The sequence below is a fragment of the Lolium rigidum genome, chromosome 2, assembly GCF_022539505.1.
Source record: "Lolium rigidum isolate FL_2022 chromosome 2, APGP_CSIRO_Lrig_0.1, whole genome shotgun sequence".
Classification (NCBI taxonomy): domain Eukaryota; kingdom Viridiplantae; phylum Streptophyta; class Magnoliopsida; order Poales; family Poaceae; genus Lolium; species Lolium rigidum.
This window is the reverse complement of record NC_061509.1, coordinates 30,662,506-30,734,014: the sequence shown is the minus strand read 5'-3', so window position 1 is coordinate 30,734,014 and position 71,509 is coordinate 30,662,506. Positions and strand designations below refer to the sequence as shown.

Genomic DNA, 71,509 nt, shown 5'->3' with positions numbered 1-71,509 from the left:
GTAACGAAATATTCTCGGAATTGGACGAAATCAACGCCCAGTGTTCCTATTTTGCCCGGAAGCATCCGGAACACCCGAGAGCCGCGAGGGGGCCCTGTGGGCCCCAGATGATAGGGTGGCGCGGCCGTGGCCTCGGGCCGCGCCCCCTATGGTGTCGGCGCCCCTTCGACCCTCCGAGGCTGCCCTTCCGCCTATATAAAGCCCCTGCATCGAAAACCCTTACGGAGGAAGCCACGGTACGCGAAACCTTCCGCAGCCGCCGCCATCGCGAAGCCAAGATCTAGGGGACAGGAGTCTCGTTCCGGCACCCCGCCGGAGCGGGGAAGTGCCCCGGAAGGCTTCTCCATCGACACCGCTGCCATCTCCACCGCCATCTTCATCACCGCCGCTGCTCCCATGAGGAGGGAGTAGTTCTCCATCGAGGCTCGGGGCTGTACCGGTAGCTATGTGGTTAATCTCTCTCCTATGTACTTCAATACAATGATCTCATGAGCTGCCTTACATGATTGAGATTCATATGAGTTTTGTATCACTATTCATCTATGTGCTACTCTAGCAATGTTATTAAAGTAGTTTTATTCCTCCTGCACGTGTGTAAAGGTGACAGGTGTGTGCACCGTGTTAGTACTTGGTTTATGCTATGATCATGATCTCTTGTAGATTGCGAAGTTAACTATTGCTATGATAATATTGATGTGATCTATTCCTCCTACATATGCATGAAGGTGACAAGTGTGCATGCTATGTTAGTACTTGGTTTAGTCTTTTGATCTATCTTACACTATAAGGTTACTAAAATATGAACATTAATTGTGGAGCTTGTTAACTCCGGCATTGAGGGTTCGTGTAATCCTACGCAATGTGTTCATCATCCAACAAGAGTGTAGAGTATGCATTTATCTATTCTCGTTATGTGATCAATGTTGAGAGTGTCCACTAGTGAAAGTGTAATCCCTAGGCCTTGTTCCTAAATATCGCTATCGCTGTTTGTTACTTGTTTTACTCGCGTTACTACTCGCTGAGTTACTACCGCTTGTTTACTTCCCGCAATATTACTACCATCAATCGCACGCCAACAAGCACTTTTCTCGGCGCCGTACTACTCGCTCATACTTATTCATACCACCTGTATTTCACTATCTCTTCGCCGAACTAGTGCACCTATTAGGTGTGTTGGGGACACAAGAGACTTCTTGCTTTGTGGTTGCGGGGTTGCATGAGAGGGATATCTTTGACCTCTTCCTCCCTGAGTTCGATAAACCTTGGGTAATCCACTTAAGGGAAACTTGCTGCTGTTCTACAAACCTCTGCTCTTGGAGGCCCAACACTGTCTACAAGAATAGAAGCACCCGTAGACATCAGAGTACCACTTTGCCAAATGATTGATGTTGAGACTTTTCTTTTCCAGTTGGTTTTTGATAACTATACCGCGGCAGCTGGTCCCTCTGATGCCTCGCCTGCTACATCTCATTCAAGGAGAACTTCTGTCGATGATTTTGTTGATAATTCTTCATATGCCGACCCTTTGCAAGAGTTAAATGAACTTCGACATCAGCTTCAGTCAATGAAGAGGCAAGCTGTTGTCGTTATGGACCAATCCCGAAAATCCTCGGATCGCGAGCGAGCTGCACTTCAGCAGGCACAGGAAGCTCTCAAATTGAAAGAAGATGCTGCTGCCGAGGCTTCACGTGCTTCCCAACGCGAAGATTACATGCTTGACCTTATGACTGGCGCTGGTCAAGATATGTCGGGTGTGTGACGCTAGTTTTGTCCTCTCTTTAATTCCTCGCATTCCTTCTTACTCCTTTTCGCTTTTCTTGTTGCGCTTCAGGCTCATTTGTAGACACCGCGGCTGAAGATCAACGCGTGAATGCTCAAGTCGAAATTCTTCTTCAACTCGCCCGACAAAGCGGCAGCGACTTCTAGGCGGACGTAACCCGTACTCACCGGATTGTGCAATTCCAAGACCGCACGTCCCTGATAACCCACAAGTATAGGGGATTGCAACAGTCTTCGAGGGAAGTAAAACCCAAATTTATTGATTCGACACAAGGGGAGACAAAGAATACTTATAAGCCTTAATAACTGAGTTGTCAATTCAGCTGCACCTGGAAAAGCACTAGTAACAGGGGTGATGTGAAAGCAGCAGTAAAATGAGAGCAATAGTAACAAGAATACGACAGCAGTAGAGCGAGTAACACGTAGGCAATGGCACCAGAAAATAGTTGATACTACTTCTAATGGAATATAGGACCGAGTGAGTATTTGATGATGAAAGATGGACCGGGGTTCCCAGCTATCTACACTAGTGGTAACTCTCCAATAAAAATTGTTGGGTGAACAAATTATAGTTGGGCAATTAACATAATTATTATAGCATTAAGACAGAACATCCATTTTATTAATCATGTAGGCATGTTTTCCATATATAGTCATACGTGCTCGCAATAAGAAACTTGCATAACATCTTTTGTCCTACCAGCCGGTGGCAGCCGGGCCTCAAGGGAATCTATCGGTAATTAAGGTACTCCTTTTAATAGAGCACCGGAGCAAAGCATTAACACTTGGTGAAAACATGTGATCCTCATATCTAAGCCATCCCCTCCAGTTATCCCAGTTGCTATCACTCTGGGGCCTCGGGTTCCGGACATAGACATGTGCAAACAACTTGTAGATACAATCTAAGCAATAATTATAGAGCTTAAATCTAATATCATGCCACTCGTGCACTAGTGACAAGCATTAAACACAACAAGATTGCAGCAACAATAACTTCACAAACTTATATACATATACTGATCATAATGTAACAATTCATCGGATCCCAACAAACACAACACCGGTTACATCAGATGGATCTCAATCATGTAAGGCAGCTCATGAGATCATTGTATTGAAGTACATGGGAGAGAGAGTACCAACTAGCTACTGCTAGAACCCGTAGTCCATGGGGGAACTACTCACGGAGCATGATGGAGGCGGTGGCGTCGATGGAGAAGGCTCCGGGGGTCGATCCCGGTCCCGGCAGGGTGCCGAAACAGGAACTTCTGACCCCCGAAACTAGGTTTCGCGATGGCGGCGGCGCTCCGGGCGTCTTTTTGGAGTATGATTGATCTCCTTAGGGTTTTCGCGACGGAAGGAATATATAGGCGAAAGGGCGGCGCGAGGGGGTGCTCGAGGGGCCCACCCCATATGGCGGCGCACCCCCCTCTTGGCCGCGCCGGCCTATGTTCTGGAGGTCGTGGGCCTCCCCCTGGCTTGCCCTTCTGGCTCTGTGTGTCCCTCGGAAAAATAGGAGGTTTGGCTTTTGTTTCGTCGAATTCCAAGAATATTGCCCGAACAGCTTTTCTGGAACCAAAAACAGCAGAAAACAGGAACTGGCACTTCGGCATCTTGTTAATAGGTTAGTCCAAGAAAATGCGTAAAAACATTATAAAGTGTGAACAAAACATGTAGGTATTGTCATAAAACTAGTGAAAGATCGAGATGTCGCCTAGAGGGGGTGAATAGGCAATTAAAAACTCTTACGGATTTGTCTTGTAAGAATGCGGAATTAAACTAACGTTTAGTTTACAAGCACAAACCCTAAATATGCTAAGCTCAACTAAGTGTAACAATAGCAACTAGATCTAAGCAAGATAGGCACAAGATATATGTAGCACAAGTGATAGCAAGATATATGTACTTCAAGCACGATGGCTATCACAAGGAAAGAGAGCTCGGGTATAGAAATAACCGAGGCACGCGGAGACGAGGATGTATTCCCGTGTTCCCTTCCTTTGCAAGAAGGTATGTCACGTTTGGAGGAGTGGAGGTCCACGAAGGATTCCCCGCGCCACGAAGGCTCACCCTATTCTCCGAACCACACCCACGAAGGATAATGGCCCTTTCCTTATGGTTAGCTTTTCCTCCGCTCCGGAGATGGCAAGCTCCACAACCACTTCACAAGCTCCACGAAGGAGAAGCCCGGGCCTCTTCACAATCTTCTTGAAGAGATCACCGGAGCACCAACCGCCAAGCCAACTAGGAGGTCTCCCTCCAAGAGTAACAAGCTCACGGTCTCTCACTCGAACTAATCGTGGTGGAGAGCTCAACACTATGCAATGATGCAAAGCAAGAACACTAGAGGTGTTCAAATCCTTCACTCTCAAATCCCACCCAAACAACAAATGCTAGGATGAGATTGGAGAGGAAGAACAATGGGGAAAGTCAACAAAAGACTCCAAGATCTAGATCCCAAGAGTTCCCCTCACTTAGAGAAGAAATGGTTTGGTGGAAGTGTAGATCTAGATCTCCTCTCTTAGATCCCTCAAGAATGAGCAAGAATCATAGGGAGGGACAAGAGAGAGAGCAAGTTCTTCAAATGCAACAATGGAGGAGAGAGAATGGGAAGAACTAACTTGCTCAAGGTGGAAGAAGAGCTATTTATAGCTAGGGAGCAAATAAAACCTTTGGGGGAAAAGTTAAGTGAAAGTGGGCAGAAAAACGGGCCAGAATAGTGCCCAGCCGGCGGCCCAGCCGGCCGACCGGGGCTGGAGCCGGACAGGCCGGTCAACAGCCCGGCCGGACCGGACCGCAGGCCGGAAGCAGCGGGTGGGCCGCGCGGTGGGAGGAAAGGCCCAGCGAGGCGGCAGATAGCGCGGGGGCGCTCAGTGTGCGCGGGCCGGCGGGGTGCCCGGCTGGGCCGGGGGAGGCGCCGGGTGGGCCGGTCGGCGACCGGGCTCTGGGCCGGACCAGGCCGGGGGCGCCTCAGTATGCTGCCCGGTCGGCGTCAGCGCTTGGGCCGGTTTTGGCCGGGTGGGCCGACGTGGTGGCCGGTCAGGCCGGTCGGCCGGCCGCCCCCCCCCCCTCCTTTCTTTTCTTTTCTTTTTATTCTTTTCTCCAATTTCCCTTTTTCTTTAATAGCGGATGCTCCCGAACTCTGATTCGAATGAAACCAATTTTGTTGGAAAGATAACGACGAATAGAACCCCAACAAAAACGGTGAAGAAACGGTGAAGACGTCCAAACGGTGAAGAGACTCCTCACAGGATATTTTTAGATGTTTTTAGAGAGGGAGTCTCCCACTGTCAAGAAACGGTGAAGACGTCCAAACTCGAAAACGCAATAGAAGATGCATGCGGATTCCGTTTTCGATGAACTTGGGCTTGTTGTAAAGCTAGCAACAAGATCAAGAACCTCACACAGAGAAACACCAAGAAGCAATAGAGATATGCAAAGTATGCAAAGGATTGAGCTCCCTAAGACGATGTGATCAAGTTACCCAACCGAAAGCCCCTCTTAATAGTGCGGCTATCTATCCTATAATCCGGTCTCCCAACAACCACCTTGAGACCGGTAAAAGGAAAACCTATCAAGGTCATACCTTTGCCTTGCGCATCCCGCTTGATCTTGATGATAACACTTCAAGCTCTACATATGCCGGAATGCCTCACTTGATCAATGTTGCTTCGTGAAGACTCACAAATGCTCCCCCATACACTATGATGGGAAAGCTCCATTGATGCACATCTTCACATGTCCATTATCACCAAATGGATGACAAGCTTCAAGCATGTGATCCACTCAAGATGCTCATCTTGAACTTGCCCAACTCAACCTTGTATCTTCTCATACTCACTTAAGATAGAGCATGGCCAATATTGAGTTCCACATAAGAACTCCATCTTCATTTCTTCTTCTTGATCATATCACATATATATCTTCAAACCGATGATCTTGATGCCAATACACAAGGTGTATCTTTATCTTCATGGCATCCATACTTGAATCCAACACATGGAATACAAGTAGTACCTATGGAATATTCCTTCATATAAACTCAATGAAAACATTAGTCCATAGGGGTTGTCATTAATTACCAAAACCACACATAGGGGCAATATACCCTTACAACTAGCATGGAACATAAGAAATTATAGATACGTTGGAGACGTATCAGTCCCAAGTTCGAGACTTTTTGGATTCTTGCACCAATATTTTGGCCATGGTATACAAGGCGATGTTTCCTCTAAATCCTCAGCCTGCGGGTCTTCCTCAATTGATGAACAAGTTCAAGAACGTGGAACAGATTCATTTCTTTGTAAAGGCTCAGCTGATAGCTGGTGCTAAGTTTGCTTTGATCGTGTTGCAAATCTGCTACCCGAAGTTGAATATGGACAACATTGTTGATATCTGCCACGCCAAAGTGAGGAAAAGAAGAAGGAACGTTGACAAGATCAATGACGCGGTGACACCCACAGCTAAGAAAATGATCGAGGATCTTTTGCGGATGGATGTTGCTTTGTTCCGAGAGCACCACTACGCTGACGCCTTGGATGTTCCTGATAGAGGCGAAAAAATGAGCATTGATGACTTGATATAGATTTACCTCTTCTCTTTCTGTTGTCGCGTTATAGCTGCAAAAGGTTTTTATGTTGCAAGAGTTGTATATATATTGTATATAAGGAAAAACTTATGTAAAGTTAAGACGATATATGTTTTTCCTCGGGTTTTTGAATGACCCTCCTTGTTGTGATTGTATTTTTCGTGAGGTTTATGATAGAACCAAGGCTTTGTATTTTGCGGGTGTCGAATATATTGATAATTTTGTCGGGTGCAATCCCCCGAGCCTTTTTTGCGAGAGAATCATATGCAATCAATATTTTTATTTCAATCATACTATATTGCAGCTTCGCAAGCCCGCCTCATTAAAAACCTTTCAGCCCCACTCGGTGTCCTAAAAGGAAAAGAGTGCGTCCGAAAAGTTGCGAGCTATTCACGTACAATGTGTGTTTACAGAGACATTGTTCTTTGGTCTTCTAGGCGTAGAACCGTCGTAGCTGTGCCACGTTCCACGGGTTCCCTTCTTCCTTGCCCGATTTTTTGTCCTTCATCCTGTAGGCTCCTCCTGGGATAACTTCTGTAAAAATGTATGGGCCTATCCATGGAGACTCGAACTTTTCATGGCTGTCCTGGGTGAGCCGAAGAACCAGGTCGCCAACTTGAAAAGACCTTGGTCGCAAACGTCGACTGTGGTAATTCTTCAGGTTTTGTTGATACGTGGTGACCCTCAACAGCACCTCGTCCCTGGCTTCATCGAGTGCATCCACATCATCTTCCATTGCCTTCCTTGAAGTCTCTACGTCATATTCCGCAACTCTCGGTGAATTATGCTCTATTTCTATCAGAAGCACCGCCTCGGCTCCATGGAACAGAAAGAACGGAGTTTATTGCGTTGTTGTATTGGGTGTTGTTCGTATGCTCCAAAGCACATTTGGCAACTCATCGACCCAGGTATGTCGAGCTTTTTCCAACGGTGTTAACAGGCGCTTATTGATGCCGTTGCAGATGATACCGTTTGCTTTTTCGACTTGGCCATTGGTTTGCGGGTGCGCCACTGACGCAAAGTGTAGTTTGATGCCTACCTCTTCACAGTACGCCTTGAATTCTTTGGAGGTGAAGTTGCAGTCATTATCTGTGACGATGCTGTGTGGGACCCCAAATCGAAAGATTGTGCCTTTGATAAAGCTCACCACTGATGCTGCATCTGCCAAAGTTACTGGTACTACTTCATCCACTTGGTGAACTTGTCGACAGCTACCAGTAAATATACGTATCCTCCTGACCAGGCCTTGTGTAACTTTCCTACCATGTCGAGCCCCCATTGTGCAAAGGGTCAAGATAGTGGAATTGGCATCAACTCTACTGCCGGAGAATGAGTTTTGGCCGCAAATCTCTTGCACGCATTGCACATGCGGACTATGTCTTTCGCGTCCTCTATTTCCGTTAGCCAATAAAATCCTGCCCTGAAAACTTTGGCTGCTATTGCTCGGCTTCTTGCGTGGTGGCCGCATACTCCTTCGTGCACATCCTTCAATATGACCCATCCTTCCTCAGGTGTGACACATCTTTGCAATACTCCTGAAATACTTTGTTTGTATAATTCCGCTTTAACCACGGTGAAGGCTTTGGATCGTCGGATGACTCGCCTTGCTTTGACCGGATCTTCGGGTATCTCCTTTCTTGTGATGTATGCTACATAGACCTGCATCCAAGGGATTTGTATCATCATAACTTCATGTGGATCTTCTTCATCCTCTGACATATTTGCCTCTGATCCTGCTGCAGCCCCCGAGTCTTACTTCGGTTTCTCCTTCTTCTTCGGCCGCTTCGGTGTTTTCTTCGGCTTGGTGGATCTTTCACTTATCTCTTCCCAAAACACGCCAGGTGGTATTGGCAGGCACTGCGACCCGATATTTGCCAAAACACCGGCTTCATCATTGTTGAGTCTGCTGATATGGTTAACTTCATAGCCGTCGAAGAGTTTTTCGAGTTCATTGTATAATTCCTTGTATGCTATCATGCTGTCGTTGACTGCGTCGCACTTGTTCATCACCTGTTGGGCCACCAACTGGGAGTCTCCAAAGATATTTAGGCGAGTGGCACCGCACGCCTTTGCCATCTTCATCCCATGTATAAGTGCTTCATATTCTGCTTCGTTATTGGACGCGTTAGAGACGTCATCCGCAGTATGTACTTCATTTTGTCGCCCTGGGGTGACACAAGTATCACGCCTGCTCCAGCTCCCTCCAATCTCTTGGACCCGTCAAAATTCATAGTCCAGGTACTCGATAAATCCGAAGGTCCCGTATTTTGCAGCTCCATCCACTCTGCGATGAAGTCTGGCAGAATCTGCGACTTTATTGCTTTTCTTTTTTCATAGGTGATGTCCCAAGGGGAGAGCTCTATTCCCCAAAGGGAGACACGTCACGTGGCTTCTGGATTGTTCAGGATGTTGGAGAGAGGTGCTTCGTTGACGACTACTATCGGATGTGCCGAAAAATAGTGTCGAAGTTTTCTTGCTGTTGTAAACACGCCATATGCTAACTTCTAATACTGCGGGTAACGTTGCTTTGATGGCGACAAAACTTCGCTGATGAAGTATACCGGCCGCTGAACTCCATGGATTTTTCCTTCTTCTTCCCTTTCCACCACAAGAACCGTGCTGACCACCTGAGGTGTGGCTGCGATATATAATAGGAGAGGTTCTTTTTTCCTTTGGAGCCACCAGTATTGGGGGTGTCGAGATTGTGCGCTTTAGGTCCTCAAAACCTCTCTCTGCTTCTTCGTTCCACTCGAACTTTTCCCCTTGCTTGATCAGCGCGTAAAATGGCAACGCTTTTTCTCCTAGCCTAGCGACGAATCTGCTTAAAGCTGCGACTCGCCCAGTTAGCTGTTGTATTTCCTTAAGCTTGGTTGGCTTCCTCATCGTTACGATGGCTTAAATTTTCTCCGGGTTGGCCTCGATCCCTCTTGCTGGCACCAACTGTCCGAGGAGTTCTCCCGCAGGAACACCAAAGGAACATTTTGTCGGCTCTCGCTTGAGGCGGAATTTGTCGAGGTTGTCAAAGGTCTCCTTGAGATCATCGATCAGAGACGAACTTTGCTTTGTTGTTATGATGACATCGTCGATATATACTTGGACGTTCTTGCCGATCTGTGTGGCGAGACACTTCAGCATCATCCGCTGGTACGTGGCCCCGCGTTTTTCAACCCGAAGGGAATTGTTCTGAAACAAAACACGTCATAAGGGGTTATGAAAGCTGTTTTGACTTCATATTCTTCTTTTAAGCGGATCTGGTTATAACCAGAATACGCATCTAGGAAGGAAAGACGTTCGCAGCCTGCCGTGGAGTCGATAATTTGATCGATCCTCGGGAGGGGAAAGTGATCCTTTGGACAATGTTTATTGAGACACGTGAAGTCGACACACATGCGAAGGACATCAGTGTTTTTCTTCGGGACTAGAACTGGGTTGGCGACCCATGTAGCCTCGGTGTGTAGCTCTTTGATGAAGTTTGCCTCTCTGACTCGATTAATCTCAGATAGCATTGCTTTGCGGTTTGGCTCAGAAAAATGCCGCAAAGGTTGCCGAATCGGTCTGGCTCATGGATCCAGATTAAGGGGGTGCTCGGCAAGTTCCCTGGGTACTCCTGGCATGTCATAGGTTGTACCCCTGCCATCGATACGCAATGGAAAGGCGTCCTCGGTTCATCGGGGAGGCCACGGTCGATAGGTGTCCATGATCGGACTACCCCTTACACTTGCAGGACCCAAACTAAGGCGAGACAAACTACTACGCTACGCCCCGTCCCACTAAAGGGTAATGTGGTTGTACTGGCTAGGTCCGGTTCAGGTACTCAGTCACCAAAGGTTTTCGAAAACATTTTTATCTCCACTTGCCTCCAGCAATTTTTCTTCCCAAAACCTTTTCCTTTTCATAAAGTCACACTTGGGCAGGGCTACCCCGTTCCAAGGTTTTCAAAACACTTCTTTCTTGAAAACATTTTCACAAACCTTTTTTAAGAGGGCTCCCAACCTATAGTCCGACTTTTCTTTGAAAAGTGGCGACAAGGATGATAAGGTGTTAAGCACCATATCACTAACAGGTATTTGTTTATTGGGTATCAACGAGGGCTGCACCCGTAAGGGTGGAATAATAAAACACCGAGTGGCAGGACCACTCACATAAATAAATAAACCATGCAATTTATAAAACTGGTAATAATGCAAGAGTAAGATAATTAGGTCAAGATATGCAGCAAGAGGTGGCTTGCCTTGGTTGGCTATTTGTCCCTGGACTTCATCTTCATGAATCACCTGCGCTTCCTTCCTCTCAAAAATCCTCACCGAGATCCTCTCCTTCTCCGGTAGCGTTCACATTCTAACGTCGCAAAATAAAAGGCGAACAATCAATACATAGCTATAGCAGCAACCACACACTCAATCTAGTAGCAAACCATTCAATCAGAGGCACTAAAAAAAATCAATCAAATAGCACCTATGGCAAGATTTTATTTATAAAAGGAAAAAATTTATCGTCACTAGAAAAGACCTTAACAAAACAACTATTAGCATAAAAAGGCTCTACCTCACACCAAGATATAATCCTCACGAGTGCTGGCAGATAATGAATCTTGGAAACCACCAAAAAGGGTTTGGTGCCAAAGTTCATTACAAAACTTTCTAAACGAAAACAACACAATTTCCCTATGGGTAAAATAAGCAATAGCACCACATTAACAAACCACTCTATAAAAATGCACATAAAAATTTGGTAAAATTACAGAGAGTAAAGCTTGACTTTATAAAGCTACAGAAATTGGATTCACTAAATTTGGGTTTTTAAAACAATAGATATGATTTTTATAAAACCAAAAATGGCTTAGGAACTAAATAAATGACCTAAATCTTTCTGTTTCTCACAAAAATACATGCAACATATCTACTGGAAGCTATTAACATGTGAAACTCACATGCACTGGAAGTTTTAAAAAAATAAGCTTTTAAATATTTTTACAATGCAGAAACTAGAGCCAACGATTTTCAAGGCACACAGTCATCAGAGCATGTACAACCAGTAACAAACATATCACTGGATAGGTACTGAAAAATATGATCTACCAAAATTGGTTTGGTATTTTTCTGAACTATAAAATAATTTACACAATTTTTATACTACAAAGGTACCCAGTTTTGGTTATAAAATCCCCAGAAATAAAATATAGATCAAAAAATAATTCCTTTGGCACCCTAGTAGAATAGGGTCATACCTATCACTGGACAGATCTAACTTTCTAATAAACACAAAATCTAGGAAGCTCTTGCATGTGTTACCTAGGCCAAAAGAAAGCTACTGAGTTGTATTTTACAAAAAAAAAAAAACTGGTTTCATTCTAAAAAGAGTTTCACAGCTACCACACTAAATTAAATACTGAAAATGCATCATTTCAGGAAAACAATTATCAGTACAAATTCATAAAATAAAAACACATGCATGCAGATGGAGGTGGTCAGGAATTTGTACAGGAACATGTAGAATTTTGAATCGGGCTATATGGATGTCTGAGGATTTTTCTGTGAATTAAAAGCTACACATACCAACAGACATGGATTTTTCAGATTTAATAGAAAAAAAGGAATCGGGCCGGAACCCTAACGAGCGCAGGATTTTAACACGGGCCGGCGCAGTATCGCCCGCGGACACGCGGGAAGCCAGGGATTTCAACGGCCCAGAGCGGGGCCCGGCGGTTGCTGGCCATGCATGCAAGCGAGCATGCATGCGAGCGGCGACGGTGCCCGACGCGCTCGCCCGCGTCCACCAGAAACTGGAGGCGCCGCGTGAGCGACGACGGAGCGGAGGAAGGGGAGGGCTCACCGAGGGTCAGGACGGGGACGGCGGTGGGCGAGGAAGATGCATGGCTCGGAGACCTTGACGAGATGGCGGAGCCCCCAGGTGACCGCGCGGACGGCGACGAGGTTGATGGTGCTGCGGGCTAATGCAACGACGGCGTCCTCCTTGCGATTCACCGGACGAGGCAGAGGGCGGTGCAGAGGCATGTGATGGTTCTCCTCGGTCGTCAAGGACTCGCAGCGGAGCTTGAAGACGACGGCACGAACAGCGCGTTGCCGGCAGTGACGAAGACGCCGGACTCGACGGCATCGTGACCAAGAAGGGCGCGGGGCTTAGGGACGTCGGATGACGGCCTGGTGATGGCGTGGAGGCGTGGATCGGTGCAGGAGAAACTCCAGAGGTGACATGCAACGATGCAGACGACGGCGGGGTCGATGACGTCCGTGACGGAGACGAGAAACTCACATCGTCTTCACTCCGACCTGGGAAGCGAAAGAGGGCGCGTTAGAGAGAGGGCGACGAGGCGAGTTCAACGAGTCATAGAGGGAAGAAAATGGGGGTCGCAGGTCGACGGCAAGTATAGGGCAAGTAGATCTCGAAGATTTCAGCCGAAAAGGTGCTCGACTGCTAAAAGCTAGGGTTGTATTGACAATGAGATTGATCCATTCTTTGTCCCTCGACTCCCCCTTATATAGGAAGCGGAGCCGAGGGTTTCATATTACACAAGTTACAAAACGCCCGGAGACTCTTTGAGTCCGTCCTGTAAAGTTACAAGTCTCTGTATTCCTAATCTATCTCTATTTACCATAGTCGATGCTTTAATGGGCTTCCGGGCTTCACAAACTTCGGATCGTGGGCCTTCAGTAAACTCCGGGTACCTTCTTCGGCAGGCCCATCCGAGATGCCTATGTCACAAACAGTACAACATCCATCGCTAAACAGATCGAGATATGTCGCACGTAACGATCTGGTGGAGGTGGCGGTGGAGGTTTAGCAGATGATGTCGCAGCAGTAACGTTATTGATGACAACGTTGTTGACGACAGGAACGACGTGTCGACGTAGACGGCGTTGAGGACGACGGTAGGCAGCACCGCCCGACTTGAACGGAAAGCGACCCGTGATGAAGAATTTGAGCAGTCGCGTAGAGCGCTTCCCAAAAACCTAATTTGCCCTCTCACGTACAAGATCGCAAAGGCGAGCGGTTCCGGAGACCTGCTGTCCCGTTCGCCGGTGCACGCCGGCGGGCGGGATGGAGTAGGGTACGATGGCGGCGCAAGCAGAGAGAGGTGGAAACCCTAACTCGTGTATATGGTGTGTTTCTGCGGTAGCCGGACAAGAGATTATATAGGCTCGGGAAACCCTAGGCAGCGTGGGCCACGCCCACGTCGCACGAACTTTTCGAGTCGGTTACAGATAGCCCACGATCCGGCTAACTGCGATGTATCCGTCTAGGACTCTGTTCGTTTTCCTGAACTGCAAAAAAAAGAAAATTCTCGGCTCAATCCACTCACCACGATCGCGACGCGTGGCGTGTCGAGACGAGCGAGCGAGGGGGAGGAGCGCGCGTGTACCACTCCTATTCTCACTCACTTACTAGTGGTGGAACAACCTTATAAAGTGGTCTAACTTCTTCCCAACTTTCAATGTGGAACTAAACTTCTTGTCACTCCCTAGTGAGCTGCCACTAACTTAGGTTCGAACTCACATGGACTACCACAATGTGGACTTTGAGATTTATAGGAAAATCTGAAATCTAATATGGAGCACTAAAAATGGACCCAATATTTCAACAGAATTAGCATCAGGTTGCATCGTGCTCCTCCCATGATGCTCGTCGCCTCCGGTCTCCCTACCGCGCCGCCACTCCTCTCCCCGTGGCGCCTCCACCTCCCCTGGCCAAGACTAGCGTCTCCAGCTAGATCGAGTCCTGCACCGGAACGCATGCTGTTGCGCTGCGGTGAATCTTCGTTATCCTTTTTGAGCAGTTGCGAAAAAATATGAAAAAGTATAACACATGCATACTCACCATTTCTCTACCATGTTACATGTTTATTGTTTAAATTAAAATTCAAAATGATACTTGAGAAATGGAAAATAGAAAACTATCTCTACAAGTAGCCGCTAATTTAAACTGGGGTCACGGTTCTGTCCATTATCACCAACGATACTGAAATCACTTTTTTTTTGTTTTTTTTTCTCAAGTTATGTATTGAACTTCAAAGTTATGTTTTGGGAGTGGTGTTTTGGCTCCTGGATGCATATGCTCCCTTTGGTTTGAACTGTAACTTTGATTCATTTTGAAATGTCAAAAAATTCTAGACGAAAAATTCACGTGTACATCTTGATATGCTAAATACGCACAAAGTCTTTCCACGAAAAATCGACTTGTAGTTTGAGCTGTGTAGAAAAGACAAAATTTAGTGCTAAAATAAGTCATTTTGTGAGAATTATTTTGTCTTTTTTACATCGACCATAAAAAATATCGTTTTTTCGCGAAATTGCACGAACGCACATAGATTGTCGAGATGTACATGCGAATTTTTTTGTTAATTTTTTTTGACAATTAGAAATATGTTTTTTGGTGGAGGAAGCATATGCACCCAAGAGCCGAATTGAATTTCTGGTTTTGTATTTCAGAAGAAAATATGTATCAAAATACGTCACCGAATGATCCCTGGTTACAACTCGAATATTTCATCCTTCTGGATTTCCTCTTTATCGAAAAAAAGGGGATCGATCATGCCTACTGTTGCTACCAATTTGTAGCAGATAAATACAAAAAAGATATTCCCACAAAACTAACACTGCCACATTAGTTCTGTGATAGAACAGCTTGCAGTTAAATCTCGCCCACAAGCCTAAACAATTAGTACAGAGAAGCAGTCCATCAGTCCAACAGCATAACCTTGCTTCGAAGTTCGAACTGACCCAGTTTAAGTTGAAAGATTCAGAGTTCCTTCACTTGTGTGAGCAAAGAAGTGGCACCATATGATCATTTCTATACATACATAGATACAAAGAAACTTCAGGCCAGGATACCAATCTGTTGCAGCAGGCCAGCAGCATAGCAGTCCAAGAGATGTACTGGAAGAAACTATATCTCGTCAGTCCAACGCCAGAGAAGTGCAACCTTCCTTCCAACTGCTTCTACCCAGCTGCAAGTACCTGGCTATTTTTCAAATACGCAGATCATGGCTGATTAGTTATATCCCGCAACCGGCGCAATTTATCGGGTGCTTCAGCTCCTGATCGTCAAGCACCTCTCTGATGTAAAGTACTACTGTACTATATCTTATTTCATGTTGACAACTCGATGAAAATCATATGCATGGATCAAGAGTCACAGTAGAATATGTTTAGCAGACTATGGGAAATAACAATGGAAAGCACAAACTATCATAGGATTTTAACAGCCATTTCTTCCAGAAGAAGGGTCGTAACAGGCAGCCACACTCTTCGTCAAAATAGTGACAATCAAGAGCGGCAGACGAACACTCCAGTCTGTATATGAATCACATATAGATGAGAGGAAATACTCAGACACATGGAGAAAACAGGGCACATCAATGCCTCACACATGGTAATGGTTAGGCCCAAGTCTGGAAAAGGTTAAACTGATCCATTGGTTCTAGTGTTCAAATTTGGTAATCTTTCAGAAATTTATTTAGTATAATTCTATACAATAACAGCTTATTTTAGCTATCATTTGGTACGACCAATGCCAAATGATTTATTTAGTCCCTGCTCAAGTTCATGTGCCTTTCTGTGATCATAACTCATAAGTCAAAACAAACTGTATATTCAAAATACAGTGTCAAAGTAGGACGATCCTTTGGTTCCTAAATATATGAATGAACAGACAGGTTCAGCCAAATATTCTCACAGTATGTCACCATGTCAAGAAATCAAACTTTCAGCCAGGGGAAAAGGAGCTCACCAAATACTTACTGCAGAAAATTCACATAGATTTTTCTTAGGAACAAGTTAAAGTTTTGAATTTTCATTGTTTGAAGAAAGATTCAACATATAGGAAAGAGAAATATGAGAAATAACATCATCAATAAGAACAGCAGATGCAATCAGGAGAATGTCAAGACAAAATAATTTACAGGATCTACTATCAACTAATTCAATTAGATGGACTGCATGTGTTTATCTTGGTGCACGTTTAAAGTATACTCTCTGCTTATAAACTGAGCAACTGTAATAAAGTGTAGAGATTACCTGCTAAATATTTCCATTTGTACGATCAATTTCTTCATGAACTTTGCAATATCAGGGATCTATACGTTCGTGGACAGCCTATTGTTTATAATGCTCAGCCTGGATCTTTTCTCCAGGATAACATGTATCTTCCTGGGCCACATGTGAGACAGCTCACCATGGTTTTACACATTCTGTGATATTATTAGTTTTTTCCTTTTCCACTTGAGTCGAATTGCCTGGGAGCTGACATGCCTGATACTATATCGCCTATCATCAACTGCTGCTTCAAAATCAGGTAGTTATTGCTAATATATATCCTTCTACTTTTGAAGAAGTAAATAAGTACAACACATGAGATGAGAAAAGGCAACTTTGTATTAGTAGAAACACCATGAATTTTTTGCAGTTAGATGTTTCCAGGCTTGGGTTGCAGTTTCAACTTAACATATTTATCCATGTATAATAACTTAAAAGGAGAAGAAGAAAAATCCATGTCGACTCAAGAAATTTAACTATGTGTTGAATTGCCCTCTACTTTTGAGCACCATAGTCTGTCTCTCCCAGTACAGATATGAACAGCCAGATGTTTACCCACGTTACTGAACCTGCACCAATGTTGCTCAGCAAAAAAAAACAATACTACAATGAGGCAAATGGAGAGTTGCAGATGCATAGAGCTCTCCAAGGTTTATCTTAGTGATCAAATAAAAAACATGAGCCAGAAATGGATATGATAAAGAACCTAGTGTGCAATAATTAAAAATATATAGCTTAGAAGACCCGCTGTTAAAAAATCTAGTTAACACAGAAATTCAGAAGTTCATACAGACAAATATTGATGGATATCCAAGAATGTAGATGTTCACATGCCCATTGAGCCGCAGAATTTACACTAGAAGATTTTCCACATAACATAATTGTGTAATAGTTATTGGACACTTTAATTGGTGAATTGCACACTGCAAATTTGGGTAACTAGTAGAATATTAAAATAACATCTCATGAAAAACACTCAAGGTGCCATTCACAGGATGTGCTTCCCGGATGGTCAATAGGAAGCTATGCCAAAAAAAGGCAAATACAACACAAAATGGGTGCTACTTGGCAACTTGTGAAATAGAATTATGAAACTTTTTGTATATGATGAGTATATCTCTAGGTTCTAGGCCATGTTTCTCAAATGATTTCTTAATAATGACGGGGAAAGCTATGCCACTTTTATCAATTGCATGGACAGATGAGAACTAATAATTTTTATGATGCACTAGCAAAAAACACAAAATTCTTGCAACAAACCACCATCAAAACTGAAAAAAAAAAAGCAACTTCAATGCAGCGAAGAATTTCCTAATTTCACACTTTCTTCCTTCCAACATGTATGTCAACATGACACAAGGATAAACAAGCACATGGCTGTGCCATGCTTTCTTCTGGTGCCAAAAGATGGCATGGACATACCAGGATCAAGGAATGAAACTATGACTTTCATCGTTCATCAGCAGTTAGCAATGACTGAAGACTGAAGAGTAAGAGACATACAATAGAGGACAGCCAACACATTGCCAGGCGAAGAACAATGAAACATGAATTGCCAGCTTACAGCACAGATCTAAATCTTGTTGCGCCATTCCCCGTTACCAACTTTCATAGTCCGTTCTTGGTTCATGAAGATCTGTATCTAGTCGGTATTTCCCCTCTGCATGCTGCTGCATAGTCTCCAGAGAGGTATGGCGCAGCTTCCTTGTGAGGGCATATGAACTTGTCCACAAATGCCTTCTCGCTGAATATTAATGTACTATAGTAGTCTCGGTTGCACTTGACCAATCCATTTTCCTTAAGATACTTGACAATGTAGTACCGCGGCCTGAGCCGGCCCTCCAGGCTAAGACCAAGCATTGACGGCCGATGAGCAATGTACGCCGGTTCCAACTCCACCTCAGAGAGAAGAAACTCTGATTTGCTCTGCAGGTTGTCCTTGGACATTTTCAGCAACATTGGAAACTTACAAACAGCAATGCCCACCTCAGCATCTGACCACCCGAATGTGTTCTTCAAGCACTCCACGCGGACCGCAATCTTCTCCTGGCTGGAGAATGCTACAGCCTGCAGCGCTAGCCTGAACATCCCGGAGCCACAGGGCACACCTATAGCTTCGGCAAGCGCCGCCATCGCCCGGATGTGTTCCGGTTTGGTGCCAAGTATCCGTGGCGCAGTGAGGCATAGCTTGGAAATACCAACAGCATCTATCCCGCACTCTCGCAGGAACGCGACGTTAGGCTTGACCATCCTATCGAGGTCGCCGTCAAGGAGGTAGTCGGAGTACTTGAGCACCCGGAGGAGATTCTCCGCGGACCCGAACAGAGGCAGGTAGTAATGCAGCTTTGAGACGATGGATCTACAGCGGAACTTGGGGGTGGCGAGCGGGACGAGGCGGGCGACCTCGGAACGCGATAGGCCCAGAGCCATGAGCCCCGCGACGTTGGGGGCCAGGATCTTGTCCACGCCAGTGCAGAGGAACCTGGGGTCCCTGGCGACGAGGGCGGCGACGTCGGCGCTGGAGAGGCCGAGGCCGGCGAGGAAAGCGAGGACGGCGTCGGGCTTGGCGGGGGACTTGAGGTGGGAGAGCTTGGTGGAGGCCTTGAGGGCTTGCGCTTGGGTGAGGCCGCACCTGTCGACGAGGTACTCCTGGAAAGCGAAGCTAGGGTGTCGGGGGTGTTTCTCGACAATGTCCTCCGATAGGGACTTAGGGTTGATGGAATCCTGCAAGCTGATACGAGACATCGGTTTACAGACGAGCGGGGAAAGCAATTTACCCAGGTTCGGGGCCCTCGATGAGGTAAAACCCTTACGTCCTGCCTGTCTGTTCTTGATTATGATGAAAACAGGTTACAATGGGGTGCCGAATAGTTCAGCTATGATCTCGTCGAGATAGCTAATCGCTAGGGTAACCTAGTTCTGAGCTTCTGTTGGCTAAGATCGCTAAGATTGATTTTATCCCTCGATAGCCCCTCTCCTGGCCTTTTTATAGGTGCCAGGTCCCGAGAGATCTAATCGAGTACGAGTAGGTTTACAGTAGATCTATCTCTAATCTTTCCTTCTTCGACTTCTTCCGTGTCTTGTACTTCAAGTAATCTTTCGCCGCACCGTCCTAGTGGCCCATCTTGCCTTCGAGTACCTTCATGGGCCTCCATCTGGACCGTATAGGGTAGAGCAATACTGGTTACCCGAAGGGTAATGCCCACGTCAGTAGCCCCCGAGTGTCTAGCCGAACATAGTTCGGGTAGAGACTGAAGCATATCTTCTTCCGAAGTCCTTCTCCTTGATCATTCTTGCTTTCCTTCTGTTTTCTATCGGGTGCGCGTCAGCGCTCCCGATGGGAGTAGCCCCCGAGTCTAGGTACGGATGCTGGCAATCCGTGCGTAGACTCAAGTTGTCCACTCGAACATCTTCTTCTGCCGAAGTTTTTCCTGCAAGTCTTTGTAGACCATCCGATATATTTTCTTTACGCAAGGGATAACGAATAACGTGCCCAACTTTTGTTGGTTAACTGCCGATGGCAAAACAACGTTACCCTACACAGAATCAAGTCCCCGGGCATGATCCTGGAGTGCGAAAAAAGTTTTGTCGGGTGCGCGTCCAGCGCTCCCGATGGGAGTAGCCCCCGAGTCTGGGCACGGGCGCTTACGTCCGGGTGCAGACTTGAGTCAAATTTTTCCTTCGAGTCTTTTTTCTATCGGGTGCGCGCCAGCGCTCCCTATGGGAGTAGCCCCCGAGCCTAGGTGCGGATGCTCGCAATCCGTGCATAGGCTCAAGTTGATCACCCGATACTTTCTTATCTCTTCGTATGCAATCATTCCTCATGACGTCATTGATTACGTTTTCTGTCCCTTGATTTTGACTGATAAGACGCAACCTACCAGCCCTGTTTTCGAGCAATCCCTGCTTCTCTCTACACGGTTAGCGAGGCACCTCCTCGATTTCCGCAACCATTAACTGGAGAAAAAGGCCCATTTACAATACAAGGCCTTCCTTAAGTTTCCCAAGAGATAGAAATCCCTAATCTTCTCCTTCATTCATCCCTTCGCTGTTCTTCCTCTTCTCCCATTCACAACTGCTCGCGCCGCCACCACTGCCTTCCGGTTTCTCCCAAATCTCGCAATGGTGAAGAAGAAGAACCCTAGCGCCGCCGCCAGCTCCACGAGTGGTGGTGCTGCCGCCAAATCTTTCTCGATTCTTTCGAAGGAGGGCGCCCCAGGCGCTCCTCCCCCAGCTCCGGCTCCGCCGGCGCCACCGAGCTCAGCAGCCAGGCCCGGAGACTGGACAGCTTCAACCGTCACCAAGCGTGACGAGAAGAGATCCCGAAGCCTGGGATTGATCTCCTCCGATGAAGGGAATGTGATCTTTCCAGGTGCGATTTCTCGACCTAATCCCCCTGCCGGTTTTACTGTGATGTTCCTGTCGTTCTTATACCGAGGCCTTTCGCTCCCCGTCCACGAATTCCTCCTCCATCTCTTGCGAACTTACGAAATCCAACTATGGCAACTCACTCCCAACTCAATCCTCCACGTTGCTGTGTTTATCACCCTCTGCGAAGCATATCTGGGCGTTGAGCCTCATTTTGGGTTGTGGAAAAAGATCTTCTATGTGAAGAGATACAGCAGTAGCAACAGATCTTTTGTCACCGGAGGAGTGGGATTTGTAGCTCGTTCGGATGTAAACTACTTTAATTTTCCAATGAGGGAGTCCGTGCAAGGGTGGAGATTGAAGTGGTTTTACCTCAAGGACACCTCGTCACTCGAATCTCAGCTTCCTTGCTTTGTCGATGTCCTCGAAGCCAAGCCTAAGAATTCCTGGAAGAATATTCTATCTCCCGATGAAAAAGTTGCAGCCGATGAATTATTTGACAGATTTCTTCGGATCAAGGAAGCCGATGGCCAAACCATGGTCGGCACAGAGATAGCAGCGGTGTTCCTGAAACGTCGAGTCCAACCAGTCATGGCCAGAGTTAGCCCAATGTGGTTGTACTCAGGCCCGAAAGATGAGACCAGAATTAATGCTGCCGAATTGTCGGAAAAGGAACTGCTCGATGAAGTCCGTCGCCTCACTTCCTTTAGCCAAGAAGATTTGATCCCATTGGTGTCTTCGTATACTCCTCTTGATGCCGAACATCCACCGCCAGACGTAACTTCCCTTCTCAAATTCTTATCATGCTACTATTTACTTAGTCGTCATAATTACTGCTATTCTCATCTGCCTTTCCTTCGACAGACTCTTGTAGCTTCCGGGGACTTGCACAACTCGCCAGCCAATGTTTCCGAAGGAAGAGGCTCTTCAGACCCTGTTGATTTCCATACTATCGAACATACAAGCCCGAAAAGTGGTCACGATGATCCTATAGACTCAGAAACTGTTCATACCAGTCTCCCTTCATCAGCCGATGACACTTACAACACAGAGGGATCAGTGCGTGATGATGACGCTGATCATGATGCCTTTGTTAATGCAGCCGCGGAGGAAATCAGGGCTCCGCTCAAGAAGAGATCAATCGGCGGCTTTGCCGATGAAGATGATCTTCTTGACATGTAAGTGTTTTACTATACTCTGCTCCTTTGTTTTCCCGCATTTTCTTTATAACTTTGGTTGATCAAAATCCTTCTTGTAGTGACGAAGCCTTCGTTGAACCTCCGCCTAAGAGGGTCAGATCCGATGCTGCTTCTCCGGCTGCCGTGGCTTCCGAAGCGTCGGTTCCTAAAGCAGCTCCCGCAGTTCAAGCATCGACTGCTTCCTCCCTTTCCAAAGGGAAAGATGCTCTTGCTGCTGCCACAGCTCCCCTTTCTGTAAGTTCTTGTCGAATGTAGCATGAATCTTCTGGGGCGTGTTTTGCCTAATGATTGTTGTAAAACATTTCTCTTTTTTAAGGATCTGAGAGGTGTATATCCTCTCTAGAAGCCTTCGCCTCTCAATTTACTTCTCTGGAGGCAGACAAAGTTCGGTTGCAGGAGGAGGCTAAATCTACTTCTTCAAAGTTAGACGGCGCCATCAAAAAGGCTGCCATAGCTCGCCAGGAGGTCGACTCCCTGAAAGAGGAGCTGAACAAGCTGAAAGAGAAGCTGAAGGAGGAGGAAGCTCAGTCGGCAGAAAAGGATGATCTCCTTCGTCAGTCTGCTTTGGCTTTGCTTGGTAAGCTTCTTCCATACATCTCTTGTCGATTATTATTCTTATGGATCTATCAATGATTTTCTCCAATTCGCTTTCTTGCAGAGGCCGCCAGTATCCCTGCCACTGCCTTGGACAGCGTTCCAAATAACTCCCCGGCAAACGGTGTGTCGATGGCTGTCGCCTCCCACCAGCTTACCCGGGAGCTTCTTAACAAGGGAAAGGGTGCCTTGGCGCGGATGCACTCGATGATTTTCCCCAAGGTTAAGCAGGAGAAGACTCTGGGGCAACTGATTGATGCCTTCGCGGTTGACACCAAGGAAACTATTGAGGTATTCAAACGTACCTCGCGTACCTATGGTGCCCTCCTTGCCTTCCAACTTATGATGGGTTACGGCTTTAAGGCTGACATTGAAGAAATGACTAAGGAGCTGCCGAAAGAAAAAGATGGGCGATCTGTTGACTTGAGTGCTTTTACAGCGTCTGCCCGTACTTGTGCTCGCCAGCTCCTCGCACTAGTTTTGTCAGAAAAGACATCGGCTGGCCCCAGCCTATCTGCTCAGACCCAAGCTCCTTGATTGTTGTAATTTTAACCTCAGGCTGATGTGAAACATTATTCTGTTGCGAAACCGTATGTTTGTAATGAACTTTGTGCTGGCAATGTTGCTGGCACACTTTTATCATAACTTCTTTTTCTTGCACTTCTCCTGATGGGGATTACTTGTACTTCTCCCGATGGGAGTTGCGTTGGATGCTCAATTTGACTATATCCGTCACCCTTTTTAACGTTGTTTCCTGCAGGTTTTCCCGGTGCCTTCGTTTGTCGACGATTCCTCGGGGGTCCTTCCCGAAAGTGATCGGATCCAGTGGATGAAGGATCGGATCGCCCAGATGGAAAAGGATCTGCGCGACACTTACGCCTTAGCTGCTATTGTCAACAAGAAGAGTGAAATTGCAGCCAACGTGGAGCGATACGCTCTTACTGAGCTGCATAAAGCTACCGACAGTTTGAACTGTAAGTTCCTTGATCCCTGCGCCATTTTGATGACAACGCCTTATCTGATCCTTTGCTTATTCCTTTGCCAGTCATAGCTCTAAACCGTGCGGAAGAAAACAAACGGATTTACGAGCGTGTGCATGCGTTAACCCAGCTGTCCTCAGCCGAAGAGATTTTCTGGCGGGAGCACTCGAAGGCTTCGACTGTCGCACAATTTCAGGATCGAGTTCAGCAGGTCCACCACTTCTTTGAAAAGTGCTACAAGGCCATGAGGGTGGTTTGGAAAACGATGTTTCCTCTGAACGCAGTTCCCCCCACGCTCCTTGCATTGATGTCCGAGTTCGGTAACGCCAAGAAGATCCGAGACTTGGTGCGCACGCAAGTTTTTGCAAGAGCCAGGTTTACACTTGCCCTTGTACTTGCCCGTTATCCTTCGGCAGGTTTGCTGTCGATTGCCAACGTTACTGGAGACTTGGAGGCACTGTATCGAAGGTATTGTTGTCCGCCAGCATAATTGTCGACAGACTCGAGAAGGACTCAAGGGTACCTGAGTGTAATGTCCCAGGTTTAGAGACAATCGAGGGGTAGATTTTAGAAAGGGATGTGCATTGCATTGTAAATTCTGGGGAAATTTCGCGCTTTTAAACAAAAACTGCATCGAAGGGGGACAAGTTTCTCTCTCGTCACCTTACAGGGTTAGGGTTTCGAGAGTGCGACAAACTTGTTTTCCATTCAACTAAATTAGGGTTTTGAGAAGAGATGGGAGAGGTTGCATCACAACTTAAGTTGCATGATTGTATTCAAACCTAAGTTGAATTTGAATTTCAAATTCAAACATTAAATAATTATCTCATAATTCAATTGTGAGGAAATTCATTAAATAAATAATAAATAATAAACAATATTGAACAAGACAATTAATAAATAAAGCTCATTAGAGAAAACCTTGAGCTTTATTGATCATCACATAAATTACATTGTCTTTACAATATCCATAAGAAAATAAATGAATATTACAACTCATTACATAAATTACTTAAATAATAAAAGAAAAAGGAAATTACAAGTAAATAAACTACATCCTAATCTACTAGATCATCTTCATCTTGATCATCAACTTGTTCCTGCACACAATCACAACAAAGAAGATGTTATGCCAAGTGGCTATGCCACTTGGCAGTTCAGCAAATAAATGAGATGAAGTGGATATGCTCAAGTTTCTGCCGAGCAGATCCATGCCACAGCCAAGGACCAAGCCAGATACCAAGTATCTGCACACACACACACAGCCAGAGTGCTCACAAGGCTGTGTGCATGCAGCACACACACAGAGTGAGTCACCAAGAAAGGAGTAGGAGCTGTCAACCAGAGATGCAAAGGTTAACCATATAAAAGCCTCTCCAACAGTGAACCCTAACCATTGCATCGACAGCAGCCTCACAGGGTAAGTCCCAAGAACAGCAAGAACACAAGCACAGCTAGAACAGTAGAACATTCACTGTTGTTCCACTTGTTCCAGCCATACACATAAATAGATCAAGCATCATCAACTAGCTAGGAGGAGCAGGGCAAGCATAAACAGCATCCAGAAGCAATCCTCTACACCAACACCCAAAATCTAGGAGCTGGAGTGAGGTATACACAAAATAGCATGAGCAAGATCATATCCTGCTCATATATAAGCATGCTATGCATCACGTAGCACAGAAGGGTAGAACCCTATTTGATGCATCACTTGGCTACTAGCCATTTGGTGCAAGCAAAGAGGGGAGAGGCCAATAGGAGATCATCCCAGGGAACACTAGTTATGTCAAATTAGTGGCATAACTAGGGAAATCCAGCAAAGGATGGATTCACAGCTAGCCTAGCCCAAATCACCTAGCACCTACAGCTAGTAAAACCATCGGACGTGATAGGCAACTCGTGCCTATTTCTTGTTTGTCAACAAGTAAAGCTCATCGGAAATCCAACAAGGGATTGTCCAGTGATGTATTCTCCAAGCCATAGCCAGCCAACAGGGGTGGGAGCTTCCCGAGCAGACCAAGAATGACTGCCGAGGCCACCTCAACCACCAAAACAATCAAACCACCAAGCTCAAGCACATACATCATCACCCGTATGGGTTCAGAGTGGGCTAGGGTCCCCAACAATTGTTGGCATCCCTCTAGCCCTAATAAATTAATCATAAGATTCATCACCGCAAGCAGTTCATATCATTTATCCATTAAATCATGACAAGCTACACAAATGAATGACATACACAAGGTAACCAAGCACTGGAGTCTTGCATCTGATCCAGATGATCACTGCAAGCAACAGCATGTGCTGTGGGGTAAGCAAGAACATGCACCAGCACAGGCTTGAGTGCCACACAAGCCAAAGAAGAGCACCAGTGGAACACAAGCCATAGGACAGTAGAAAGTCACTAAGGACTGATGATCATATAATCATCAGGGCCTAACAGAGCATGCAAATACATGCTAGAACCAACCTAACATCAATCCATGAATCACATATCTTACACAGCACCAATTCATCAACAGTTGCTTCACAGATAATCAAATAAATGATTGTATCGAGAAGCACATCAAATACATGATGTACCACTGGATCAAGCTAGACATGTATAGCACACATAACTGACCTTGCTCAAGCAAGAGTTACTCAAGTAATCCAATTAGGAATACATATAGGGATGACACACACATATAAATGAGCCATAGCAACAACTAGAGCCAGCAAGCAAGCAATTGCATAAATTGTAGCATAACCAGTAGCAATTTAGCAGTCCATGAGCATTACAAGATGCTCATGAGCCAGCAAACATGAATACACTTGAGCTTCTGGCAAGCACAATAACCGCAACGAGGCACGGGGCTGGAATGAAGCAAGTGGTGCAAGCATGGCGCGAGCGACAGCCGCACGACGGATCATGAGCAGGCAAGCATGGCGTAGCAGTAGAGCACAGCAGCTCAGGCGCAAGCAAGCAAGATGCAGCAGTAGAGCAGCGACATGGCGAGCATCTCCACATGGAGATACAAGCCATGGCCTGAGCTAGAGGATGAGGAAGTAGAACAGACAGAGAGAGAGAGAGAGAGAGAGAGAGAGAGACGAATGGAACACGTACCCGGGGCGAGCAGATGGCAACCACAGCCATGGCGGCCACGGCGGCACACGCCAGGGCGCGGCGGCGCCAGGCCAAGCCAAGCCATGGCGGCGCCACGGCACCAACCGTAGCACGGCTGCGAAGCCACGGGGGCGCCATCCCGCCTGGAGCTTTGGGAGCAGCGGGATCGCGCAGATCCCGTAACCCTAGCACCAGAGAAGGTCGGGGATGAGCGCAGCAGGTCGCCTGCGTCAAATCGATGCGGATGATGATGACCGCCGTCGTGGGGCGCGTTGATTGCGCACCATGGCGGGGGCCAAGTCCGGCGGAGCTCGCCGGAATCGAGCGGCGACGGCGGAGGCGACGCGGATCGCCAGAGAGATGGGGGATTAGGGTTCGTCGAGCCGGCGCGGGGGAGGTGAGGTGTGAGCGACCGCTCGGGTCGGTTGGACCCGAGCTGGTCTAACCAAACCCGCTGGGCTCCACTGACAGGTGGGCCCAGGGGCAATTGTGCCATTTCACAAATTCATAAAAAATGCTGAAACTTTGAAAATTAATAGTAAATGTTTAATAGCTCCAAAAAAATAATTAAAAATATGAAAATTGATCAGCATAAAATTCTCTACATGAATAAAATATCAAAAGGAATTTTTGAAGACAGTCAAAAATAAGTCTTAAATTAATGATTTAAATAATCATTTAAATCACACATATTATTTTCAATAATGAAAATAAGTCCATTAATACCTTTGGACTATAAAAAACACCTTGACAACATTTCAAGGTTGTATTTTACCCTAAACAGAGTATCCCTAAATTATTCTTAGTATTAACCTTCTACAAAAAATAATAAACACGGAGAGGGGGAAACAACCCTAAAAAGCCGAATCATGCATAATTGCTTCTTTAACCATTGCCCTTATTGGACAATGATGCTATTTTTCAGAGACAGAGGACAAGGTTCAGTCCACACCATCCAACTGCAAAACTTTGCAGTATTCAGGCAATTTCATCGCTTGCTCATGTCATTTGAGTATTTTTACCAAATTACTTGCAAAGTACTATGTTTATCACTATTGCATAAAAAGACAAAACCACTATTTTTCATAACTATGAATATGACTATGTGGTGGGCAATGGAACCATGGATTGTGTTGATAAGGTGGAGGTTCCATTGCAAGGGTTTATATCCATCTAGGATTAAACAACAAATGTCGTCCAGTGATTCTTGTGCCGTAATACCCGTGTTAACCATAAGATATGGAATGGGACGGAGTAGTCAAAAGTGTTTCCACCTCTCGTTCATCAACGGATGCGCTTTACCGTAGTACACTTGTAATCCAAGGGGGCAAGCGGTGAGGCTGGGGAGTCCTAAGTCCCCACGGCATAATCCGTAGTACACTTGTCGCCCGAAGGAACAAGCGGTGAGGCTGGGGAGTCCTAAGTCCCCACGGTATTGCGGTCTAGGATGGGTTGCAGCTACTGGCGTAGGAGTGTATGGTAGAGCCCAGCACTGATGTCGTGGCCGGGGTCCACCTTGAAATCTACAGGAATAATGGGACCGGCGTGGACCCAGGGTCGGGGCATGCAACAACGGGTGGGTGTTCGAGGTAGCGGAGGAACATGATTGACTAGGACCTTATACCGGGCCTCACACCAAAGGAAGTGTGGACGGGAAAGCTGCCCGGTTGGCACCAAGGTTAAGATCTCTTATGGGTAAAGAAACACACCTCTGCAGAGTGTAACGAATTGTGACCAGTCACTCCTTGTTCCGGGATTTGGGAACTGCGAACGCTGCCGGAAAGGAACTCCATGAAGTTCTAGTAAACCGGTGAAGGCTGATGGACATAGTTCTTCTGAATAAAAACAATCTTTTGAAGAAATGGTTATCAAAACCTGCATGGTATCAGACTTTCTAGTCTGGTGCCGTAGTTAGTGCATTACACACCTCTTTCCTAATATGAACTTGTTGAGTACGCTCGTACTCATACCACTCTTAAATCCACCGCTAGACCGTCCGAACCATCCGGAGGAGGACAACGACAACCTCGAAGGAGCCGACATCATCGGCTATGAAGAACCAGTACCTCTCCGGGAGGTATTGAAGGCGTAGACTACCTCATAGTCTACGGAACCGGGGAGGCTTCCGGAGGAGACCAAGCCTAGAAATATCGAGTAGTAGTAGTAGCCGAGCAGCACGAACTCTTAATACTTAGCTGCTCGAGAGAATAAATGTTTAGTCTAATGAAACTTCTATATTGTAAGTTAAGTTGGGTTCGCCTCGAACCCAGGAGTAAACCTCTCAGGACCCAAGAGGAGCTCCAGGATGATATGTACCTTTGGTTTGTAATAATGTATGTATGAGTTATGGACCTGCTATGTTCTGTTGTACTACTCTGAGGGATGTAATATTTGCGGACTGGTACTTCGCGAATGTTATATCAACGACTGGCATACTACAACATGCAGTGGTATGCAGGGTCCCCACAGTTGGTATCAGAGCAAAAGCTTTGACCTTAGGTTGGAACCTAGTAAATGGGACGAAAACGTTAGGAGTCAAATAGGACTAGTAAAGAATTCTCTAAAAATATGGTGTATATTCAATTGAGAATACAACAATCATATGTTTTAGTGCGATAATTCTTTATTATCTCTATTATGATGCATTATTACTAATCTTATATTCTTTCTATTTCTACAGCCAACAATGGCAAGTTCACGCCCGGGACGTAATGTGAAAGTGAAGACTTCAAACTTGAGTGAATACGACGGAGGACTTGCAGACATTCTACGTGCCATGTTACTTGAATTTGGGTGCGATCCCCAAATTCAAGTGATGAAATATTGGTACTATGATGGACCAGTATTGGCAAAGTGTAGAGTAGGGCTACGACTTCCCGAATCTTTGGGAATGAGCGTAGTTATGCCAGCAGGAGAAGCCAGAACCATCAACACAGCCTACCATATAGCTGTTATGAGAGCCATAACCGATATCCGGGAACATAAGACGAAAGAGCTTATGGGTTCCGAATTCACCCACATTCCTCACTTGGAGGAAGAGGATGATCCCATGCTGAACCATTTTAAATACGCCAAACGCAAACCAGCTTGAAGCGGCAAAATACATGGACAATAGCCGTAACTTACTATCATTGTTGTTTCAGTTGAACCGTCATTTGACGGGAGCAATTGATACAATGCTAGAAGAGTTCACCGAGCCCAAGGAGGAGACAAAAGGAAAGGAACCCATAGAGGGAGTGGAGCATACACCAGTTTACTCAGCTGGTGATTACATTAGCATTGACCATCCGAACGAGCAAACCACACCTATTACTCCTAGGTATTTTCCTAATAACTCCTATGGAGGTTATGAAGGTGGCGAGGAATCCGGAAACCATCAGCATTCCGTGACTCCTATAGAAAACTCAACAGGTTGGCGTTGGGGAGAAGATACTGGAAACCCTAGTGATTCGGTTAGGTATAATCCTGAGATGAATGATGATGCCACAACCCAGTTTCAGAACGATCAGTATGAAAGAGGTGATATTGAGGGGTATCCGATGCTGATTGAGTCTGATACTGAAGGTGGGAATACCTTTGGCGGAGTCACCGGGGAGTACACCCGATGGGTGGACTATGACGCACTGAATGACTAGTTCATGAACAAAGATTTTGCCCTCGGAACATCATCCGATTCCGACTACAAGCCTACGGGAAGACCCTATGTTCCAGATTCTGTCAGGAGGACTTCACGTTCGACCGGATGGAAGCCTGGGATGTATCGGGAGTGAATCACGACTAGAGACCATCATGGGAGGCGAGACTACAATACAGTTGTACCACATGTATTGTAGTATGTAATACTTGTATAAATTTGTACATATACTTTAATAAGTGAGTTTGCATACTCACATCGCTACTGAGTATTGTAATAAGACCACTTATGTATGTATATACAGGGTATATGTTTTGTATGATTTGCATTTGCTTCTTGATTTCCATTGCGTGAATAGTTCTGTGCACAAAGTTGAGCTCAGAAAACTTGCGCATGGAGTAACTATGAGTACCACTTTGTGTTGCAGAACTAGGGGGATATGTCGGGAGCGCCGAGTGAGGAGAGTGAAGAGCAGCGCATCGAGCGCGAGGCCAGACAGAAGGCTGAAGCCGATGAAGCAGCCAGGAATCAGTTTCCACCACCACCACCACCTATGACGCAGCAGAACTTTGTCCAGTACATGCAGATGATGGAAGAAAGACAGCGTGTGACGCTGGAACAGCAGAATAGATTCTTCCAGGAACTGCTGCAACAGAACAGAGTTGAGAGACATGAGAATCAGGGAGTCACTTTAGCAGACTTCCAGAACACAAAGCCAATATCTTTTGCATACGCGCCCGAGCCAATGGACGCGGAATACTGGCTTATGGATACTGAGCGTAAGCTCAATACAGTTGGATGCAATGACTTGGAGAAGGTCCGGTATGCAACACACTTGCTATGTGGACCAGCCGCATCTTGGTGGGATAATATAGTAGCCGTATACCCGGCCGAAAAAGTATTCACATGGGAAGAGTTCAAAAGGAAGTTCAGGGAATCCAATGTTCCTGAAAGTATTGTGGAGTTGAAGCGTCGTGAATTTGAGAGTCTTGAGCAGAAGGACAATACTATCCTGACATATGTCAGGGAATTCTCGAAGTTGTCTCGGTATGCCGTTGAGGAGGTTAATACCGAGGACAAAAAGAAGAAGAGGTTCTTGCGGGGATTAAGTCCCCAGTTTAAAGTACAGCTCAGAATGATGAGAGCAACTGAGTTCCAGGAATTGGTGGATGCAGCCATCACCCTGGAAGATGACTTCAAGCAACTGCAGGAGGAGAAGAGGAAGAAGGCCAAATATGAGCCTAAAAGGTTTGTCAGCAACAAGCCCAATACCAGCTTGAGTTTCAAGCCAAGATACAACAACAACAACAACAACAACAACAACAACAACAACAACAACAACAACAACAACAACAACAACAACAACAACAACAACAGCAACTACTACGGTAGTAGGAAGAACCAAGCATTCCAGACTGCAAATCAAATAATTTGTCGAAGCTGTGGACTCACAGGACATTTTGCCAAGGATTGTAAGAAGCCAAGGATCATATGCTTTGGTTGTCGCAAGGAGGGGCATATGCTGAAAGACTGCCCCAAGAGGAATACCGGAGGAGGCCAGTCAGGAGGAGGAGGAAGCCGAGGAGGAAATACCGGAGGGGGTTGGAAGAACAAGAAACCCTTCGGCAAGTTAAACTGCACCAGCTTGGAGGAGGTGGTGAACTCCGATCAAGCAGTGATAGGTACGCTTCAGATACTCACTCATCCTGGCAAAGTACTTTTTGATACTGGTGCAACTACATCATTCATTTCCCAGCAATTCATCATCAAACATGGGATTAGATGCAATAAACTAGATAAACCAATAACCATACTTTCTGCGGGGGGAACGATATTAGTAACCCACACTAAACCTGGACAAGTCATCATGATCAATAAGTGTGCGTTTGACGCAGACCTGTTCATTTTACCGATGAAGGACATTGATGTCATTCTTGGTATGAACTGGTTAGAAGAAAATGGCGCACTTATAGATTGTACCCATAAGACAGTATCTTTGAAAAGCCCAGGTGGAGATAGAATCATTTACCAAGGAGATAAGCATACTTAGATTGAAGTGGAGTTGAAGTTGAACAGTATGAAGGAGGTGAAACTGGAGGACATTCCAGTTGTCAATGAATTCCAAGATGTATTTCCTAAGGAATTACCTGGAATGCCACCAGATAGGGAGATAGAATTTACTATCGACATAATTCCAGGAACAGCACCCATTGCTAAAGCACCATACAAGATGGGGCCAAGGGAGTTGAAAGAACTCAAGGAACAATTGGATGACCTGGAACAGAAAGGATTCATACAGGAGAGTATCTCACCATGGGGATCACCTGTGATTTTTGTGGATAAAAGAGATGGAGGTCGACGGATGTGCGGAGACTACAGGAATCTGAACAATGTTACAATCAAGAACAAGTACCCACTTCCTAGAATCCAAGATCTTTTTGATCAAGTTAGAGGCACGTGAGTCTTTTCCAAGATTGATCTAAGATCCGGTTATCACCAGATAAAGATCAAGAAGGAAGACGTTTCGAAAACAGCCTTTGTTTCGAGGTACGGACATCATGAGTATCTCGTAGTACCTTTTGGACTAACCAATGCCCCAGCAATATTCATGAATCTCATGAATAAGATCTTTATGCCATGTCTTGACAAGTTTGTCATCGTATTCATCGATGATATCTTGATTTATTCCAAGGACAAAGCAGAACATGCTGAACACCTTAGGATAGTGTTGCAAACACTAAGGGAACATCAACTGTACGCCAAGTTCAGTAAGTGTGAGTTTTGGCTAGATCAAGTGGAATTTCTTGGTCATGTCATTAGTAAGGATGGGATAGCAGTAAACCCAAGCAAAGTAGCCTCAGTTTTGGACTGGGAAGCATCCAAGAACGTCAAGGAAATCCGAGGATTCTTGGGAATGGCAGGATATTATAGGAGATTCATTGAAGGATTCTCCAAGATAGCAGGGCCAATGACCAAGTTGCTAAGGAAGAACACACCTTTCGTGTGGTCTGATGAGTGTGAGAAGAGTTTTCAGACTCTAAAGGAGAAACTCACCACAGCACCGGTGTTAGCAGTTCCCGAGGATGGCAAGGATTACACCGTGTACTGCGATGCATCCAAACATGGATTGGGATGTGTACTCATGCAAGATCGGAAAGTAATATCATATGGATCGAGGCAACTCAGACCTCATGAAGTGAACTATCCAACCCATGATTTAGAGTTAGCAGCAGTTGTTTTTGCCCTTAAGACTTGGAGACATTTTCTCTATGGAGCCAAATGTGAGCTCTATACTGATCATAAGAGTCTCAAGTACTTTTTCACTCAAAAGGAACTTAATATGAGGCAGAAAAGATGGCTTGAATTGATCAAGGACTATGATCTGACCATCAATTATACTCCAGGAAAGGCTAATGTTGTAGCAGATGCCTTGAGCAGGAAGAGTACTGGCGGAACAGAACCAGAAATTTCACCGGAGTTGAAGAAGGAAATAAGTCAAGCCCAAATACAACTTTGGGAGAAAGAAGCTCACGAAGGACTATCCGCTTTGCAAGTAGCCGATGAAATGAATGTCAACCTCAAGAATGAGATAATCATGGGTCAATTAGATGATCCATTCATCGTAGAGGAGATGAGGAGGATTGACGAAGGAAGACCATCAGAATTTCACCGTGGAGAGATGGGATCATTATGGTTCCAGAAGAGGATTTGTGTTCCGGATATTGCAGAGATCAAGGAAGTAATACTCCGGGAAGCCCATCAAACACCATACTCTATTCATCCGGGAAGTACAAAGATGTACATGGATCTAAAGGAGCTATTCTGGTGGAACAACATGAAGAGAGAAATAGCACAGTATGTGGCGGAATGCCATACATGCCAAAGAGTGAAGGCCGAACACCAGAGTCCGGCAGGAAAGTTACAACCTTTACCCATTCCAGAATGGAAATGGGAGGAGATAGGAATGGATTTCATCACCGGACTACCCATGACTAATAAAAAGAAGGACATGATATGGGTAATCGTGGACCAGTTGATGAAAAGTGCACACTTCTTAGCGGTAAATCAGCAAGATAAAGGATGGAAACTCATCGATCTTTACATCAAAGAGATCGTGAGTAAACATGGAGTGCCCAAGAAGATCGTGTCGGATCGAGGATCAGTGTTCACATCAGCATTCTGGAAGCAACTACATGAAGCTTTAGGATCCGAGTTGGACTATAGTACCGCCTATCATCCTCAGACGGGTGGACAAACCGAGAGAACAAACCAGATATTAGAGGACATGCTTAGGGCTTGTGTCCTAGACTTCGGAGGATCATGGGAAGAACACTTGCCATTAGCAGAGTTTTCATACAATAATAGTTACCAAAGCAGCATCAAGATGGCACCATTTGAAGCTCTATATGGAAGAAAGTGTAGATCACCGATATGCTGGTATGAAGCTGGATCAAGCAAAGAGTTCAACCCAGATTATGTCAAGGAAAAGCAACACATCATTGACATCATAAGAGATAGACTGAAGATAGCCCAAAGTCGACAGAAGAGCTATGCAGACCAAAAGAGAAGGACTTGGGAGCCACAAGTGGGAGATATGGTATATCTTAAGGTGAGCCCGATGAAAGGTCTTCAGAGATTCGGAGTAAAGGGAAAGTTGAGCCCTAGATACATCGGACCTTTCAAGATACTGAGTCAGAACCGAGGTTTAGCCTTTGAATTGGATCTACCAGGAAGGTTAGCTCAAGTTCACAATGTATTCCATGTATCACAACTCAGAAAATGCTTAAAGACCCCAGATGAGCCAGTATCACATGCTGAGCTCGAGTTACAACCAGATTTGACATACATCGAGAAGCCAGCGAAGATTCTCGAAGAAAGCTGGAAGCAACTCAGGAATAAAGCTATAAAGTACTGCAAGATACAATGGAAACATCACCCCGAGAGGGAAGCCACCTGGGAAAAGGAAGAAGACTTGAGGAAAACATACCCCGAACTGTTCAGGTATTACAACCACAACTTCGGGACGAAGTTTTCTTTAAGGGGGAAAGGCTGTAATGTCCCAGGTTTAGAGACAATCGAGGGGTAGATTTTAGAAAGGGATGTGCATTGCATTGTAAATTCTGGGGAAATTTCGCGCTTTTAAACAAAAACTGCATCGAAGGGGGACAAGTTTCTCTCTCGTCACCTTACAGGGTTAGGGTTTCGAGAGTGCGACAAACTTGTTTTCCATTCAACTAAATTAGGGTTTTGAGAAGAGAGGGGAGAGGTTGCATCACAACTTAAGTTGCATGATTGTATTCAAACTCTAAGTTGAATTTGAATTTCAAATTCAAACATTAAATAATTATCTCATAATTCAATTGTGAGGAAATTCATTAAATAAATAATAAATAATAAACAATATTGAACAAGACAATTAATAAATAAAGCTCATTAGAGAAAACCTTGAGCTTTATTGATCATCACATAAATTACATTGTCTTTACAATATCCATAAGAAAATAAATGAATATTACAACTCATTACATAAATTACTTAAATAATAAAAGAAAAAGGAAATTACAAGTAAATAAACTACATCCTAATCTACTAGATCATCTTCATCTTGATCATCAACTTGTTCCTGCACACAATCACAACAAAGAAGATGTTATGCCAAGTGGCATAGCCACTTGGCAGTTCAGCAAATAAATGAGATGAAGTGGATATGCTCAAGTTTCTGCCGAGCAGATCCATGCCACAGCCAAGGACCAAGCCAGATACCAAGTATCTGCACACACACACACACAGCCAGAGTGCTCACAAGGCTGTGTGCATGCAGCACACACACAGAGTGAGTCACCAAGAAAGGAGTAGGAGCTGTCGACCAGAGATGCAAAGGTTAACCATATAAAAGCCTCTCCAACAGTGAACCCTAACCATTGCATCGACAGCAGCCTCACAGGGTAAGTCCCAAGAACAGCAAGAACACAAGCACAGCTAGAACAGTAGAACATTCACTGCTGTTCCACTTGTTCCAGCCATACACATAAATAGATCAAGCATCATCAACTAGCCAGGAGGAGCAGGGCAAGCATAAACAGCATCCAGAAGCAATCCTCTAAACCAACACCCAAAATCTAGGAGCTGGAGTGAGGTATACACAAAATAGCATGAGCAAGATCATATCCTGCTCATATATAAGCATGCTATGCATCACAGAAGCACAGAAGGGTAGAACCCTATTTGATGCATCACTTGGCTACTAGCCATTTGGTGCAAGCAAAGAGGGGAGAGGCCAATAGGAGATCATCCCAGGGAACACTAGTTATGTCAAATTAGTGGCATAACTAGGAAAATCCAGCAAAGGATGGATTCACAGCTAGCCTAGCCCAAATCACCTAGCACCTACAGCTAGTAAAACCATCAGACAGATAGGCAACCTGTGCCTATTTCTTGTTTGTCAACAGTAAAGCTCACTGGAAATCCAACAAGGGATTGTCCAGTGATGTATTCTCCAAGCCATAGCCAGCCAACAGGGGTGGGAGCTTCCTGAGCAGCCAAGAATGACTGCTGAGGCCACCTCAACCACCAAAACAATCAAACCACCAAGCTCAGCACATACATCATCACCCAGATGGGTTCAGAGTGGGCTAGGGTCCCCAACAATTGTTGGCATCCCTCTAGCCCTAATAAATTAATCATAAGATTCATCACTGCAAGCAGTTCATATCATTTATCCATTAAATCATGACAAGCTACACAAATGAATGACATACACAAGGTAACCAAGCACTGGAGTCTTGCATCTGATCCAGATGATCACTGCAAGCAACAGCATGTGCTGTGGGGTAAGCAAGAACATGCACCAGCACAGGCTTGAGTGCCGCACAAGCCAAAGAAGAGCACCAGTGGAACACAAGCCATAGGACAGTAGAAAGTCACTAAGCACTGATGATCATATAATCATCAGGGCCTAACAGAGCATGCAAATACATGCTAGAACCAACCTAACATCAATCCATGAATCACATATCTTACACAGCACCAATTCATCAACAGTTGCTTCACAGATAATCAAATAAATGATTGTATCCAGAAGCACATCAAATACATGATGTACCACTGGATCAAGCTAGACATGTATAGCACACATAACTGACCTTGCTCAAGCAAGAGTTACTCAAGTAATCCAATTAGGAATACATATAGGGATGACACACACATATAAATGAGCCATAGCAACAACTAGAGCCGACAAGCAAGCAATTGCATAAATTGTAGCATAACCAGTAGCAATTTAGCAGTCCATGAGCATTACAAGATGCTCATGAGCCAGCAAACATGAATACACTTGAGCTTCTGGCAAGCACAATAACCAGAACAGAGGCACAGGGCTGGAATGAAGCAAGTGGTGCAAGCATGGCGCAGCAGCAGTGCACAGCAGATCATGAGCAGGCAAGCATGGCGTAGCAGCAGAGCACAGCAGCTCAGGCGCAAGCAAGCAAGATGCAGCAGTAGAGCAGCGACATGGCGAGCATCTCCACATGGAGATACAAGCCATGGCCTGAGCTAGAGGATGAGGAAGTAGAACAGACAGAGAGAGAGAGAGAGAGAGAGAGAGAGAGAGAGAGAGAGAGAGAGAGAGACGAATGGAACACGTACCCGGGGCGAGCAGATGGCAACCACAGCCATGGCGGCAACGGCGGCACACGCCAGGGCGCGGCGGTGCCAGGCCAAGCCAAGCCATGGTGGCGCCACGGCACCAACCGCAGCACGGCTGCGAAGCCACGGGGGCGCCATCCCGCCTGGAGCTTTGGGAGCAGCGGGATCGCGCAGATCCCGTAACCCTAGCACCAGAGAGGGTCGGGGATGAGCGCAGCAGGTCGCCTGCGTCAAATCGATGCGGATGATGATGACCGCCGTCGTGGGGCGCATTGATTGCGCACCATGGCGGGGGCCAAGTCCGGCGGAACTCGCCGGAATCGAGCGGCGACGGCGGAGGCGACGCGGATCGCCAGAGAGATGGGGGATTAGGGTTCGTCGAGCCGGCGCGGGGGAGGTGAGGTGTGAGCGACCGCTCGGGTCGGTTGGACCCGAGCTGGTCTAACCAAACCCGCTAGGCTCCACTGACAGGTGGGCCCAGGGGCAATTGTGCCATTTCACAAATTTATAAAAAATGCTGAAACTTTGAAAATTAATAGTAAATGTTTAATAGCTCCAAAAAAATAATTAAAAATATGAAAATTGATCAGCATAAAATTCTCTACATGAATAAAATATCAAAAGGAATTTTTGAAGACAGTCAAAAATAAGTCTTAAATTAATGATTTAAATAATCATTTAAATCACACATATTATTTTCAATAATGAAAATAAGTCCATTAATACCTTTGGACTATAAAAAACACCTTGACAACATTTCAAGGTTGTATTTTACCCTAAACAGAGTATCCCTAAATTATTCTTAGTATTAACCTTCTACAAAAAATAATAAACACCGGGAGAGGGGGGAAACAACCCTAAAAACTGAATCATGCATAATTGCTTCTTTAACCATTGCCCTTATTGGACAATGATGCTATTTTTCAGAGACAGAGGACAAGGGTCAGTCCACACCATCCAACTGCAAAACTTTGCAGTATTCAGGCAAGTTCATCGCTTGCTCATGTCATTTGAGTATTTTTACCAAATTACTTGCAAAGTACTATGTTTATCACTATTGCATAAAAAGACAAAACCACTATTTTTCATAACTATGAATATGACTATGTGGTGGGCAATGGAACCATGGATTGTGTTGATAAGGTGGAGGTTCCATTGCAAGGGTTTATATCCATCTAGGATTAAACAACAAATGTCGTCCAGTGATTCTTGTGCCGTAATACCCGTGTTAACCATAAGATCTGGAATGGGACGGAGTAGTCAAAAGTGTTTCCACCTCTCGTTCATCAACGGATGCGCTTTACCATAGTACACTTGTAATCCAAGGGGGCAAGCGGTGAGGCTGGGGAGTCCTAAGTCCCCACGGCATAGTCCGTAGTACACTTGTCGCCCGAAGGAACAAGCGGTGAGGGCTGGGGAGTCCTAAGTCCCCACGGTATTGCGGTCTAGGATGGGTTGCAGCCTACCGGCGTAGGAGTGTATGGTAGAGCCCAAGACCGATGTCGTGGCCGGGGTCCACCTTGAAATCTACGGGAATAATGGGACCGGCGTGGACCCAGGGTCGGGGCATGCAACAACGGGTGGGTGTTCGAGGTAGCGGAGGAACATGATTGACTAGGACCTTATACCGGGCCTCACACCAAAGGAAGTGTGGACGGGAAAGCTGCCCGGTTGGCACCAAGGTTAAGATCTCTTATGGGTAAAGAAACACACATCTGCAGAGTGTAACGAATTGTGACCAGTCACTCCTTGTTCCGGGATTTGGGAACTGCGAACGCTGCCGGAAAGGAACTCCATGAAGTTCTAGTAAACCGGTGAAGGCTGACGGACATAGTTCTTCTGAATAAAAACAACCTTTTGAAGAAATGGTTATCAAAACCTGCATGGTATCAGACTTTCTGGTCTGGTGCCGTAGTTAGTGCATTACACACCTCTTTCCTAATATGAACTTGTTGAGTACGCTCGTACTCATACCACTCTTAAATCCCCTGCTTAGACCGTCTGAACCATCTGGAGGAGGACAACGACAACCCTGAAGGAGCCGACATCATCGGCTATGAAGAACCAGACCTCTCTGGAGGTATTGAAGGCGTAGACTACCTCATATTCTACGGGACCGGGGAGGCTTCCGGAGGAGACCAAGCCTAGAAATATCGAGTAGTAGTAGTAGCCGAGCAGCACGAACTCTTAATACTTAGCTGCTCGAGAGAATAAATGTTTAGTCTAATGAGACTTCTATATTGTAAGTTAAGTTGGGTTCAGCCTCGAACCCAGGAGTAAACCTCTCAGGACCCAAGAGGAGCTCCAGGATGATATGTACCTTTGGTTTGTAATAATGTATGTATGAGTTATGGACCTGCTATGTTCTGTTGTACTACTCTGAGGGATGTAATATTTGCAGACTGGTACTTCGCGAATGTTATATCAACGACTGGCATACTACAACATGCAGTGGTATGCAGGGTCACCACACTGAGGAAAGAGGAACTCCACAGGGGTGATTTCAGGGTTTTAATGTCTGCTTGTAAATAAATAGTCTGGCTACTTTATCCAAGTGTTTGGATTATGTAATGACGCCCTTTTATTTGGTAGATACATGTATATGTACTTTTACCATGTTATTGCCGTTGGCAAGTTTCGACTTTGAGCAAATCTTAGTTGCTCGTTTTTAAATGTATGTATATTGGTTGGTTAGCAAATCATGTGAGTGATCAGCTCGTGTTGCAGGTTTTGCTAAACATGTTGTATGCGCAACTTTGCTTTCAACCGTTTTAAGTTTCGACAGGCACTCCCGAATATTTCGGGTGTAGTGATTCTGCCGATGAGCCCGTTGTTCCTTGATATTTTCATAAGTAAAATATCGAACGTGGGTTCTTGTGTATGTGTATTTCCAAACTCTTGCTATTTACGGCACTCGTAGAGGCATCTGTAGCAGAGGGAAAGGTGAACGTCGTTTTAGCACTCGTAGAGGCTTTTTGGAGCACGATCCTTGTACTACGTTTATGTAGTGATGGGGCTTAGAAGTTCGTGATCACTGCAATGCTTTAACAAACAATGGAAGCTTAAGTTCTTATTAATAAAGTAAGCACAGGGCTAGAGGGCGAAAAAAGGAAGGCCCTGTATAAAGTAAGAGGAAAAAGGAAAATAAAGGCTGACAAATTTCTCAATCAAGGAAGGGGTTCTTCTCTTCTCCTGGCTTCTTCACCACGTTAATGGTAGCTGCAGCGTTGCTGGTTTCATCAGAGGTTTGAGCTGTGATTGCCAGCGTCTTGCTGCTTTCTATGCCTTCTGTGCCATCAACTGCCGAACCCTTTGCTGCCGAAGCTCCTGCTGCCGAAGCTTCTGCTGCCGAAGCTTTAAGGGCAAGGTCGGCTGGCTTCTTTTTGCTTTCCCTGTCGTCCTTCTTTTCCTTAATTTCGCGCAGCAACAGCTTGGGTGGAGGCTTAGTAATTTCTTGTTTACTCCCAAACTTCGCAGCGATCCTCTGAAAGTCGCGATCGCAACTGTCTGAGCGTGAGAAACTTCCATGGACTGTGATGTTTGTCCCTTTGTTCCCAGGCATCTTCAGCTTGAGATATGCATAGTGCGGCACGGCCATGAACTTGGCATAAGCTGGTCTTCCGAGTATAGCGTGGTACTGTGACTCCCAGTTCACTACTTCAAACTCGATCTTTTCCTTCCTGAAATTGTCGGTTTTGCCGAAGACGACATTCAGGTAAATTCTGCCAAGAGAGTAACCTGGTTCAGTTGGCAGAATCCCATGGAAGCAGGTGTCTGTCTCTTCCAGCATTCCCATGGTGATCCCCATGCTCTTGATTGTGTCGATGAAAATCAGGTTTAACCCGCTTCCACCATCCATAAAGACTTTGCTCATCTTGAATCCCCCTATCTGTGCCTCAACTACTAGGGCAGCGTGTCCTGGTTTTGGTATGGTCATCGGGTGGTCTGCTCGGCTGAACGTAATGTTCTGAGAGGACCACTCGACATACTCAGGGATGTTTGCCATGATGCTTTCGGCCAGATTAATTTCTCGGGTGAGCTTCTTCATCTCTTTTCTTGAGACACCTGTCTTGTGGATCATACTCATCTGCCCACGTGGTGGCGGGAACGCCTCGTTGGGTTGATGAGGTTGGGCCTGCTGGACTTGGTGCTGTGGTGGAGGTGGAGGTGGTAACGGTTCGTTGTCGTCCCGACTCGTCGGATGAGTTTATGCATGTCAAGGAACTGTCGACAATCCCTGAGAAGGTGACTTGACTTCGTTTTGCCGTCCTTGGAGTCGACGTATGAGTGCAAGTAACAGGGGGCGTTGATCTGCTCAGCATAGGGTAGCTCGGGAGCCCTCTGCTGCCGTGGTTTATAATTGCCACGGTTTCCAGAGTTGTTCCGATTGCCATCCTGTCGATCGTCTCTTCTTTCATCATACCGATCGTCATGTCGATCGGAGTATCCTGGAGCTACGAGATTGTTGTCGTCGTAATTGCGATTTTTCCTCCTTTTGTGCCGATCCCTTCGGCTGCCCGAGTCGTGCTTTGGCTGGTCGTCATCTTCGTCATCGCTGCGCTGGCATGGTCTTCGCACGTTGTCCTCGCCATCAGCCCAGCTGTTGGCGATTTCCATCAGCTTGGTAATGGTTTTCGGCTTTTTGCGTCCGAGTTCTTCTATGTAACTTTCACGTCGGACGCCATCGCTGAAAGCGTCGATTGCTCGTCTACGGATACATCTTCGGCGGCGTTTAGGAGTTTGGTGAATCTCCCTATGTACGAGCGCATCGACTCCTTCGCTTCGCCTGGCGCGGTTGCGTAACTCCTCAATCCCGACGGGTCTTTTGTATGTTGCCCGGAAATTAGCAACAAAGGCGTCCACTAGGTCGTCCCATGATTTGATGGAACCCTTCGGCAGTCCCCTTAACCGGGCTCGCGCCGAGTCCTTTAAGTAGAGCTGCAAGCATCGCATTGCCGCTATCCGGTTCCCTTTATGCGTAATCACGGTCCGCGAGTAATCATCTATCCAAGATCTTGGTTCCTGCTGCCCATCATACTTGGCAGCGTCGGTGGGAGTAGGCTTGAACTTTTTGGGTGGCATCGTCTCGCGGATTTTCTAACTCAAACAATCGGCTCCCCTTAGTTCGCCATCGTACTCCTGATCCTCGTCTGAGGAGTCACTGTCGTCGTCCTTTCTGGCGGCGCGTCGTCGCCTTGCTTTATCAATCCGGCTCTAGGTGATTTCATCCCGAGCATCTCTCGCCCGATGTTTTGAACCGCTGGCCTGCGCCGTGGTTTTCTCCTTCTGCGGAACTAGATTGTTTCCCAATATCGCGAGACTTTCTAGGGCACCACGGTGAGCCTGTGCCATGGATCCTTCGGGGCGTTGGTTGATGAGGTATGCAGCGAGATTAGCAGTTGCTCCCGCAACGTTCTTCGGCCGTGGCATGCCCGCGGTGTCCGTGGTTATGAAGGACTTGGTTAGATTCGACGTTATTTCTCTGGCGTCATCTTCTGAGAGCCTGGACAGTCTTGACCGATGTTTTCCTGCCCCAAGAGCACTTCGGGAAGCGCTTCCTTGTGAAGCTCTCCGTCGCTCGCTGGATCGTTCTGCCGCAGATAGACGTCTCTCGAGGGTAGCTTGCTCTCTCGACAGGTGCTCCCGGTTTTTCTCTAGTATAGAGCGGTATGCGTTTAGGGTTCCAACCGAGGTTCCTGCGGGGAGCGGGGTGTTGTTAAGTACGGCTGCCCTGGCCGCAGCTCACTCCTCATCCGCGATGGTATAGTCGCTGTCGCGATTGCTGGCGCTATTTTCGAAGCTCGCTCTCCTGCTGGAACGAGGCGTGCGGTCTCCGTCTCCTCCGTGCCTTGTATTTCCTGTATTGTTGGCGACGTAGACCTGATGGTGTGCTGTTCTCCGGGTGACTCTTCGGGCGATGCTGCCGACACTGTCCTCTCCCGACGAGTATCGGGCATTGCAGATGAATGGTGTGTCGCTTGACCCCAAGCCGTGCCTGGCGTCGCAGTTCGAGCAATAGTAGGAGGTTAATTCCGAGGATGTGGGTTCGTCGGATCCTACTGACATTGAGGACGCTGAACGGGGAGTCGAAGGCGCGGGCGAGCTCATCGATTCTGTCAGGCCGGCCAACAAATCGAGTAATGATGACGCGCTAGGACTCATTGATCCAGAGGTAGGCGATTCCAGTAGCTGGAGAATTCCCTCCGCGTTGACGTTGTAGTGGACGCTGCCGATGGTCATCTCCATGTTTCCTTGTAGATCCGAGAAGTTTGAGCGAGAAGAATCGCTATGCGGATCGTAGGAGCCGAATCGGACCGGACCTCCCAGAGTTGGTGATGGCGGTGCCGATGAAGATGTCGATGACATGATCGGATCTGCCGATGACTGATCTTGCGCCAGCAGGGTTCCCACAGACGGCGCCAATTGTCGGGGGTGTTCCTCGACAATGTCCTCCGATAGGGACTTAGGGTTGATGGAATCCTGCAAGCTGATACGAGACATCGGTTTACAGACGAGCGGGGAAAGCAATTTACCCAGGTTCGGGGCCCTCGATGAGGTAAAACCCTTACGTCCTGCCTGTCTGTTCTTGATTATGATGAAAACAGGTTACAATGGGGTGCCGAATAGTTCGGCTATGATCTCGTCGAGATAGCTAATCGCTAGGGTAACCTAGGCTAAGATTGCTAAGATTGATTCTATCCCTCGATAGCCCCTCTCCTGGCCTTTTTATAGGTGGCCAGGTCCCGAGAGATCTAATCGAGTACGAGTAGGTTTACAGTAGATCTATCTCTAATCTTTCCTTCTTCGACTTCTTCCGTGTCTTGTACTTCAAGTAATCTTTCGCCGCACCGTCCTAGTGGCCCATCTTGCCTTCGAGTACCTTCATGGGCCTCCATCTGGACCGTATAGGGTAGAGCAATACTAGTTACCCGAAGGGTAATGCCCACGTCATAGGGTTTGGGGGAAGGGGGTGCGCGGCGGCGGAGACGAGCCGGTGGAGATGGTAAATGGGGGAGGCGGCAGACGAGAGGAGATGGGAAATGAGGATGGAGCTTCGGAGGCAGAGCATGTCGGGACGGCGGCGCCGCCGCCGGCGCCAGCAACGGGGGATATTTGAGAAACGGCGGTCCAACGTCCGACAGAGTCAGGTGCAAGTGCTCCAGCTCTCTACTTGCAAGGACAGGGAAATAAATTTTTAAAAAATATATAAATCAAATTTCTAAGTTTTAAAAAATCTAAAAAGAAATCATATAGCTAGTAATGTATCTCAGAATCATGCAAATTTTCAATCAAAAAAACTGTGCATTTCAGGCTGCATAAAAATAATAAAATTGTAGATCTGAGCATAGTGATTTCAAAAATCACTAAAATAAGACAGAATTTGTCATTTTTGTGCAAACTCAGATTGAAAAACATTTGAAGTTGAGCTTTTGCATCGTTTGTGAGATATATCATTATCTACTTTTAGAATTTTGTTTCATAACTTTTGAAACCTGTAAATATTTTTTTCTAATTTTCTAATACGGAGAGAGCATTAATGCTAGGGAGCCCAAATGACTTTTCGCAAGGACAGGGCCTTTCCATCTTTGGCACCCAGAGCATATGCTAGCGATTTTTGAAAAGGCTTTTACAAGCAGTTTGAAATCTTAATAAAAATTGAGTAAAATACATGGCGCGTCACTAAACTCGGCAGCCTCGCCCGCCTCAATTATCGTACTCAAGAATACGCGAAATACTGTCACTGCATACGGCTGGATGTCCCATCAACGGTCACCACGTGTCGACGCATTCTGCCCGGCGGTGCGCATTTGGGGCCCACAGTCAGTCGCGGGAGGGCGTTTCGTGGCCGGTTGGAGAAGGGGGGGTAAATTGAAAAACCGACGCTGCTACTTATATCCCCAATTCGGCCAGCAATTCCCCATTCGGCACATAGAACCCTAGCCCCAGAAATCGCTGGCGTAGCGATTTAATCGCCGGAGTTGTCGTCGCGGGTCGTCGGAGACGAGTTGGTGGCCGCAATGTCTGCATCCAGCTCGGTCCGCTCTTCGATGTTCCGTGGTGAGCCATACATTCCACTGGTTCCCTGCCCCGGATGCGGCGTCACCGTGAAGCGGTATGTCTACGGTACCGACGACCACAACGGCTGGGTGTTCTACAAGTGCAAAAAGCATGGGGTAAGCAATGAACTTTGGCTTATGTGTGCTGCATTTCTGGATTTTTGGATTCTCTGAGAGTGTTGGCTGGTCTGTTGCATGTCGGATTTTGATTTTTATTTTTTGTAATCTAACAGAATGGCTGCAACTTTTGGCACTGGGAGCTGTAGTACGTTGAGTATCTGTGTGAGAATGATTATCTGAATGGTGATGCATTTGTTGATACCCATGGATGGGCAGAGGAGAGGAGGGGAAGCTCTAGAGCTAAGGAAGAAAGAAAGAGAAGTGACAATGCCAGGCAATGATGAGCTGGTGAAGAAGAATTTGGTCTCAGTGGTTGATCTGCTGACTGAAGCAGTTCTTCTTCTCAAAGTTGTAGTAGGTCTGTTAGGTGTGGTTTGTGTGATGCTTATGCAGCAGAAGTAAAGCTGCAAGTGTTATGTGTTGATGAATGTGTGTGTTGCTTTTGAATAAGCTATGATAATGTATTTGTGTGTTGCTCCATGTGTCTGTATGTTTGAACAAGGAGTACTCTTGAACAAGCTATGAAAGTTGGAACCTTTCTGTGAATTGTCTTTGTGTTTATGTGAAGCAAGTTCTGTTCAAAATTCAGTGAATTGTCTATGTATTTGTGTGAAGCAAATTCTGTTCCAATGCAGTGAAACTGTCAAGATATAGCTTGTTGTCTTGACCTGACACAGTGAATCCAGAAAGCAATTTTGTGTGTGAAACTGTCAAGACAATGTATCAAACTAAGATATTGTATCAAACTAATTAATCCAGAAAGCAATGATGTCTTGCACAACACATTTCATTAATACCAAACACTTCAGGTGATCATTCAGGAAAGTCATTACATAGCATTTAACCTGGCACTTCACTAGAAGCAAAATAAGACAATTAAACCTGGCATTTAGTTATAGTCTTACACATGTGATCTACTGACCATAAAGTACTAAGATTACAACATACTGCAGTACATATTACACATTTTTGCGTGGTGGCCTAAATTCATCAAACATGTTGCCCCTCTTGGCAACAGTTGGGACAGGCTCGATTGTCTTGATCAGCCTGGCTCATCTTTGCAGAGTATTTGGCTCTCTTGGCAGCTTTAAGATCAGCAGCTTCCTTCCTCTGAGCAATCTTTCTTTCTTTATCTTCCCTTTTTCTCTTCACTGCAAGTTCTTCCTTGGTCTCTGCAATGAACTTCTTAGTTTCCTCCCTGGCCTTCCTGGTGTACTCTGCCTGAGCTTTTCTTTCTTCCCTTTTAGCAGCAGCTTGTATTGCTCTGGTTTGAGCTAGCTCAGCATTCTTCTTCTCTTGCTCTATCTTCCTGACAATAGCTTCTTCTTCCTTTCTCAGTTGTGCTTCATACTTTGCCTCCAGTATTGCAATCTTCCTCTCCTCCTGAGCTTTGTTCCTCTCTTGTTGCATTGCCAGCAACTGCTGAGCCAACACTCCTTGCAGTGTAGAAGATCTGGCCTGAGGAGGTAGTATTCTTTGGGCATTTTGTAGGAAGCTTGACTCAGGGATAGGCCATGTGTCAGTTGTTCTAGACACAGGTCTCTGCAAACATAGATTGCATCATTATCATGTCAAGCACAAGCAAAGTGAAATGTGAGAGGAGGGACACATGAAGCAAAACATACCTGTTGTATCATTTCATCAACAGCAAGATTAGTCATTTTGTGAAAATTTAATATTATGCGCACATAAAGTCATTTCATGAAAAATTAATATTTTATATGTCATGTGTAAAAAAACAAATTTTGGTGCTTAAAAAAGCTTTTGATAGACTTTTTTTATTTTTTACAAAGAACACACAAAAAAATCAGTTTTCCGCCAAACTTGGTGTGCACATATAATGCCAACATATACACGTCAAATTTTTGTTCAGATTTTTTAACATTTTAAAATATTTTTTTTGAGTAGCAGGAGCATATGCTCCCAAGTTTAAAAGTGAATTTCCGTGCAGGTGTTCTCTATTTTCTCAACTAACAAAGTTACATCTTCCGAACTTTGAATTTTTTACTACCTCTCTCCATATAAAGATGTTGCAAATTTGTCTAAATTTAGATGCATCATTTTAGTATATATACATTCGAATTTAGATAAATATTCGACATCCTTTTATGGATGGAGGGAGTAAAAAAATTCCATACATGCATAAAATGGGTAGAAACTTAACCTTGTAAGTTCTGGTACAAAAAAACTTATCATACACATAAGTGCAAAAGTCATTAAAGATGTTATTTTACAGTAGATTCAAGTACATGCGGTAACTCATCTCTAAACTTTTGGGCAGGGCTAGGAATCGGAGTCCGATTCTAGCTTCCCATCGGACTAGTACCCAATATAATTGGCAAGCATTTTCTCTGTAGTCCATGCTCTCTTTGGTTGGCACGAGAACTGGCGATGCCGGCAAGGTGCCAAGGTGTATATGCAAGGCTTCAAGGCCCACCGTAATCACATGTTGTGCTCGGGAATTCTTCCTAGGCTTGAGAGTTGAGATCGACAAGAGAAAGATCTTTACTATCGACAAGTCAGAATATTCCCTTGCTAAATTTGCACTGTCCAGGATTTTCGGCCCTGTTGGCAGTTGAACTGTCTCGGTGATTGTACTTCACAATTATAATTTCCCTGTCTCGATGGGTCAACATGCACATTTGTGGGTATCCGTCAATGTTCGTCGTCTGTGTAAACTTTCAAATTTCTCTGGTAGGGACTAGATGTTTTGATTGTGATTTTTTGTTTTGCGGTTGCATATACTGGGTATCCGTTCAGGCTCACATTTATGGTAATGAGAATTGAGATAAATCTTGGAAAGCTCTGCACACAAAGCCTGTACATCGGAGGAAACAATCAACGCCGGACTGGCGGACAACTCTATCTCGCTTGCCAAGACCGATATTGCACAGATATTGCAAGCTCTAGCTCTGCGATTCAGAAATGAACGAGAACTAAGCCGTATGCCCCAGCAACTATAAGGTACAAATATCAGAGGAAATGAGCATGGCAAAGAGGCCAAGTTTTCATAAACTGGGCAAATCGGCAACAACAGCCTGCAAAAGGAACCATACTCTTCAGTTCTCAGACTCTCACAAACACGTCTTCAATCAGAAGGAAGTTGACAGCAAGAGTATTACAAAAGGAACAGACCCACCCACACACAATTGCAAATATCATCCCAGCGGCAAAACAAATAAATGGCGGCCTGGCATTTTTACTTTACAACATCGCATCCACGGTACAAAAACAACAACAATAGATCCGAGTTAACCCGCTTCAGACTCCAAGACCAGTGCGGAACAACGGTGTCTTCGTCCTGGCAACACACACGCACACATGGTTGTGTCAAAGGCCATCGCCAGTTCTTCTCTGTCTTAGCAGCGCATCGGCCCTGGTTAGGGTCCCAACAGATGGGGATTTGGCTGCAGAGTTCCACGTTGCAGCGTCAAAGAATCATCTACCTAGTAGTTTCTTCCTCCTCTGTATTGTTGCATCTCCTGCAAAGCATGTTGAAACACGATCAGGATTTGACTCAGGCATGACTGCTGCATTCCAACGTAATGGCGCTCGAATGTACAAGTCACTACGAAGTCATGTATGTCAGACTTACAGGTGCATAATAATAGACGGGACGAGTCTGCCCCATCATCATCTGCTGCCCGTACTGCAGGTAAGAAACAAAGCTAGTTAGCCTCAACACTGAAACTAGCAGGATAGTAGCAATAGCATTAGTGATCTCGGCAGCTTATATTCAGTTAATCAGCAAGTGTGCCGCCAGGCAACTTGACTCGGGTGGAGGAGGAATAGCTAATAGTAATAAAATGTAACGCAATAAAAGGATACCAATGTATAACATCATGACAAGTAACTGTACAGATCCAACAGAATCCCAGCTCTACTTGTGTAATTCTTAGATACAACCAATTGCAGAATTGGAAAACCAAGCATAGCAGCAGATCATCAAACAATATGTCAAAACATGGTATGTGGAGGTGAAATGCAAGTAAGAACGTATAGCGGATCAAATAATAAGTCAAAACATGATACGTGGAGCTCAAAAGCATGTAATATTGTATAGCGAACTTCATTTCAGGTAAGCTGTCTCACCTGTTGCCCAGAAGGATGCATGTAACCCTGGGGAGGAGGTGGAGGTCCAGGTTGAGCATTGTAAACCATAGGCTGGACACCATACGCCTGCGGAAACTGCAATATAATTACCATTACATGGTAAGGCAATAGAAAATTATATATATGCAAAACACACGAAAAATTTCTGTAAATCACTGTCAATTGGTTAGAAGTTAGCACAACCTTTCTACAAGGGAGATACAAAATAGTACTCCGTCCATCCCAAAATAACTTGCTCAACTTTGTCTAGATACGTAAGTATAGACGCATTGTAGTTATAGATACATTCGTATCTAGAAAATTTTGAGCAAGTTATTTTGGGACGGAGGGAGTATTTAAAATTTTCAAGGACCATCCCATAACAAGTTAAATGTACTCCCTCCGGTCCATAATAAGCGTCGGGGATTTAGTATAAATATAAAGTTAGGACAGCTTTGTATTAAATCCCTGACAGTTATTATGGGTCGGAGGGAGTAGCTAGGGTCATTTAAGGATATATACTATGAAACTTTGTTGAACTGAAAGCACGCATGGAAGCATGACCAGATATTTTTCCCTGTAACTAACATTCTTGGTTGCAGAAATTTCTGTAACTAAGCAGACCCATCACCACCTATGTGCACCTTAGGAAAGCACAGCAATAGTGAAAGGCCACAGCAATTAAGAAAAGTTGTTCAATAGGAATTATTACAACACCAACAGCTTGATTAGTAGGTAACTAAACTCCAGTGCCAACTCAACTACTTGGCACACTGCCACTCTTCACATTTCTTTTGAAACAAAACTCAACAAATAGGTCCATAATTCAAACTACACTTGAACTCAAATGTTGCACCCATTTCATATAAAATGGTAGGTAGCTAAGAAAATGTGTGTTAAAAATAGTAGAAACTCACCCCCATGCCAACTGGTAAACCAGGTCCAGGAGTAGTTGGCATGCTATTAGGATAATAGTATGTTGAATCAGGCGCTGGAGGATTAGGTGGCCTCAGAGGAGAAGTCAAGGGAGTGAAAGCCTTAGCATTTGGGTTCAACTTGAATTCCTGGTCCAGAAATACCAATTGTCAGTGCCCTTGACACAAGTGAGCAATAAGATACCAAGGCAAAAAAACATGGCCAGATATAATACGCATATCTTCATCACATCCTGACCTTAGCATTTGGGTTCAAAGTTGATTTGTCCGAGCTAAGAGATCCCATCGAAGAGCTTGGTGACAAGCCTGGAGCACTCGCAGCTGAGTTCGCAGCAACACGCTCGGATGTTGATGATGTAGAACTACCAGGTATTTGAGAAGAATTAACGTATTCAGGCGCCGAATGAAGTTTGCTGGGTACAGCAGAATCTGGTGCCAAACCATCTGGTGACTTGTCTCCTTGGCCAGAAGATGAAGGTTCAGATGCACGCAACCTTGAAGATGCCCCTTCCGGATCTGTCACAAGATTACGAAATTATTATATGCTTGCTACTGAAAACAATTCATGGAATTTGGAATGTTGCAGCTGAAGGAAACTGATATTAACAAGGCCACTAGATTTTGATATAAAGATGCTTATAGAGGAAACACCGTGCCATTCCAAAACAGCCTCAAGAAGCACCTTACGTGCACATGGGTCAAACAGAAAGACGAGCTTTATATCATTTAATGGGTGAAAGAAACCAAGGGACATTGTTAACAATAATAATAAAGAGTGGATCTAAGTCTACCCCCTCCATTAAAATAGGCCAGGCGTGCCACGCAATCTAATAAGCTTAAATCTTGAAATGTTGTAATCCACTTGGCACAGAATAGTGAAGAAATGAATCCATCAATTGAAATGTTACTTACATTCAAGTAATGACTATTTTGGGACAGAGGGAGTACAATTTATCACCGGTCAATACAACGTAACAGAACAATACACCGTGATATTTATAGTCTAATTCAACTATATCTCATACAAAGGCCCAAAGTACCACACAAAACCCACAGAATCGAGAATAACCATTAATTATAGAGCTAACAGCACATGAAAATCCTAGCGACAATGATACATTTTGAACAGGTCAAGGGAATGGATTTATGGAACTTCCAAATGAGGCATAAATTTGCTGCTCACCTTCAGAAACCAGCGGTCTACCCCCTTCAGATAACTGTTAAAATGAACAAGAAAACAGGAAAACCTAAATTCAGGTACGAAAAGAACATGTTTTCATAAACATATTAACAAAAAATGTCTGTATTCAGGCACGAGCAGTGCTTGTATTATCAAAAAGAAAGCTTACAGTATTCTCAGGTCGCAAGTTCCTGTTGTCTTTGTCACTGCTGCTATCTTTACTTCGCTTGTCATCCAACCTAAGGTCATAGTAATGTGTCAATCGGTATGCTACAGATTAATATTGTTTTACAGAAGTCCACTATCCTAGAGTGTCTCTTCTAGGGATGTCAGGTATACGGCAGTTCATTGGGAGAAGGGTATTTAACCAGTGACTTGAGTGCAAAACAGACCATAAGCACCACAGTTCCAGATTCACAAATTGGTGATATGCTGGTCGCTGCTGGCAAACCGCAGAGGTAACTTGCAACCTATGCAGAAAAAAAGTTTATACCTGTTGGGATCAGCAGGAAAAGGCTTGTTTGATTGGTATTCAGATGCTAGCACGCTAGTTGCAGCAGTGACAGGCAAATGGGTACCACCAAATATATGGGAAGATGATTCTTCGTCCTGAAGGTCAAAAATACAAACTGAAACGTTTAACAGGTGATGGAATTTAAATAATATGGGCATAGATAAATGCATTAAATTATTTCCATACTATTGTTGATGAAAATACCTGCAAATCCTTGGTATCAATGCTGCCTGGTCTGGTAAGCGGATCAAAAGGATGTGCACTGCTTGGGACATTCATAAAGGATTTAAGTTTGGAAGTATCAGTATCCCTGCGAACTGCAGAATATTTTATCTCTTCATCCTGCTCCAAGTCTTCATCCACGTATATACCTCTTTCCTGTGTAAGTAGCCTCAACATTTCAAACATTTCGTCTATATTACTGTGTTTGAATTGTATATCTTTGCACGGTTTACTAACACTTCATCTAATGTCCATGAAGCATAGCACAAGCAGAGTGGGTGTAGCAAAAAAAAATTGTGAAACTAAAAAACACCTTTATCGTAAGCATTTGTAATTCCATAACTTGATTGTGTATGTAAAAAGGGAGGCGGGAGGAGACGCATAGAGACCTACCTCAGCAAGATGGAGATCCTCTGTATCTTCACCCTCTATTTCTCGGGCTATCCTTGAAGCATGTTTTTCAAGCTCTCTCATATGAGGACCTCGCTCAAGTTTTGTGGTATACAGGTCTTCATTAAAAGTACTCTTTACCCCAAACAAAGCTGCATTTGTTTCAAACTGGTCCCAGCTCCTACCAACATATTGACTATTAATCATCATGATGACAAGATCAATATAAGAACAAGAAAAATATGTAATACACCAGCATTTTCATGATATAAATACAGAAATGCCCTTTCCATCAAGGGATGTTCAAGAATCGTCCAAACGATCATCGTATCTAACAAGTTACTAATGATGTGAGCACAGATGACAGCGAGATCTCCGTCTAAAACAGTAAATTTATGCACGAGTTTTGCAACACTGATCTAAACAAAATTTGCCAACTCAGTGGCAAAGCAATATATTTTTCATAACTTGCTAAGATCCTATAAGGAAAGAATACTTGTCTCTGTTTGTATAACACCAATTATACATCGCATCAAGATGAAATAATTAACAGAATGTAAGTATGTCACAAGGAAGATTTACATGCAAGGTTTTTCAGTTGTGACTCAAAAGTGAGCGGTCAACGCTGCGACTCAGTGTTATAGTCGACGAAAGTCGCTGTATAGTAGCCATAAGTCGCAGTATAGTCGCAAATCGCCGTAATTTTGAGAAAACAACTCGGCAACTACACAGCGACTATACAACGACTATACAGTGACTCAAAAGCCATGTTTACATGTAGTGACTATTAGCAGCTAATTGAGGAACAAATCTAGGACACTCAAGTAAACGTTATTATTGCTTCCATGGCCATTTGCATCATAATGAGAAGATTGGATGTTACAAATAAACGTAAAGATAAGCCTCTCACTTAATTTTTCAGTACCTATGCCCCTTTCTGTCAAATTTTTCCAATTCGATGCAATCTGAATCTCCTTCATCTGGTGCCCAGCGTTCAAGCTCCCTCTCTTCAGGGAAGTGAGAACGAGAGATGGCAGAATCTATCATTAAGTCTTTCCTTTTGTCATGAACAGGACCTTTTGGCAGCTCATCACCACCAAGTGTTACATCCTATAATTTATCAAGAGACAGTCATTACTAGCACAAAGAAGGCAATATTACAAAGCAATAGTTCATGCAACATGCATGTTAAGTCCAAAGTCACATCCATGGTGTCCACAAAAACCAACAATGAAGCAAGCAAAGAACTATAGCCACGGTCAAGTGACTTCATTAGTTGTTTGCATCTTTGTTTGCTAGTTAGGGGAACAAACCTTTGCAAAAACTTGAACAAGGTCTCGCCCTGGTATTATCATAGTATCGGGCTTTCTCAAAACATCAGCAGGATTACTTTGTCCTCCCACAGAAGTATCCTTTATCAGCTGTGCCATTTTCAGCACAATTCCTGCGACAAGAGCTTGATTCTAAGTACATTTACAGAACGCAAGAACAAAATGCAATCGCATCAAGGGAGAAGTGAAAAGGTGCTAAAGAGTTTTTTTCAAGAAAAGAAACACAAGGATAGATCGAAATACAAGGAGAAAGAACTGTACCAAAGTCTTTATCAGTGTTTGTGGCATGGAAGATTCCAGAGATGACAGACCCATTCTTGACATGCACATCCACATGATGCCCAGTGAACTGCGTCATAACATAGACTAGACGATCCCGCGAAGGGCTCGTAAGCCCTAGTTTGCCTCCGTTTTCTGAACGCAAAACAGAACATTATCAACAGCAGCTCACGAGCAGCATATAACGCGTAGAAATGGGATTCAGATGCTCACCCGCGCTGGTAAAACCACCGGATGAAGACCTCATCAGGTGTGATTTACTGTCCTGCCTTCCGCTGTCAAGCTTCCGGTGCGGGGCTCCGTTGGCGGAAGCCCTGAGAGGCGCCTGCTGCTGCTGACGACTCATCGTCCCTGCACACACAACGTCACGAGGCTCAGCTTTGCTGCTGCGTATGCAAGGTAAGAAAATTATGCTGTGATAATGAGCATTCGGAGAAGTGAGAAATGAAGCAGCAGATCAGTAGTGAACCATTCGTTCTATATAGATGACCCTAAAGCATACAGTCGAACCTTGCAACAATGTCTACCCCTTGTGGACAAAACCAAACCAGATGAGCACCGCCCACTGGGCTGGGCTGTGCTGTGCATGCACACAGCACAATGAGCAGCGCCTCAATGGTCTCCAGCAACTTATACCACCACGCTACTTCAGCACTGGCTGGAGCGTGATCGGGAGCGGGAGCTACACGCGCGCAGGCAGTCAGCCAAAACCAATGCACGGGGAATGGGTATGACAATCCAAAGCATCCCCCGCCAGCAGCAGAAGCTACTAGCGGGGCCGGAAGCGGGCGAGAATCCGGCCGGATCAACGGGCCTTCCACAGAGATCCCTCTCCGCGGATCGCTCCCCCGATCCCGCAGATCTAAGCCTACGCAGCGCCCACGAGCTGCAGCGAGCAGGCGCGAGCGCGAGCAAGCGCCGCTCGCCGGGCCGTGCGGATCCAGCCATGGTAACAGAGCGTTGAGGAGGAGGAGGGGGGGAGAGGCGGGTCTCGCGCGCGAGCGTACCTGCGGCGGCGAAGCGCTAGGGTTTCGGGGCCCGCGGGATCGGGACCGCCGGAGGAGGCGGGAGGGCGGGAGATCCCGGGGCGGGGTCCGCTGGCGGGGGGAGCGGATCCGCGGCGGCGGCCGGAACCCTGGCGGCGGCGGCGGCGCGGGCGGAGGCGAGAGGAGGCAGGCGAGCGGAAATGGAATGGATCGGTGGTCTCTGCGGGGGGCGAGCCACGAGGTTTTGGCTGGCGCGAGCCGAGCCGATGCGAGCCGATCTGACGTGAGGTGAGCTGGCTCCGGGCCTACTGCGGTCGCCGTGAGTCAGCGACGGTAGCCGCGTTATCGTTACCGTTACCGGTAGGCGGTAGCCAGCAAGGATGCAAGTGGGACGGACCTTCCCGACAATCCCGCCTACCGTCTTCAGCAAAGCCCATTTATTCCGCCTCCCGTTTAGCGCCGGCGGGATTAGCCCTCCCGTCCCATTAATCCCGTTTGGAACTTTATTGATTAATTAATTCAGAGAGCTTTATTGATTGATTAATTTATTTACAGGATTACAATCACTCGTAATAGTATTTACGAGAAAGCATGGGTTATAGTTAATCCACACGATCTCCTCTTATAAACGCTAGCTTGCTTAGCACGCAAGTGGGCAACCATGTTCGTGTCCCATCCAACTGAAACAATGCTTAAACTAGATGAAGCTCTTCTAATCTCCATGATCTCTTGACAAATATGCATTAGTTCTGGTCTATTTATATCATTCCCATTACAGAAATTGACAGCTACGTGTGAATCGCTCTGGTGATCACTTGGTTGTAATTCCTCAAGGATAGCCCTTGCCTCTATCATAAGAGCATTAGCACCATGCTCATACCAGATAAGCTGCTCCGGTGGTCACGGAAAACCAACCTGGTGCCCCCTGACATTGTGGTATCAGTAATGCCACATTTGTATTGATTTTAATAACAGATTCCTCGGGTGCCTTCCAACCGTTCATTTCCCTTTGGAATTCTCTTCACCTTCTCTTTCCCAACCTAAGCCAAATCGATATTGGTCTGCATCAGCCATCGAGCGTCGAGCTAGCTAGTTAAATTATGCATGTGTGGTCAATCACGGGTACCACGGGACGAATGTGTCTGCCTTCCTTAGTCCCGCTTGGTCCTGACAAGCGGAATAGTCGTGAGGCATGCTATCCTATTACCGCGTAGCTTGGGTCGTTAGGTAGGCTTGTTGCTACTACGTGACGACACACGGCGTGTGTCCACAACTCCACATGACTTCTCTTTCACGTTGTCTGGATGTTAGTATTGGGGATTTCAACACCATCAGGCTCACATCAATGCTACCGTTGTAGCTTGTCGGCCTGATGATGCGTGTGACGCCCACTCCCGCCTCGTGAGGCACGGTTCTCTATGACTTTACCCCGTTGCAACTCGTCTAGCTAGCATGTGTACCAATTGGAAGATTTTCCTCAGTTTTTACCATGATTTTTGAGGAGTAAAATACATGGTGGGTACTTGAACTTGTCAGCGGGGTTCGATTAGGTCACCGTACTCACGGAATACCAAATTACAATTACCAAATATGATCACCATGCTCATAGATGGTCACGTCTCCGTGAGCGCAATGTATCTGTCGACGTGGCACTCGCGGGACTCACATGTCAACACATCCCAAAACTTTAGGGGGTTTTCTAAAAGAAAACACATAGCTAAAACCCTACATGTGCGCTCATAAGCTAGCTGCAATCAAGAAGACATATCCTATTCGGCCGCAAGATCAGCAAGGACAAGCTAGTTGCAAATCAGCTTCGATGATAATACGAAATTGACATTGGGCAAAGGCTATCTCAAGGCCCTCCAAGTAGGAACTCAGTTCAGCTTTGATAGCTTTGGAGCGGCATGACAGGAACCGACATGCGAAGAAGATGATCGCACCTTTATCGTCGCTCAGCACCATGCATGTGTCTGGTTGTCCAATCATCTACTTTGAAGGAGTTGCTGATAGTGAGTTTTACCCTATCGATGCGGGTGCGAGGGGATTGGGGGATTACTCTAGAGTTTATGAGGTGATTTCTTCATGCGTTCTGCAAGGGAAGTGGGAGAGATACAATCGACTGCGAAGAGCTTGCCTTTCAGCAATTGATCAGTGGGAGTAATATGAACATCCTTGATAGTACTCTTCAGGTAGCTAAACAAGAAGCGTTTAGACCCCTCAACCGCTTCGCCTCATTTCGAGCATGCCAGGATCTCCATGCAATCATGAGATTGGTGTCAACTAGTTGACCTACAAGATCGAGCAAGATAGAGGGTTGTCAACTATCTTCTTAATAGGATTGCATGAGTTATCAAGGGTGTCGATCATCGAAGGATCTTGCATGTCATTGGCATGCCATCTCTTGATTATGCAATATGACAAGTTTTAGCTAGGGTTTAGAGCATCTCCAGCTCGCGTCATTTGGGGGACCGTAGACAAAAAAAAGCTCCCTAGTCGCGTCCTCAAAGCTAAACAACGCTCCACGCGCCGTTTGAGGGACACGGCGGCTGGGAAGTGTCTTTTTTTTTACATATTTTTGGATTTTTTTTCGTCCGGCGCTATCTCCAAAAGCGTCACAAATCATTGAGCCCAACGTTTTTTGAGGGACACGAGATGCTCTTAGGGGGTTTAAGGTTTACCTACAATGATAATTTTCTCGGTTTTACGAGGCATCTTTTCTTTGTTGCGTGTTTTCTCTTCAACTATAAGCATCACGGCACACTTGTTTAACTTCTTCAAATACATTAATAATGGGAGCACTGATCGCTACAGAAAACAATAGAAAATGAAGTTTACGATGGAGTAATGGGAACACAGCACTGCAAAATAAAAATACAACTCAATTATTTCTTATGCTACACCATCTTTAGCTTCAGCAGGAAGCGTGGAGGAACATGGAAATCTACGGTCACAGCAAAACCCTTTCAAGGGTGACTCCCATGCGGAAGAAGAGCACCCCGTCTGAACGTCTGTTTAGCCCCTTGAAAAGACAGGAGAACTATGAAAGAGTGGCAAATCAACCGATCGTCACAACACTTCTAGACTGGCTAGACAAGGTGTTTGACACTTTCCTTCTAAATGTCTAGTCGGTAACCAAATTATGCAGCAGCTGGCTTCTCTACTTTGGGGCTATCTTGCACCGGCTTCTGCGATGCCTTGATGTACTTCCAACCACGTTTGTTAACGCCACTGATCTTTATCGGGGCATCGGCCACTTGCACACCTGTAAGAGAAACAGGTTAGACAACCAAAAAGACAAATCTGGCGAATGTAATCCTCTAATCGATAATATTCAGTTGTTTCAATGTGTGCGGCACGTTTCTACAGTGTAAGTACCCTTCTGACTCGGTAAGTCTTTGTGGCAGGCCTCTCCTGCTTCCTAACAGTTTTTGCCTGAGACCAGCCAGGCAAAGGTAACTATGCTGTGACTTTAGATTTTTGCATAGAGCAATAGGAAAACCATTATCAAAAATACAAAAGGGCAGTTTAAATCAACTAATTTCCATCTTGGTCTTGACACATGGACAAAATAATAGCAGACCAGGCTGCTTTTTGGAGACAAAAAATAATATGTCTGTCTAATCTAATGAAATTGGTGTAAAATTTTCCATGTCTAATTCAAAGAAGTAGGTGTAAAATTTTCCATATTAACCAGGATTAGAGCATAACACCTAAGCTAGTGTAGCAACCATATTATCCCTGCACGATTAACACTGTCGATAACCTGTTCAGCTGTTCTATATTCTAATGTGTGTGGCAGGTTTCTACATGATTTGAGAACAAGAGTATGCCCTCTGGCTCGGTAATTCTTGGCTGCGGTAGGTCTCTATGTTCCGCTCCGTAACAGTTTAGTCGGAGGCCAGCCAACTCTAACGATGATGTGACTTGTGGAAACAGGGAAAAAACCTGAACAATAGGAAGTTAAAGCCACCTAGTTTATATCTTATTGACATATGGAAATAAGAATAGCTTTGGGTGACTGCGGCAGCAAACAATTGCATGATTTACACCAAATTGAAGCCCTATATTGGTAAAATCGAGCACATCATCAATTAGCTGGCCTCACCTCACCATCTCAATTTTTTAGTGATGTTGAACGCCATACCAACTATAACTGAAGCATCCATCAAAACATGACAAATTGTATCATGCAATATTTTTTGTATTGTCCAGTATATGCACACATTTGATATTTGATAATGATAATTAATATTTTTCTATCTTGGTCTGATGTATGGACAAAATAATAGCTCGGAGCAACTAGGGCAGCAAACAACTGAATGTTTTGGAGCAGCACTAAACATGAAGCAGAACAGACTGCTTTTTGGAGACAAAAATAATATATGTCTGTCTAATTCAAAGAAGTTGGTGTAAAATTTTCAATGTCAATTAAAAAGAGACACAAACGATAAAAGTTTCATATGAACCAGGATTAGAACATAACACCTAAGGTAGAGTAGCAACCATATCATCCCTGTACGGTTAACACTTTAGATAACCTATTCACCTATTTTGTATTCTAATGTGTGTGGCAGGTTGTTTCTACATTCCACTTTGTAACAGTTTATGGAGACCAGGAGACCAGCCAACAGTGACAATGATGTTACTTGTGCAAACAGGCAATGGCTATATGAAAAACATGATCATAATGAAATGAAATCCAGCTAGTTTCTATCTTGGTCTTGACATAAGAACAGATTGGGGTGACCAGGGCAGCAAACAACTGAATGTTTTCAAGCATCACTGAATGTAAAGCAGAGCAAACCGATGAATGACTTTCTAATTGAAAGAAGTCTGTAGAATTTTTCATGTTATTTTAAATGAGACACAAACAACATAAAAAGTTACATATTAACCGGGATTTAAAAACATCAAAGCTAGTGCAGGAATCATACCATCCATGTAAGATTGCCACTCTAGTTATCATTTGTCAGAAACAGGGCATGGGATTCCAATTTGATTACAACGAAATAACTGAGATTCGAGAGTATGATACTCCAGTACTCCTATACAATTATCAGTGAACCAAGATAATTCATACACTGATGAAACTGAGCACATCAGACAAAAAGTATCATCGATTGGCTGGCATCACCTCATCATCTCGATTTGTTAGTGATGTCGAAGATCATACCAACTGTAATTTAAGCATCCATTAAAACCTAATGAGCTGTTACATGTACTAGTTTTTGTATTGTCCAGTATATGTGTACAGTTGCTATTTGATAATGACATATGTTTCTTTTATCATTTCCTTTTGGGATAAAACATTACAATGCCCCAGAAATGTACCATACGCATAGCTAGGAAATTTTAGTTGGATCCACATAAAGTATCTGAGAGAGGACAGATATTGCTTTATTACCTAAACTCATTCCACTATAAAAATACCAAACTAAACTAGTCAAGACAACTACAGACCACCGTGACAATGTCATTCAAATAGAATGATCAGGCATAACCAAATTAATCGGAGGGATCCAAGCTGCAAACAAATGGAGTCGCAGACTAGCGCACACAGCTCCCTCTACTGATGTCTATCAGAAGTTAGGCTTGCATCGAGGGAACATTCATGTTCTACCATTCTACGCTTCACCAATCCACTAACTAACGGACATCATTCAAGAACATCGTAGCGATATCTTCACACATCGCAGGAGTGAATCAAGCAGGGCGAGAGAGCGAAGACTCACCGGCCTTGTGTCGAATTCCCCACGCCTTCCCGTGGCGGCCATCCTGCAGTTGGTACAGAAATCACAACGAAGTTACGGGAAATGGATACAGGAGGCTTCACGCCGACGAGCGGGGATGACCGGGGATGACCTTGTAGAGGTTGATCTTGGTGATCTGGTAGGAGACGTCGCGCCAGGTGGTCTTGGCGACCTTGTATCCGACGCCCCAGTCGGGCAGGAACTGCACCACGTCGAACAGGTTCTTCTTCTTCGCCCTCTTCGCCTTGGCCGCCTCGCCCTCCGCCGCCGCCGCCGCCGCCGGAGCGGCGCTGGCGCTCAGGGCCCTCTGGGATGTCGGCGGCGCGAGCCCGAGGGATCTCCGGAGGAGACTGCCCGCCGCCCTCTGCGCCATGGCCATCGGTACGGAGGTGGTCTCGGGAGGTCGCTGGTGGAGGTGGAGGAGGGCGCGAACTCCGGCGAGTGGACCGAGGACGGGAGAGACGGCGGCGGCCGGCGGGGGAGAGCTAGGGTTTTGGAGTTTGTTTGCCGGAGAAGGCCGCCGAGTAGTAGTGCCGTAGGTGGCTTGCTTCGATCGATCTGGGCCGCTCACTACACCATACCTTTGCATTTCTGAAATTTTGATATACAAGGTTCATTTTGTGTAATTTTTAGGGATTATTAATTCTATGCCCTCGTTCATTAACACTACTCACTTTTCCCCACTGGCTCATTTTGCCTTCAAAGTGAGCAACTATAAGGAAAAAAAATAAGGAAAATGTCAAAGCAAAAGTTTAAACACATGGGGAAAAGTGAGCAAAAAGTTATTGAATGGGGAAAAGTGAGCACAACTAAGAAACCAGGGGCATAGAATTAAATACCCGTTTTTAGAAGGGTACTTCGTTGCGTTCTAGTTTTGTCCTAAGTTCAATCAAACTAACTTTAATCAAATTTACGGGGAAATGTACTAAATTGAATTGATGTTGTAGAGGTTGACATAATTTTCTAAAAACTTGGTCAAACTTTAATTAGTTTGAGTTAGGACGAGTAAACTAGAACTTCAATTCTTTTAAATAGAAAGAGTATTTCTTTTCTACTTTTCAAATGTTTTCTATAATAGGTTTACATGTAAAATCGCAACAAATGGTACACCTCCACATAACATTCATAATATACTCCATAATATACTTTCTTTTTTTAACTCAATCTACCTGAACGCGAGTTGAATTTGACCCTTTCGGCTTCTCTATTAAGGATCTGGCCACAAAACCGGTTCTTCTTCGATGTGACTCCACCAACAACCTTTGCTTGTTTGTCACACGTCGTCACTGCCTCACCGTCACCGCTGATCTGTGGCATCAACTCTCCATCACTTCGGTGCTGTTGTCATTGCCAATGCCTCCTCTTATTTCGAGTTTAGCTTTAATAAAAGCTCTAGAAGCGCGTCGTTTAGATTTTTTTTGCTCCAATCTATGACCAGATGGACAGGGGCCTTCCTACATTTTATCTCTACAGCAGTTATCCTGTATAATGATAGGCAAATACGCTAGACAAAAAAATTGCTATAAAAGGTCGTGCCATTGCCAGACTATGGGTGTGTTTGGATTAAAGCCAATGCCTACCATACCAAAAATTTGGCAAGCCCACAACAACATTTGGTCCCTGTTTGGACCGAGGCCAATATATTAGCTCGCCAAAGTTTGTCCGAGCCAGCCCACATAAATTCCACCCACGCGAGGGCGAGCCGATGGCGCGAAACCACGCGCCAAAATATTGGAAGCCTCGCCCCCTCGAGTCTCTCGGGTGGGTTCTGTGTAATCAATGTTTTTTTCTTTATAGGAGTATGTGCCAACAATTCAACGCTCTAGTTTCTTTGTAGAGCCAAACACCATCTTGATTACAACTAGAGGAAACATATCAAGTGAAAATGCTCTAGATTCTTCTAATCCAACGGATGTCGTGAAAAATCTGCAGATTTGCAGAGTCTAGAGCATTTTCACCTGATACGTTCGCTTATGATTTTGCTATCTCAATATTTTTTTGTTTCTTCTTGCCCGCATTCTTTAAATAATCATTGTTAACATATGTTTTCGATCGAATTGGAATTAGATTAAGTACTAGCCAATTTGAGTTGTCAATGCATGCCAAGTCAGTTAGGTTGCAAACCAAAACGGAGGCACTAGTGTACAATTTTTTTGGAAGAGCCATGGCTAAAATCCAAACAACAAAACTTTGCCAAAATTTTGGTCATGCCAAAAATTAGGTAGTTCTTGTTGGGGCTCAGACCAAACACAGCCTATGTATGTCTTTGCCACTACGGTTACAATTTTGCAGACCATCTCCCTCGCCTCTCTCCTGCACAGGGATGCCGTTGCGCCGCCTCCCGGCCTGCCGCCGGCGATCGCTCCCCCTCCGCTGTGCATCTCGGAGCTCTACATCCTTTCCTGCCTAATCCGCGCCATCCCGCCCGCCGCCGGCCGCCCCCTGGTGCTCTGCCGCCGCATCTTGCACTTTTCCCCACCCTAAACCCTCGCCTCCACCGACCAATTTCCATATCCTTTGGTCTCTCTCTCTCTCGGATCTCGGCGTCGTCTCCCTCCTGGCCCTGGTCGTCACCTAGCTGCTGGAGTGGATCGGAGGGGATCCATCGCTTCTCTTCTCCTCTAGGTAAGGAAGGAACCCCCCGTCCCAATTCTTTCCTTTCCATGGCAGTAAGCGAGCTGTGCTCCTTGAATTGTATATATATGGTCTGCTGCCCGTTCCGATCTCCACACACTCGGAATGCCCCAAACGAACTCGGCCCTCCTTTTTTTTCTTCAGTTTATGCAGTCTCATTCTGAATGAATTCTGTTTGTGCAGGTACTCGCCTCCACCGAGCATGTCACCTCCACCGAGCATGTCGCCGCCACTGCCGGACGAGCTTCTCGAGGAGGTCTTCCTTCGCCTCCCGCCGGACGAGCCGGAGTGCCTCGTGCGCGCATCCCTGGCCAGCAAGCTCTGGCTCGACACCCTCTCCGGCCCTCGCTTCAGCGGTCTCTACCGCAAGTTCCATGGAGCTCCGCCTATGTTGGGCTTCATTTACTGCCCTCCCATTTATTCCTCGGGGGGATACAGAAGGGACGAGTACGACAGGGTTCCGTACTACGAACCTGCCACAAAGTTCCGTGCGCGCATTCCCGACGATGACTGGGGTTGCTGGTTCTATGAGCCGTGGGACTGCCGCCATGGCCGCGTTCTCCTTGTGGATGCAACTGCATTAGCCGCCGAGGGGTTAGCCGCAAAGTTCCTCGTTTGGAACCCGTTGACAGGCAGCCGGAGGGAGCTGGATGGGCCCCAGGCTCGAGATATCGTGGAATCCCAGAGCCTTAGGGCCGCAGTGATTTGCGCCGCGCCCCGCTGCGACCACCGCGCGTGTGAGGACGGCCCCTTCCGGGTGGTCTTGGTCACCCTGGACAAGAGTGATGTCGATTGTGTTGCATGCGCATACATATCCTTGCCGCAGATGGGTGAAGGGAGCAAGCCATGCTCGGGTCTCTCTCTTGCGGATGAGTGGACTGAGTTGTCCGCTGATCTTGATCTTGTGGGTGTGAGTGCACGCATTGACTTTAAGCCCCAGGTCCTCATCGAAGATGCACTTTATTTCGTGGTTAAGAATGGTGATAGTGACGTGCCGATAGCTATTCTCAAGTGTGACTTGGCATCTAATTGCTTATCACTGATTGATGTGCCGCCGCTGGAGACTGGCGCAGAAGGTGATAGTGAAACTATCCTCATGGCGACGGAGGATGGTAGTTTGGGGTTTGCACGATTGGACATGTTAAACCTCCACATGTGGTCAAGGCAGATGGGTTTCGACGGAGTTCTGTCATGGACTCAACATAGAGTCATCAATCTGAAAGAACTCCTCCCCATCCAAAATCCCAAGTTAAGACTTACACTGGTTGGATCTATGGAGGGTAGTGATACCATTTTCGTGACCACAGATCTTGGTATATACGGGATTAGTCTCAAGTCACGAAGTGTGAAGAAGCTATGGAAGAGAGAAATCTTCCATTATTTGATGCCATACATGAGTTTCTACACTCCTCGAGGTATGTGTGTATGCCCTTTGTTTTATGATCTGGGAATAATTCTCAAGTAATAACATAAATCAGATCAAAAGTTACATTTGATGTTTCAGTTGTGATACACATATCTTTTAAGCAAACTATGAGTGCTATGTAACACCCGAACGTAACACGTAATTATGCTTATGTCTACCTAATAGGCAATTTTTTAAAGTCATGTTTTCTCCTTTTTTTAATCTCACTGACAACTTTATTTCCAGAAATGGTGAACCCCGCCAATGCGACTCATTGACTACATATGGTTGGAATATTAATAAGAGAAGCAGGCCACTCTCACCCTCTTCAGGAAAGATCACCACTTGGAGGCGACATGGGTCTTATGATCAGTTGAGTCAGTGTTTAGTAGCTGCTTTTGTGCAGCGGTACTTGTTCTCCTATAGTGTGGTGTTGGCTTTTGTCATTAATCTTGTGAATTTAGCTGTGTCATTGCCCGTTGGCGTATGTAACCGGGAATGGATTATCTCATAATGAATCTCTAATTTCTTGCAGTGTCAGCTACATGATCTGTTGTTTAATTAGCTTAAAAACACATCTTCAGACAGCAACTCAGTCTTCCCATTTTTAAAACTTTACAGTTTGCTGTACCACCTTTGATCCAATCTCTATATTCTTCTCCCAAAAGAGGTAGCATAGCTAGTATTTTCGGTCTCTCAAGAGATGATGTTGTTTCTGCAGTTCTGCATGATTTCTTGCTGACATGTCTTAATTTACGTTGTGAACTTAATTAGTGCTATGTGTCAAGTACTGTTGTTACTGTAGTTTTTTAGCAAGCAATGTTACTGAAGAGTATAACACGTAAACTGAACTCTTGAGCTGTATAGGCTGAAGTGATATGGGCAAATATCTCGTAGAGATTTTATGCTTCAGTAACTCCAGAAAAAGTGTTAGGTATTTGTTCGTTATTTGTTGCATATTTTTTTGGCCTACCATGGACATAATAGTAGACTTCATTGCCCATGTAGTGAGATGAAGATCTTCATATGTTTGGTCATAGAGTGCAAATCTATAGCGATCATTGCAATTATTTTGGTTTTCCATAATTTCTAGATTGATTCAAAGATTGTCCTTACTTCTTAGACCAAATGTTTCACTCACATTTATCTGTGCTTCCTGTGCCTATACATATGGAAGAGGTATTGCTCTGTCATAAATGCCTGATAGCTAATTAACTTTGTTCGCCCTTAATGGGCACAAAAATTGTATTGTGAGCTGGCTGGTTTTCTGCATGTCATGGAGATACTTTGATTTACATGGCACGCCTGTCTCCCTTTTGCATTTTCTTCATATGTGGGTATTTTTCTTCTTTACAGCAGGATATATATTTGTCTCATGTTATTCATTGCTGGAGAATCCTTGTTATGGTGACTGAATCTGAAGAGCAGGATGCCACTCTAGTCAACAGGAAAGGGGATAACTTGGAGGCAGCATGGATCTTGTGATGAAACGTGTCACTAGCTGGTAGGTGTGTTGGTAGTGCTTTGTTTCCCTATGCTGTTGTTGGCTGTTGTTAGTAAGTTTGGTAATTTTTCTCCGGTTGCCCGTCTTAAGGGTGATCTTTTGATCATGCCATGATGGGCATAATTCCCGATTAAGGTTTCAGAATTTTAGTTACATGGTACAATGCTAGGGTACTGATAAATTTGGTTGACGCCATGTAAGTAGCGAGGTCACGGTAGATAAATTAGTTAGGTTCTTAAGCAGTACACGGCGCAAGTAAAAGGACAAATGCAGTAACGTGTATACAAGGAGTAAACCAACTAGCGCTTACAATATAGGCCTGAGTCGCACTAGTGTGGACGTGTGGTAGGCGCTGTAAACTGCGCGCGCTAAAAAAAAACCCGCTGAAATGCAGCGCGCGGGAGCGGACGCGCGAAGCCCAGCAGTTAACGTGCGGGATTCTGCGCCATCCTAGTGCGCACTATTAAATAAGGCGCGCGCACCCAACCACCCAACCTCTTGAAAAGTTCGCACAGCTCCACCTCACCCAGCGCGCCGCTCCACCTTAGGCCGCGCGTCTCTCCGCCGCATACCTGGCCATGGGCAGCCCAGCCCGATCGGCCCGGCCCGGCCAAATTCCCGAGCCAAGCCTGACCCGACCATGCCTCTGGGCCGGGCCTGGGTTTTTTAGCCCGATGGTCAGCATGGGCCGGGCCTGGGCCATCAATTTGTGCAATTTAGTGAAGCGGCCCGGCCTGAGGCCCGACGGGCTTTCTATGTGATGGGCCAGGCCTGGGCCCATTTTTCGGCCCGACGGTCGGGCCGGGCCTGGGCTGAGATTTTTCACGTCGGGCCTTGGTCGGCCTGGCCCGAGAAATGCTCAGCTATATCCGCCGTGATGCCTCCCCGCCGCCGCTTGAGCTCCAGGTACCGCGGTGCGGAGATTTGGAGTGGCGACGAGCGTATCGGCCTCGGCACGCACGAGGCGGCGCGCGCGTACGACGCGATGGCCTAGCGCATCGGCCGTCCTCACCGTTCGATGAACTTCACTCACGTTTGGACGCGCCAGCAAGTCGAAGACCTCGCGCCGCCGCCGGCCCTCACGTAGGAGGCGATGCAGCGCCATCGTGAGCTCGAGCAGCGCATCCTCGTCGCTAAGCGGGACGAGCGCATACGCCTCGAGTGGGCGCGACGCTTCCCGAAGGATGTGGCCGCGGAGGTCGCCTTCTTTGCCGAGAAGGCAGAGATGAAGGCGGCGAAGAAGAAAGATCGGGGGTGAGGAGGGCCAAGAAGGAGGCCACGAAGAGGGACAAGGAGGAGAAGGCCGCGAGGAGGAAGGAGGAGAAGAAGAAGGGCGCCGGTCCGTGGACCATCACCGTTGACTCTTCCTCCTCCGAGTTCAAGTGGTCGTCGACTCCGGTGTCGTCCACAACAAAGGACTCCTCCGAGTTCGAGTGGTCCGATTAGTGTAGTCTATCTTTAGTTTTAAATTTGGTTGTAGCAAATGTGGGTTGAACTATCTAATATATTTATATTTTCAGTCTATTTTTAGGTTTTGTTTGATCCATTTAGATGTGCAATTGTGTGACAATGTGGTTTTTGGGGCTGCATTTTAGCGCATCTGCAAAATGACCGTTTCAGCGCTGGATTTTAGCGCTGGATTTTGGCTCGGCGGTTTACACCACCCGGCGAAGCTCTCGCCGGTGCCGCGCGCTGCATCCACATAGCGCGCGCTCTGAAGCCGATTTATAGCGTCGCGTTATACATCGCCTGATGGAGATACTCTAAGGTGAGGTTAATTCTTCTATGGCAGAGACCCCCTCAGGGCTATATCTATTGATTAGGATTGCATGTTACAGTACAAACATTTAGCATGTACAGACTACAGAGCATCACATAAGATCAAACTCGTGGGGAAAGGCCACACAGGTTATGCTCCAGGCTGTTACAGATAATTGCGCATGATGCATTGTGCTGAATCCTAGCATTTCTCCATGTTATCTTCTCTGCTGATATATCTCTGTTTTATTTCCATGTTCTAGCATTCCTTTTCGATCAAGAAGACAACAGGCCTGATCTGCAAATCTATCCCGTAGTTTGCAATATCTTCAGAGTCAAGGGTCTGAACAACCTATGGCTTGTTTTCAGACAGAAAGAGGTGTCGCTGAAGGTTGAGCTTGTGAGCGATGTGTGTGTGCCTTGAAATAGGCAAATGAACTTAACCATTGGAAGTAGAAGCTGCAGAGCCATGAGTTGCTTGCACATGGCGATTTTCCTGGAGAATAGGGGAGAAACAAATTAATAAGTGCAGTTAAATACCCGCTATCTGAGAGGAATGATGAAGGCACCGGAGAAACATGCGGCCTGAAGCATCTGCTCGTTCTATTGCCAGAGGTGCCTAGTGTTGGTCCTGCTCAACTCATATGGGAAAATATAAAAGGATTTCAGAGGCTGGCTAATCTATTTATGTTTCTCAAGCCATTCTTCAGTAGTAATGTCTTTTCTGTGACTTGCAGCTTGCGGTTGCCATATTTTTTATGTATCAAACACCTGCTTTCGCACGGATCTTCCCGTTGAGAATAAACATCAATATATCGGTATCTTTAGCATACAAGGTACAACGGTCTGTATCTTAGGTACGTGTAACATTGATATTTATGCGCAGTATGACCATGTATTTTTCAGGAACAGCTTGTGCTGGTCACTCACGATGACCAAACAAAACAAGCCTAAGACCAAAAGCAAATAACGTGACCAAGTCAAACGGGGAGAAACTTAATTACTAGTACCAGGAAAGATGATAAAACACTTCCTATTTTACAGAAAAATTAAACGTGTACATTAATGGACACATTATGCATGGTAAATACTTAATACGGTAGTATTGCATATCTGGGAAGCGTTGAATGACAGTTACGTATATAAGGTAATTCTAGATATGCACAATCAATCGAATTAATTCCTTACTAATCTGTACCGCATCTCCGTCTATATAAACAGCTCTAAAGAATAATCTGCATCAGCACACTTTGGCAGAGCAAGAGCAGAAGAAACAAAAGGTTACCTATACCATCTCGTCATGGCGTTCTGCAAGAGCAGCACAATTGTTTTGTGCATCGTAGCGCTCATGGTCATGGCGCCCACTGTGTTGTCTGCTGGTGACTTTCTTTCTTCTTTCTTTCTTTTTTTTCTTTCGTTCTTTCTCTGCGAGTAAATTATTGATTTCTTGTTATGCAATAGATATCCTAATCCTTATACGCATATACTTTGTGTGAATCTGAATGTGTTGATGAATTTTCTGTGCAGAGTACTGCGCTAGTCTGGCAAACTGCAGCCAGCCGGAGTGCTTTAACCAGTGCACGCACGAAGAGATGCCAACGTCCAAGGCCTATTGCCGGCAGCCAGACCAATGTTGCTGTCCCCCCGAAGCCAAATCTTAGGAGATTAGGAGATTACATGACTCCCTAGTAGCTGCTGCTGGGCTGTCAAAATATATCTGCGAAATGCTGAAATTTGTAATCAGAACGTTTTCTTAGATGATGCACAATAAAAAATTGATCGTTGCATGAGTTAAGCATATCTATTGCAATAATTAAGCAGTATTTCATATCTGATTCTTCATTATATGCTGATGAACCTATCAGGCAGAGTACTTATCGGTTCTCACATTTCCGAAATTTTAAAAATACATGCACATGGACCATCTCGTGAATTAAAACAACCTGTAATGCAACGAGCAGAATCATTAGTGTTCTTATTCGGTTCATGGAACTCACGATTGTGTGTGCCAACCCTATCATCCTGTAATACAAGCAGAATCATACGCCTATGCCTTGCTCTTGCTGTTCTTGGGCAAAGCTAACGAAAGACCGGACAAAAACCGGTACAAACACCCTTGCCGATCGTCATGGAACACGACCATCGTGATTGCGGGCATCCTAATTTGAGAAAGAAGAGAGGCTATGGCCCCCAAATTTTTTTTTTTGAGAAATCTCCATCACTTCATTGATTGTTTTGTTTACATATTTTTCACAAACACCATCCGGTGGTAACTGAAACCAGACATATGCCTACCAGTAGCAAGATGAATAGAGCTCGCTAGGTTGTGTGCATCGGCATTTGCTGTCCTCTTCTCATGGACAGACACGACATGCTCAAAAGGCCCGATTCTTGCTTTAATTTCCTGA

General features: G+C 45.4%; 4 protein-coding genes across 5 annotated transcripts; 1 reads left to right on the top strand and 3 right to left on the bottom strand.

Annotated features, from left to right (window-relative positions):
* Window positions 1-17,918: 17,918 nt before the first annotated feature.
* On the bottom strand, window positions 17,919-45,010 carry LOC124686185. Its single transcript, XM_047220174.1, has 2 exons — window positions 44,889-45,010; window positions 17,919-19,081 (listed from the first exon to the last, which is right to left on the bottom strand). Exons 1-2 carry the CDS (start codon window positions 45,008-45,010, stop codon window positions 18,046-18,048), a joined length of 1,158 nt encoding a protein of 385 aa, XP_047076130.1. The 3' UTR covers window positions 17,919-18,045.
* A 4,079-nt stretch (window positions 45,011-49,089) lies between these two features.
* LOC124691508 (polyadenylate-binding protein-interacting protein 4-like) lies at window positions 49,090-55,410 on the bottom strand. Of its 2 annotated transcripts, none has more exons than XM_047224790.1 (14): window positions 55,275-55,410; window positions 55,044-55,196; window positions 54,765-54,895; window positions 54,377-54,561; window positions 53,455-53,632; window positions 53,044-53,217; window positions 52,819-52,934; window positions 52,495-52,564; window positions 52,329-52,362; window positions 51,384-51,661; window positions 51,128-51,274; window positions 50,211-50,306; window positions 49,714-49,767; window positions 49,090-49,600 (listed from the first exon to the last, which is right to left on the bottom strand). In XM_047224790.1, the coding sequence occupies exons 1-14, from the start codon at window positions 55,405-55,407 to the stop codon at window positions 49,565-49,567; spliced, it is 1,785 nt and encodes a 594-aa protein (XP_047080746.1). In that variant the 5' UTR covers window positions 55,408-55,410; the 3' UTR covers window positions 49,090-49,564. The 2 variants fall into 2 exon arrangements, with proteins under 2 accessions (XP_047080746.1, XP_047080747.1); XM_047224791.1 differs by having other exon boundaries at window positions 50,211-50,297.
* A 3,499-nt stretch (window positions 55,411-58,909) lies between these two features.
* LOC124686183 lies at window positions 58,910-62,322 on the bottom strand. The gene is made up of 3 exons (XM_047220173.1): window positions 61,913-62,322; window positions 61,783-61,825; window positions 58,910-59,312 (listed from the first exon to the last, which is right to left on the bottom strand). The coding sequence occupies exons 1-3, from the start codon at window positions 62,177-62,179 to the stop codon at window positions 59,188-59,190; spliced, it is 435 nt and encodes a 144-aa protein (XP_047076129.1). The 5' UTR covers window positions 62,180-62,322; the 3' UTR covers window positions 58,910-59,187.
* Window positions 62,323-64,739: 2,417 nt separating this feature from the next.
* Window positions 64,740-66,404, top strand: LOC124686182. The gene is made up of 2 exons (XM_047220172.1): window positions 64,740-65,849; window positions 66,086-66,404. Exons 1-2 carry the CDS (start codon window positions 64,823-64,825, stop codon window positions 66,115-66,117), a joined length of 1,059 nt encoding a protein of 352 aa, XP_047076128.1. The 5' UTR covers window positions 64,740-64,822; the 3' UTR covers window positions 66,118-66,404.
* The last annotated feature ends 5,105 nt before the right edge of the window (window positions 66,405-71,509 follow it).

Coding starts and splice junctions, on each gene's coding strand:
- LOC124686185 (XM_047220174.1), bottom strand. CDS start 45,010: ATGCTCTGCCTCCGAAGCTCCATCCTCATTTCCCATCTCCTCTCGTCT. Junction 19,082..44,888: donor CTTCCCCCAAACCCTATGAC/GTGGGCATTACC, acceptor CCGACACCCTAG/CTTCGCTTTCCAGGAGTACC.
- LOC124691508 (XM_047224790.1), bottom strand. CDS start 55,407: ATGAGTCGTCAGCAGCAGCAGGCGCCTCTCAGGGCTTCCGCCAACGGA. Junction 54,562..54,764: donor TTGTTCAAGTTTTTGCAAAG/GTTTGTTCCCCT, acceptor GATAAATTATAG/GATGTAACACTTGGTGGTGA. Junction 52,935..53,043: donor TTGATACCAAGGATTTGCAG/GTATTTTCATCA, acceptor TTTGACCTTCAG/GACGAAGAATCATCTTCCCA.
- LOC124686183 (XM_047220173.1), bottom strand. CDS start 62,179: ATGGCCATGGCGCAGAGGGCGGCGGGCAGTCTCCTCCGGAGATCCCTC. Junction 61,826..61,912: donor CCAAGATCAACCTCTACAAG/GTCATCCCCGGT, acceptor TACCAACTGCAG/GATGGCCGCCACGGGAAGGC. Junction 59,313..61,782: donor GGGAATTCGACACAAGGCCG/GTGAGTCTTCGC, acceptor TTTCTCTTACAG/GTGTGCAAGTGGCCGATGCC.
- LOC124686182 (XM_047220172.1), top strand. CDS start 64,823: ATGTTGGGCTTCATTTACTGCCCTCCCATTTATTCCTCGGGGGGATAC. Junction 65,850..66,085: donor GAGTTTCTACACTCCTCGAG/GTATGTGTGTAT, acceptor CTTTATTTCCAG/AAATGGTGAACCCCGCCAAT.